General features: G+C 44.5%; 4 protein-coding genes across 4 annotated transcripts in view; all 4 read left to right on the top strand.

Moving 5' to 3' along the window:
• The window catches only part of SCIMP (SLP adaptor and CSK interacting membrane protein), a 19,226-nt gene extending 1,520 nt beyond the window's left edge, over window positions 1–17,706 (top strand). The window contains exons 2-5 of the mRNA XM_032615264.1: window positions 7,462–7,585; window positions 9,580–9,643; window positions 12,470–12,543; window positions 14,468–17,706. Coding sequence (XP_032471155.1) covers window positions 7,474–7,585; window positions 9,580–9,643; window positions 12,470–12,543; window positions 14,468–14,643 — 426 coding nt within the window. The 5' untranslated portion in view covers window positions 7,462–7,473 and the 3' untranslated portion in view covers window positions 14,644–17,706. The remainder of the gene's footprint in view (window positions 1–7,461; window positions 7,586–9,579; window positions 9,644–12,469; window positions 12,544–14,467) is intronic.
• Window positions 17,707–26,211: 8,505 nt separating this feature from the next.
• Window positions 26,212–39,977, top strand: ZNF594 (zinc finger protein 594). The gene is made up of 3 exons (XM_032615249.1): window positions 26,212–26,285; window positions 30,974–31,043; window positions 37,736–39,977. Exon 3 carries the CDS (start codon window positions 37,756–37,758, stop codon window positions 39,745–39,747), a length of 1,992 nt encoding a protein of 663 aa, XP_032471140.1. The 5' UTR covers window positions 26,212–26,285; window positions 30,974–31,043; window positions 37,736–37,755; the 3' UTR covers window positions 39,748–39,977.
• Window positions 39,978–51,772: 11,795 nt separating this feature from the next.
• Window positions 51,773–57,987, top strand: LOC116745498 (zinc finger protein 594-like). The gene is made up of 3 exons (XM_032616249.1): window positions 51,773–51,848; window positions 51,950–52,159; window positions 56,324–57,987. The coding sequence occupies exons 1-3, from the start codon at window positions 51,773–51,775 to the stop codon at window positions 57,142–57,144; spliced, it is 1,107 nt and encodes a 368-aa protein (XP_032472140.1). The 3' UTR covers window positions 57,145–57,987.
• Window positions 51,775–68,986, top strand: ZNF232 (zinc finger protein 232). Its single transcript, XM_032615254.1, has 6 exons — window positions 51,775–52,159; window positions 55,786–55,931; window positions 63,818–64,144; window positions 65,414–65,891; window positions 66,165–66,291; window positions 68,183–68,986. The coding sequence occupies exons 4-6, from the start codon at window positions 65,472–65,474 to the stop codon at window positions 68,941–68,943; spliced, it is 1,308 nt and encodes a 435-aa protein (XP_032471145.1). The 5' UTR covers window positions 51,775–52,159; window positions 55,786–55,931; window positions 63,818–64,144; window positions 65,414–65,471; the 3' UTR covers window positions 68,944–68,986.
• Window positions 68,987–70,986: the final 2,000 nt, after the last annotated feature.

Below are 70,986 nucleotides of genomic sequence, written 5' to 3'. Positions count from 1 at the left end.
GGCATGCAGCCTCAGTAGTTGTGGCTCGCGGGCTATAGAGCTTAGGCTCAGTAGTTGTGGCGCAGGGGCTTAGCTGCTCCGCAGCATGTGGGATCTTCCCAGACCAGGGGTCGAACCCGTGTCCCCTGCATTGGCAGGCAGATTCTTAACCACTGCACCACCAGGGAAGCCCAAGGAGTCTTTTTCAGTGCTTTCACTCTACTCGACTGCTGTTGCTACTGCCTATGAATGTTGCAGGGAACAAGCCTCCAGCTTCCTCACCTGCCCCAGCTGGGGGCTCTGCAGGCTGGCTGGATGCTGTGTTCCTCCCCGAGGTCTGAGAACCAGTTGGAGTGTTTGTTAACAATGCTGATTCCCGAGTCCCACAACAGACCTACAAATCAGAACTGGGAGTAGATAGAGTAGGGACATAGGACTCTGGTATCTGCATTTTAATACATTTCCCAAAGGTCTGGCTTGGTGGTCACAACTTAGAGCCCTGGGTTTGGCTTCTGATTTTTCCACTTACTAGATCTGCAACCTTAGGCAAGTTAATTGAGCTCTTCTAAGTTTCTATTCTCTTATCTGTAAAATGGGATTATAATTATGACCTGCCTTATAGAGTGGTTGAACTCATGGTAAAGTAGCACATAACGTGCGTTACTTTTCTAAAATGCATTTTCATATTGAGGTTCTTATGATTTGGAATAAGTCACAGCTAAAAGCTGAGGTCTTGCCAATATTGGAATTTCTTGACCGAGGGCTCTGCTTTCAGTTCTGTTATGGTAAAATGGGGGTGATAAGAACACCCCGCAACACCAGGTTATAATAAGGATTAAATGATAACATGTATGTCACTGGTTCTCGACATTGGCCTCCCATTAGAATCATCTGGAGAACTTTACTAAAACAAACAAACAAAATCCCAATGGCCAGGCCGCAGGTTGGGAACTTCCAATGTTCCTCAAGTTCTTGCCCCAGCTCTGGGGCCACACTGGATCCTACCCTCTTCTGGTCTATATTGTACCATGGGCCCCCACTCTGGCTCACAGGGCCCTGCCTTATCTCTGAGTCCAAGTCCGGCCTTGAGAACCTTCGTATGACCTCAGACTTTTTTGGGGGGCGGAGCGTGGCCAGAGCTGGTCCAGCCCTGAACCATAGGTCAGCAGGTCCCAGGCCATGGGAGGGTGAGGACCTGAGTCCACAGTACAGGTGAGGTGTCCTGGCTGCCGGGAGGAGGTCAGGGAGCTGCAGGGCCTGACCTCAGTCTTGTCAACTTGGGGAGCATCTGGTGGACGCCATAAATGGAAGAAGGGAAGAGTAAGAGAACTACGGGAGCTGCTTTTAGTTATTAGCTGTCAAGGGCCTTGGTGTGTCAGACCCCAGGGCAAGAGCTGGGGGTGTTCTTATTACCCCCATTTTACAGATAAAAAGAGAGAATTCAGAGAGATTAAGCAATTTGCTAAAGGCAACACAGCTAGTCTAAGACTAGATTTAACTAGTCTAGTTAACTAGACTAGTCTAAGTCTAGATTGACTAATCTAAGATTGTAGCTCAGCTCTGTCTGATGCCAAAGTTTGTGCTCTTTTTACTCTGCCAGGCTGACACCAAGCTGATAAATGTTTCTTTTCATAAGAGACCCCTGTCTGTCCCTAGCCTTGTGGCAGGTCTCCACTGCTTCTTCACTGGGTCAGCAACAACGGGCGCTCTGTGGTGGACTTCTGGTCAAAGATGGCAGAATTATCACTGACCTTTTTTCCTTCTGGAGACATCAGTAGAAGGCCAAAAAAATGAAATTTTAAAATGTATAAACCCATGGAACAACTTTAACTAGAATCTTATTGCCATATGAGGATGAAGTGGTTCGTGTGGTGCCCCACTCACCCCAAGATGTCCACATCCCAATTCCTGCAACCTGTGAATATGTCACATGTTTACATGGCAAAGGGGAACTAAGGTTGTAAGTGCAATTGAGGTTGCTAATCAGCTGACCTGGAGATGGGGTGATGATCCTGGATTATCCAGGTGAGCCTAATGTAATCACAAGAGTTCTTGTAAGTGGGAGAAGGAGGCAAGGGGAGGTCACACGTGGCCAGGGGAGAACTGTTAGAGAGATGCAACATTGCTGGCTTTGAATATGGAGGCAGGGGCCATTAGCCAAGAAACACAAGTGGCCTCCAGAAGCTGAAACGAGCAAGGAAACAGCTTCTCTAGTGGAGCCTCCAGGAGGGACCCAACCCTGCCCATAGTTTAATTTTAGCCCAGGGGCATCATGCTGGCCTTCTGTCCTCCAGAGCTATAAGATAATACTTTTGTGTTGTTTTAAGCCACTGCATCTGTGGTATTTGTTAGAGCAGCCATAGCAAACAAATACATTTTGTTTCTAATGACCACTGCTGCCTGGGATCCCGCCTCCCCCAGTGACGTTTCAGTCCAATTCCAAAACTTTTAAGTTACTTTTGATTACTAAGCAGACTCATTTAAAAATTTAGTCATGCTCATTTAAAATCTTCCGTCTTGGGACTTCCCAATGGTCCAGCAGTTAAGACTCCACGCTCCCAATGCAGGGGGCCCAGGTTCGATCCCTGGTCAGGGAACTAGATCCCACATGCTGCAGCTAAGTGCCCACGTGCCATAACTAGGACCCAGTGCAGCCAAATAAATAAAAATGAAAACTTCCCTCTTATCTTTGACTCAAAGCTCCCCCCTTTGCCCAAGGAGGGGAGTAGAGAGAAGAGTGAGGGCTGTCTCAGCTCCTTAGCTTCCCCACATCTACTTCCCTGGTATGAGATTGAGGAGGAAAGACGGGGACAGACAGTTTTCCCCAGGAAGTCTCCCCTCACTGGACCATTGCTGCCGATCAAGTTTGTGGTGTTGGGTGGAGACTCAACCACTGGCCCTTGAGAGGTCCCTTGTGGTCCCTTGAGAGACTCAGCTGCATCTTTGGGCTGGCTGCCAGCATCCTCTCATGCAAACACCTCTTTGCCCCATGCTTCAGTAGCTCTCAGGAGGTCTGTACCCCACAACCTTATCTACTCCAGGCCTGGCAACACAGGTGGGATTCAGCTTCCATACCTTTACAGGACCTGAACTTGACCATGCAGCTGTGACACACTCCCCACTGGCTGTACTCCCTGCCATCTCTTCCCAGAGCTCTTGTCCCCTCTCTGGGGACACCCTGGCTATTAAACTAGCCTGGTAGTCCAGAGAACATCTAACTGGGAACAGGATGTGTTTCTCGTGGGCCCCCTCTCTCAGCTGCATTCTTCCAAGAAGACAAGCTCTTCTTGGTTCTGTTGAAAAGGCCTCTGTCAGCAGTCCATGGGGAAGAGTGCTATTTCTCTGATCGTAGATTGTGGGGAACTTGGGACTTTCATTCTCAGCTGTGGGCCCTGATCATTCATTCTAGGGAATCCCTTGGGCCCTCACCCCACCATATCACTACCACATCAGTGCTTTTTTCAAAGTAAGGTATCTTGACCCCCATTTGGCCTTTCCTTGATGATTTGGAGGCATCATGACTAACATCAACAGAGGAAGGCCCTGTGACACAGAGAGAAAGCGTTCTGCCCTCCCTCCTACCTGGGGCAGGTCATTTCACCTCTGTCTCAGGCCCCTGTCTAGAAAAGGCTATGGTGGTGAGGATGAAATGAGGTGAGCAATGAGAAAGCTCTTGCAGAATGCTTGGTGCACCGAACACTTGCGAAACACCTGATGGCAATTCAAATCCATTCGATTTGTAAGAAAAAAACTGCAGAATGCTTACCATTCTGCATAGTTCTGAAAAGTGACCCATTGCTTCACTTTTTGACATCATCCTACTTCCTCTTTCTTCCCCAAGAATCTGATGAGAATAAAATTTCTTTGAACTTGAAATCCGAACAATGGGAAGCTACGCTATATGGTTAACTGGTCCTTTTTTCAATGTTATCAAAGTAAATGCAAAAGTTAAAAAAATCAAGGAATTCAGAGGGTTTATAGTGAAAAGTCACAGCTGCCTGGTCTCCCACTTCCCTCCTCCCGTCCAGTCATACTCTTCAGGTGCACAGCTTTTAACTCTATGTCTGGTTTCTATAGCTCTAAAGAGTATGTTTATGTTTCTTGTTGGAGAAATCCTTCAAGAGTAAAAGAAAAAGACGAAAAGATAGAAAATATGAGGGAGTAAAAGAAAAAGACGAAGAGATAGAAAATATGAGGGGAAAATTAGACGAAGAACGAGGAGACATTTAAATAAGAGAAAAGAGAATGAGTATCCATCAACAGATGAATGGATAAAGATGATGTGATATATATACACAACGGAATATTACTCAGCCATAAAAATGAATGAAATATCACCATTTGCAGCAACATGAGTGGACCTAGAGATTATCATACTGAGTGAAGGAAGTCATACAGAGAAAGACAAATATTATATGATATCACTTATATGCGGAATCTAAAAAAATAATACAAATGAACTTATTTACAAAACAAAAACAAACTCACAGACATAGAAAACAAACTTATGGCTACCAAAGGGGAAGGAGGAGAGGGATAAATTAGAAGTATGGGATTAACAGATACATACTACTATATATAAAGTAGATAAACAACAAGGATTTACTGTATAGCACAGGGAACTATATTCAACATCTTCTAATAGCCTATAATGGAAAAGAATATGAAAAAGAATGTATGTATATATATATAACTGAATCACTTTGCTGTATACCTGAAACTAACACAGTATTATAAATCAACTATAGTTCAATAAAAATAAATAAATAAGATAAGGAGAAAATGGAGGGAAGAAATTTCTGCCCATCTGTCTATCTATCCATCCATCCATCTCCATCCATCCATCATTCCATGTATCTATGTATCTTTTTTTTTTTGTGGTACGCGGGCCTCTCACTGCTGTGGCCTCTCCCGTTGCAGAGCACAGGCTCCGGACGCGCAGGCCCAGCAGCCATGGCCCACGGGTCCAGGCGCTCCGCGGCACGTGGGATCTTCCCGGACCGGGGCACGAACCTGTGTCCCCTGCATCGGCAGGCAGACTCTCACCCACTGCGCCACCAGGGAAGCCCTCTATATATCTATTTATCTAACTGGTTCCCTAGAGCTAAAGAAGGTGAGATTCCAATTTAGGTTTGAAGAACAAAGAGGCTGCCTTCTGATATGTGGCATCTTCTTAAGTCCAGTGCCCTTTGACCACACTGGGCTCTTCACAACCAAATTTCACAGACCCGTGCTGAGAGCCAAGGTTCCATTCTCCACGGTCTTCCTTTTTCCCTTTGGTCTTCTTCCTCTCTTCCTTTCTTTTGTGCACCCTGAGAAGGTGATCTACAAGAAAACATCTGCTGAGTGCATGCTTTGTGGGGGTGATACCCCCAGTAGATGACACTTCACTCCCTTAAGAGTGAATCCCCAGCACGTCTACCAACATCAATAAATGACAAAAACATAATGTTGAACAAAAAGTAAGCTGCAGAATCATGTTTATAGAAGAGTACTAGTTACACGTGATTGGTTTGCCACATATAACTTTCTGAATAGCCAAAGAACATTATATTGATCAAGCCAAACCTTCACAAAAGAAATGATGTTTGCAACTAAAAATCCAAATCGTTATATAACAACTTAATAAATGAAAACACTATGCCAGGAATACAAACACATGTTTAACTAGTAAGCCAAGTCATTAGGTCTTTGTAGTAATAATGGCTTTAGCAGCAGCCTAATTTGGCCCCTGTTCCTTGGCCCCCTGCCTGGATCCCCACTGATGTTGTTAATAATAGCTCAAAAGCATGAATCAGAAATGGCAGTACATGAACATGCATGGGTGAGTTTCCATTGGCTAAATGGTGACACAGGAAGGTGATTCTCATTTAACCAGGACATGTCTGGATATGTCCCAGGCCTCAAGAATCTTTTTTTTTTTTTTGTCTGTGTTGGGTCTTCGTTGCTATGCGCGGGCTTTCTCTAGTTGCGGCGAGTGGGGCCTGCTCTTTGTTGCGGTGCGCGGGCTTCTCATTGCAGAGGCTTCTCCTGTTGCGGAGCACGGGCTCTAGGTGCCCGGGCTTCAGTAGTTGTGGCTCGTGGGCTCAGTAGTTGTGGCTCGCGGTCTCTAGAGCGCAGGCTCAGTAGTTGTGGCACACGAGCTTAGTTGTTCCGCGGCACGTGGGATCTTCCCAGACCAGGGCTCGAACCCATGTCCCCTGCATTGGCAGGCGGATTCTTAACCACTGCACCACCAGGGAAGCCCCAAGAATCATTTTTATTTTAACATCCACATGAACTAGCAAAGTGTCCATTCCACAGATGAGCGGAGCCCAGCCCCGCCTCCAGGTCTCCCTGAATTCCTGGAGGTCACTCCTAGGAGTCTATCCTGCAGCCTGCTCCCCACCGTCACTTGGAGCCTGGCAGCTGCTGTTCTACTTGCCCGTGTGTCACCCGTGGCTTGAAAAACCACTGCACACATGTCATTTCTCCCCAGGTTCTGTTCATACAAGCTTCTGTTGTCCAATTTTATTGAAGATTTGATGGGAAAAGACAATCACAGCACAGCATTTTACAGGCAACAATTGAAGACTGAATATTAGATGTAACTTTCCTACAAACGCATGGGTCATTTTCCACCAAGGGGACTTTCTACTGATGCTCCAACTTTCTGCTCTCTTCTTTTTTTTTTCCTAGCTTTATTGAGATGTAATTGACACATAACATTGCATAACTTAAAGGTGTACTACCTGTTGATTTGATACACTTACATATTGTATAATGATTACCCCCACAGTGTTATAGCCAACACCTCCATCACATCACACAATTACTCTTTCTTTCTTGTGGGGAGAACATTTAAGACCTACTCTCTTCGTGACCTCTCCCTCTGCTCTGACTCTCTTCCCAGACTCTCCTCCTCTCTAGTCAGTCAGGCTTTAGCCCCCAAGTTCCTGTTACCAATTCAGTTTGCTTTGCATCTTTACCTTCTCCCTCTGACCGTGCCTCACTCAAAGAGACCCATCAAGGTTATTTTTCTAACCCCCACCTCAAAAGACAAAAAAGCTCTCAAAATTCTATCTCCCCTTTTATGAATTAAGTCTATGTTGCCCCTTCAATATAAAAACAACTGCAGAGAGCTATTGCTTTAAATGGCATTTCCCTTCCTGCTGCATGTTTAACAGTATGAGAAAGAACAGTGAATATGTCTACAGTTTCTAGAGTAACTAATAAGTACATGTCTTACCTCTAATCTTCGTAAATTCCCTGCAAGGTAGTAGACAATATCACTCCCATGTTTCAGATGAGGACACTGAGGCTTGGAGAAGGTTAAGTCACTTGCCTGAGGTCTCCCAGCTGCTAATCCGCAGGGTTTGACTGTGAACCAGTGCCTGCCTGGCCCCTAAGCAGATGCAGCTGCACGACATGGGAGATAACTGCCCCCACCACCCCAGGAAGCCTTTCACGCATGCCTCATTCCTCTCTCTCCATTCTTCTCAGGATCCCACGGCAATGGATTGGTGGAGGGACAATTTCTGGATCATCTTGGCTGTGGCCATCATCTTTGTCTGCGTGGGCCTGAGCATCTTCCTGTTCTGTGTCTGTAGGTGTCTGTTTAGACAAGGTAATGACCATCTCATTTGGGCAGGTGGAGGTAGGGGAGGGGAGAGGTGGTTATCAGCGTATTAGGACTTCTTCAGGGCAAAAGATTAGTTCTGGGCCTGTATAGGCTGAACTCTGGATTTAGCATCATGCATTCTGGGTTTGAGTCCTAGCCCTGCCACTAATTTGTGTCTCTGGGCCTCAGTTTCCCCCTCTGCATAGTGAAGGGAGGGAGGTTACCTAATCTCCAAGAACTCTTCCAGCTCCATCGGTTTGGGTGAAAGCAGAATCTGTTTCAGGGCACACTGTGCACTAATGCTATCTCTCTTCAGTGTGGCTGCCAATCACAGCATCCTACCTCTGGGACTTGAAAGGGAGTACAAGTCCATGGAATGTCAAAAACTGTCTTGATTCCAAACACGTCAAGTTGTATACATGTTGCATACATGAAATACGTACAGCTTTTTGTATGGCAATCATTCCCCAATAAAGTGGTCTAAAAAAATGTCTTGAGGCATGAAAAATGGATTCATTCCATGATCAACATGTTTGACCACTATGATTGCCTACTCTAAGACCATACTCTGAATTTTCTGGTATTACATCTGCCTCGGATAGAGGTTCTTAGCATTCTTGGACATAAATAAGCAGCTTATTGGAGGATAAATGTAACTTTAGATGATCTACAAGTGGGTTTCTACTTTACCATTCATCTCCAGAAACATGAAACCCTTGATTCAATGGTGTGTTTTCTTGAGATCCTATCCCTTTACATAATGACCTAGGCCTGGAGTATACCTGGGGATGGTAAATACACTGAGAGGTACAGCCATCTTGCCCTGGGGCAACCTGGGCAGGCACCCCTCCATGATCAAGGCACTGTCCTCCCATTGCATCTGGGCATAGCCTCAGAATCCTGCGGAACCAGTGCTGAAAGGTCAGGGCTGTTCAAGAAGTGAAAACTTTTTGTCATTCTTCTCAATCTCTTTTTAGAGATAAGAAAATTAAGGTTCAGAGACAGGCAGATCCTTGGTTGAGGTCTCCTAGGAATTGGTAGCAGAGTTGGAACCAGAACGCAGGTTCACTGGGCTGCCTGTTCAATGTCCTTTCCCCTCCACCCCTTGATGGTAATTAGTCTTTTTTAATACAAAAAGTATATTCTAGCCCTTATTGTTCTCTATACATTTTTTAAACATTTCATTTTTAGATATGGACAAAAATATGATCCTGAACAAAATCTTTACCTATTCTCTTTTAACTTGACCCACTCCTATTAACAAGCAGGTTATAATTAATAATAACTTACAGGTCCAGCATATCACAGTTTACAAACTGCTTTTCCCATTCTTTATCTCATTTCCTCCCAACCATACTTTTGGCTATTCACTCGACCAGTATTTCTGAATGCCAGCTATGTGCTAGGTAGCTATAGTACTAGGCAATGAGGAAACAGGCACAGCCCACAATGGATAGTGCCTAGACTCTGTGGTCAGATGGCCTGGGTAAAATTCTGGCTCTAGGACTTCCCTGGTGGTCCAGTGGTTAAGAATCCACCTGCCATTGCAGGGGACACGGGTTTGATCCCTGTTCCGGGAAGATCCCACATGCTGTGGGCAACTAAGCCCACGAGCCACAACTACTGAGCCCACATGCTGCAACTACTGAAGCCTGTGCGCCTAGAGCCTGTGCTCCGCCAAAAGAGAAGCCACCACGAAGAGAAGCCCACGCACTACAACAAAGAGTAGCTCCCCCTTGTCGCAACTAGAGAAAGCCCGCATGCAGCAACGAAGACCCAGCGCAGCCAAAATAAAATAAAATAAAACAAAATATAACTACATCTATAAAAAAAAATTCTGGCTCTATCACTTATGAGCTCTGTGTCCCTAAGTCTGTTTGCTCTGGATGGTTCTTCTCCCACATGTCCTGAACCTGCTGGGTCTCTGATCTCTTCTAAACTCTAAAAATCACAACTTTTGATAATTCTTCCTAAATGAATATGCTTATTTGTTTCCTTAGGCAAGAAATGCGAAATTGCCAAGCCCTTGAAACAAAAGCAGAGAGATGAAGAAACGATGTATGAGTAAGTGGGGGGGAACACTTCTTTTTAATTTCAAGAACCACCTGTTCACTTCCATTCTTGCGCCCGTGCTAAGAACGTGTGCCTTAAATTCCAGGGAAATATTGTGTCTGCCAACTCTCCCCACTGTAAGGGAAGAGACCTCAGGGCTCTGGGGGTGCAGGGCACCACCTGGCTCTCTCTGCTCTCCAAGTCCTCCCAAGTCTCGTCTAGTTTGATAGAGGTCACAGGTCGGGCGCTGTGTTCTGGGCCCACCACTCAGGGTTATGTTTACCCTTCTTTTCTTTAGCTGGGTTACAAGTAGAGTCTTCTAAAAGCTATTGTGCTGAATAAAAATATGCCATTCGCGTTACTTTTGTATTTTCTGATATCTTTGAGGCTTTGTGATTGCTATCTCTGTGGGGGGGGGGGTGGTCCCCAAGACCAACTTTAGGCTGGATTATTTGCTAGAAGGACTCACAGGACCCAGAAAAGGTTATAGGTTATCACAGCGAAAGGATACTGATTAAACTCAGCAAAGGAAAAGGCACATAAGGTGGAGTCCAGGGCAGTTGTCCTCTTCCAGGGGAATCACACAGACTGCACTTAATTCTCCCAACACTGATGTGTGACAGCATGTGTGAAGCATTGCCAACCAGAGAAGCTCACCCAAGCCTTGGTTTCTAGGGTTTTTAATCAGGGCAAGTCACAAAGGCAAGGAGCGCCGGCATGACCTACTTTAGCTAATTCAGTCTCCTGAGGCCAAACTGATACAGAAAGACACAGGGCCCCTGGCAAACACAGCAGGCATTCACCATCAGTCACATTGTTAGCATAAACTATCTGGCTAGCCCAAGGCCCCTTAATACAAAGACACTCTTATCAGGCAGGATATTCCAAGGGTTTAGAGATTATCTCCCAGAAGCTGGTCAAGGGCCAGTCCTTTCTTTAAAACGTAGGCACAGGGAATTCGATGGCGGTCCAGTGGTTGGGACTCTGCGCTTTCACTGCCGAGGGCCTGGATTCAATCTCTGGTCAGGGAACTAAGATCCTGCAAGCCACATGGTGTGGCCAAAAAAATTTTTAAGTAAAAATTAAAATAAATAAATAATGTTTCTTAAAAATACGAATAAATTAAAAAACAAAAATATAAAGTCATTCTAAAGTGACTTTCGTTGGGGCTCAAGGGATTCAGCAAATAATAGATCTCTTCCCCTCCAATTCTGATCCCCTTGAGGAGTCAGACAAATGTATCCTGCAGTTAGGTAATGAAAGTATTGCCTTTATTGAGGATAAAACTGACATTGCAGAATGTGGCTCTTCTCCATGGCCAAGTTTGCTTCCTAATTCAAAACCAGGCAAACTTTCCTGCATGGTACATAGGCAGCCCTGGACAGCCTCAGGTCTCCCCTACAGGGCAGGGCCCTTTCTCTGAATGGCAAAGACTCAAGCAGAATATATACTTTAGGCAGTCAGGCCGGCTCTAGAAGAGAAAGTGGGAGAAGCTAGATTTTTCCCCAAGTCAGGTAAATGTCCCTCCTCTCCCGGGAAGAGCCACGGAGGGGTGGAGTGAGGTCACTGATGGCGCTCTAGCCACATGTCCCCTTCTCCACTCACCCCAGCAACGCTTCTGCATTCCAGGGGACTTAAGCACATACAGGAGGCCAAAACTCAGCTCAGAAGAATCTAGTACCAGTTTGGAAATCAGAGTACACAGAGGGGATGGGGAGTCTGGGTAAGGAAGCTTTCTTGGAATCTATCTTTTTATTAAAACTTCTTACTGAAGTATAATATAAACAGAAAAGTACACATGGTAAGGGTACAACTCAATGAATTTCCACAAACTGAACAGAGCCGGTAGGTGACACCCAGATCAAGAAACAAAATTACCAGCTCCTCAGCCCCATATATTCCCTTTCAGCCATTAAACCCCAAGGATAACCACTACCTGAAATAGTATAGGCTCGTTTTTCCTTGTTTTTTATGCTTCATATACATGGAATTAGACAGTATGTGTTATTGGTGTTTAGCTTCTTCTGCTCAGCCTTTTTTTGTGAGATTCATTGTGTGTAGTCGTAGATTGTTCCTTTTTTTTTTTTTTTTTTTTTTTTTTTTTGGGGTACGCAGGCCTCTCACTGCTGTGGCCTCTCCTGTCGCGGAGCACAGGCTCCGGACGCGCAGACTCAGCGGCCATGGCTCACGGGCCCAGCCGTGCCACGGCATGTGGGATCTTCCCGGACCGGGGCACGAACCCGTGTCCCCTACATCGGCAGGCGGACTCTCAACCACTGCGCCACTAGGGAAGCCCTAGATTGTTCATTCTTACTGCCATAGGGTATTCCACTGTGGGAGTGAACCATGATGAATTTATCCATTCTACTGCTGATGGGCATTTGGGTAGCGTGCAGTTTGGGGCTGTTATGAATAACGCTGCGATGAACATTCTATAACGTATCTTTTGGTGGTCAGCGGGATATATACCCAGTATTGCTGTCACATGGTGTGTGTACATTTAGCGTTAGGAGTACATTTGTTTTTCAAATCAAAATACACCTGGTGCTTACCTCCCCCTTCGAATCCAGCTCAGATGAACACAGGAAGATGACCTCTAAGTTATAGTACTTCAACTCCCTTCCCTCAAAGCCAGCTGGTCCCTGGGCTAAAGGAAATGGTTTCTTTAGAGTGCCAGTTACAAATGGGATACAAGACCTAGAAAGGGAAGGAAATGCTTCCAGTTTTCAGGGACCAAGATATGAATGTTCAACTCTATCCACTTTCCTTGACGTTTTCTTTTAAATCAGTAGGCGTGATCAAAACCAAACACTGACTCCTCTTCTTCCTCTCTTCCAGGAATGTTACCAATCAATTCTCAGTTCAATTACCCCCTCTGCCACCCAGGGGTGTGCTTTCTCCAGAAGTTGCCTGTGAGTGTATTTTGCTGATAATAGTCTCATTCAGGGTAGAATAATAAATTTATCTTGGTGTTTAGTCAGCTTGGGCTGCCCATAAAACAATAACATGGACAATGTGGCTTAAACAACAGTAATTTTCTCACAGTTCTGGAGGCTAGAAGTCCAAGATCAAGGTGCCAGCCAATCTGGTTTCTGGTGAGGACTCTTCCAGGCTTGGAGATGGCTGCCTTCTCCCTGTGTCCTCACATGGAGGGGAGAGAGCTCTCTGGTGTCTCTTCTTATAAGGACATATATATATAATACTATTGGATCAGGGCCACACCCTTATGACCTTATTTAACCTTAATTACTTCCTTAGAGGCCCCATCTCTAAATACAACCACACTGGTGGTTAGAGCTTCACCATATGAATTTTGTGGGGACACACACATTCAGTCTATAACACTGGAATTTGCAGATGGCAGCAACCTGTTTTTTGTTTTTTTTTTGTTTTTAACATCTTCATTGGGGTACAATTGCTCCACAATGGTGCGTTAGTTTCTGCTCTACAACAAAGTGAATCAGCTATACATAGCAACCTGTTTTAAAGAGATGAACTAAGTTTTAAGGGGGCAGAATAAGTACCAATGCTTCCAGTATTCAATGTGTGAGTTCATATTCAAATTCCAGCCTGCAGCATGGGTATAAAGGAACACTGGGCCTCTCAGATATCCTATCAGAAAAACTCTGCCTGGTTCCCTTGACTGGAGTGTTCTTCCTTAAGCTGTATACAGAGCTGGCTTTACCACACCTTTCAGGTGTCAGTCCAAATGTCAGCACCTCAGAGAGGCCATTCCTGACCATCCTATATAAAGAAATCCTGCTAATTCTCCTTATGAGGCTTATGGCAATAATCCTAAATGGGCTCATTTAGTTATCCTTCATTTGTTCATTATCTATCTCCTCCATTATAATATAAACTCTAGGAAATAGGTGCCTTTCTTGTCTTGTTCACCACTGTTTACCCACCACTAAGAACAGTGCCTGGAGCTTAGTAGATAATGGATGAAAATGTTTTAACTGAATGGATAAATAATAATATTAGCTAACATTTATTGATCAGGCCCTGTGTGTCAGGTCCCATGCTAGGCACTTTATAGGTACTATCTCATTTAATCCTCTCAACACCTCTATGAGGCAGGTACATTATTATGTCCCTCTGACAGAAGAGGACACTGAGGCACAGAGAAGTTAAGCGACCTACTCATGGCCACACAGCTAGTGACTTCTGGACCCTGAAGATGAACTTGGATCTAACTGCAGAACTTTGTGTGAAATGAAATGGTGCTTGTTTTTCAGGTTCTCTTAGGAAAAGATGAGATTGCGGTGAGGCAGTTCCAGGCCCCACCAAAGGTGGAGCTGAGCTGTTTCACTATCTTTTTCCTACCACTTTAGTCCACTTGCTATGTACCCATCCTCCACTAATTCCACCTTTTGAAAACACCACTGCCCACCTCCTTCTTAGCAGAGGGATTGTGGACATGAGCAATTATAGATAGTTATGGAAAGCACTGTAAGTCACTGTGAGGGATGTGCCCAAAAGGAAATACGGTTTGTATCACTTCCTTATGAGAATTAGATCTATAAACACAACACTACTCATTTGGCTACTAGCTCTGGTCAGCTTCTTGTCTAATCTTGTTTCATGGTTCCTACTGCAGTGCAGTCAGGCAGAGACACGGGAGTCAAGATGTCTGACCACTATTTGCCACTTACTCACTTGGGTGAGCCTGAGACTGTGCCATGTCTGGGCTTTAGTTTTCTCTGTAAAATGGGGATCTGGTCCACCAAGAAGTGGGAGGATCACCGAAACCCATGAAAATCATGCAGAGCCACTTGGTCAAAAATATATAAACACACAATAGCTTTGCATTTAATACCTTTTTGTGTATTCTAGCCCCACAGGAAACCCCAAGTCGGCCACCAGCTGCATACTCCTCAGTACCTAAAGTTAGAAATAAGAAGACAATGGCCGTCCCAAGCTATATTGAGCCTGACGATGACTATGATGACGTTGATAACCCTGCACATATGGAAAACCATCATCTTGAAACAACCGCTTCTTCTTTTTGACAAGCAGAAGAGGGTTCGTTCACACAGCTTATTTTAAACCGTCAAGAATGGTCGAACTTCAGTAGGTATCCGGGTCCGAAAGCCAGTGGTAATGGTACCAGCTCTGTAAGATAAGCACTTCCTGAATCGTAGATGAAGAAGCATCAGTGATCAGATAATCGCAGCCAGAGGAAAGACGCCCACGCTCAGCTCTGAGGAGTCAGTCCTTGAGCTTCTGCTGAGTGAGGTTCCAGGCGGGGGACCACTGGGTTCCGCCGTCCCCACCCGTGAGGAGACACTCAGTTCCCGGCACTCTTCCCCTGTTTGTGTGGTTCCAAGTGATCTTAAAACTTGGCGTTTGATTGTACAGAGCCTCCCAGGCTCCTATCCCCAGCACAGCCCTCACCAAGCACATGTCTTGCCCCCCCACGCCCCATCTCCCACACTGAGCGGCTACGGGTGGTAGTTACAGCTAAGCGCTCTTGTGCGCAAGCCACCCGTCACACCTTGTGTGTCCTTCAAGGGTGGGGGAGTGTTTTTGTTCTTGTGGACCCTCCCCACCTACACAATCCCAAACCCCAGGGCCTCTCTATGACGTCAGCCAAACTGACCACAGAGACCCAAGTTCCCAGCCAGGGTTTTTCCGCTGCTTGCCAGCCACAGCATAACAATCAACAAAGAACAGAAGTCACCTTCCAGACCACAGGACAGAAGTCACCCATAGAGGTGTTCATTTTGTATATTGGGGGAGCTACAGGGAAAGTAGGTTTCCCCAGGAAAAATCATGGGGAACAGGAAAGAAAGGGGTGATTACGTGGCAGATTCAAGATGAGAGTTCAGGGGGCTAAACACCCTCCTCCGATATTTTCATTACTGTTTCCTCCCTTGTGTAGAGTTCAAGGCAAACAGCGTCAAGCCCCTCCCTGCCAGATCCCTGTCCCCAAGCAGCTGGGAGGCAGAAACTCCGATACAATATGCTCGGGGAGCTGGGCTGTTGTCCTGTTAAACAAGTGTCCTAAGGGGTCGCCAAGGCCCATGTCAGCTTTGGAGGCCCTGAACATCATCGGTCCCTTCAGGTTGATCTGCTAGAGCCCGAGGACTTGACACTTCTTTCTAACCAAACTCACAAGATGCTGACTTCTAAGCGACCCCTGGGAAATCCAGCTAACAGGCTTGCAGGGAGAGCACCATGAATGGTGAAAAGGTGACCCTTGGACTGAGCTCCTCCTCAAGAGATGGAAAGTATGTTCCTGCCATATTTAAGCTTCCGCCCTCAACCACTGCAGGAGCAGTGGGGACGTGTCCTTCCTCCCCAGTTCTCTCTTTCTAGACTCCAAGGAAACTACCAGCGTCTTATAATACCTCCTTTGAGGCCAGTGGTTCTCTAACTATGGCCTTAGGGAACTCTGGTATTCCGTGAGCCAAAGAGAGGACTCGTTTCTTAAATTACAGAAAAAAAAAAAAAAAGGCTAAAGGATAGAAGGGTTTCACATGTATGCTTTCCCCTTGTAAATTGTCTGTAAACCATCCACATCTATGCCAAAAGTTAAAAGTAAATACCAGATACATGTTAATTCCTTCTTGGTTTCTGGCCACCACCATCACCTGGTTCTCCTCCTGTCTGACTGGCCTGTCTCCGCCTTATTTGCGAGCCTGCCTCCTCTGAAGCCTCTCTTCAATGCCAGTCTTTCTCAGGGTCCTGTCCCTGTCCCCACCCTCATCTCGCTCCACACATTCATGAGTGACCTCACTGACACCCAGGGGCTCAGTTTCCCCTCTATTATGAAGACTTCTAGTCGCAGGCTCCAGCTGCGCTCTCTCCTCAGTTCCAGACCAAGTCGCCCCCAGGACATCTCCAGATGCCTCTCCCATAGGCCCCGCACAGCCAACATACGTTGAAAAGAACTGATTACCTATCCCCACTTCCAAACTTCTGGTGCTCTGCTATCTTCTTCATTGTTGAAGTCAGAAACTAGCATATGTCTGGAGTCCTTCTCTCCAGTGTTCCCCACTTCCTGTTGATTGTGCCTCTCAAGTAGCTCTCTGATCAGTCCATGTTCTCCTTGGATGTTCCTAGGTCATTGCCAGCATTTGCCAATGGAACTTCAACAGCCTCCCAATTGGTCTCCTGCCCCTGGCGTCTCACCCTCCAATCCCCTTTCTACATGGCAGCCAGTGACTTTCTTAAGTGAACGTCTGACCACTTCATTCCCCTGCTTAAATCTCTTCTTTACACATTATCATCAGAAAAAGCCCAAACTCCTTAACTCTTGGGTTACAAGATTTGTCAGGCTCTGGTCACTGGTTATCTCCTGCCAATGCTCTCCTTTCCCACCACCTTGCAACTGCACTCCACCAGCTTTTTGCTCCATCCACTTAAAATGACTTTGTCCGTGGCCTCTCTTGCCCCTGCGACTATGCACAGTACTGTCCCTTTGGTCTGGAACATTCTTCCCCACCTTATGATCCTTCCCATCTCTGCTTAGAGCCTTACCTCACCACCCCGAATTTGGGTTTAGTGCCCTCTTAGAGGCTCCCCTCTCATAGCATTAGCTGTAGCTACCTGTTTACCTGTCTTTTCTCTCCACCAGACTGAAAGCAACATGAGGACAGGGGCTGTGTCTCTCTTTTCCCCACTGTTTCTCTGTTCCTAGCACAGTGCCCAGGAACATTGTAGATGCTCAATAAATATGCTGAATGATGGTCAACTGAATGAATGAATGAACTCCCCTGGGATCCCACTGCTCCCCCTGTACTTGGCCCTAAAGAAACACTTCTAGCTCTGCATTATAATTGCCTAGTTACTCTTCCATCCTCCTTCCTAATCTGGGGGTTCTTTGGGGTGGAAGCTATCTGGCTCACTGCTATATTCCCAGTGTCCATCTCAAACCCTGGTACATAGTAGGCACTTAATAAATATTTATTGAATGTTTATCATTAATGGAAAACCTACCAGTTTGACAAAAACAAATTATTTTTCTCTGGGTGTGTGTAACTTGGTTGAGATTTTTTACAGGGCACCTATAATAAAACCATGTTTTCTGCCAACAAAGTTGTTTCCAGTTTGGATGATATAATTAGATTTATCAGGATTTCACAGGATCTTTCTTTTTTAATATTTATTTAGTTATTTATTTGGTTGCACCAGGTCTTAGTTGCATCACACAGGCTCCTTAGTTGCGGCTCCAGGGCTCCTTATTTGTGGCTCGCCGGCTCCTTAGTTGTGGCATGTTCTTAGTTGTGTCATGCATGTGGGATCTAGTTCCCCGACTAGGGATTGAACCCGTTTTTTTTTTTTTAAATAAATTTTTTTATTTTTATTTTTGGCCACGTTGGGTCTTTGTTGCTGTGCATGGGCTTTCTCTAGTTGCGGCGAGCAGGAGCTACTCTTCATCCCGGTGCGCAGGCTTCTAATTGCGGTGGCTTCTCTTGTTTCAGAGCATGGGCTCTAGGCCACGCGGGCTTCAGTAGTTGTGGCACACGGGCTCAGTAGTTGTGGCTCGCAGGCTGTAGACCATAGGCTCGGTAGTTGCAGCACACGGGCTTAGTTGCTCCGTGGCATGTGGGATCTTCCCGAACCAGGGCTGCATTGGCAGGCGGATTCTTAACCACTGCGCCACCAGGGAAGACCCTGCCCAGGAGTTTTGGCTTTTGTTTAATGCCTTGTCATAATTATTAATAGCACCCGATTTCACTCTCAAAAATGTCCTGGTTGGGGCTTCCCTGGTGGCGCAGTGGTTGGGAGTCCGCCTGCCGATGCAGGGGACACGGGTTCGTGCCCCGGTCCGGGAAGATCCCACATGCTGTGAAGCGAGCTGGGCCCGTGAGCCATGGCCGCTGAGCCTGCGCGTCCAGAGCCTATGCTCCACAACAGGAGAGGCCACAACAGTGAGAGGCCCGTGTACCGCAAAAAAAAAAAAAAAAAAAAAAAAAGTGTCCTGGCTTGGATGGTAAATTATACATTCACTCTACTTATTCATGATCAGGTCAGTGTCTGCCCTCAACAGAGTGAGTGTTAAAAAGACATCTTTCAAATGAATGTGCAACCCTCCCTAGGTCTCATTTTCTTCTATCCGAAAAATAGCTGAATTAGATGATTTCTAAGTTCTTTACTGCTTGCAGTCATTCAAATAAAATCAGTAATCCAAAAGTCTAAAACCAGCAGATTTAGTTTATCTTCCCCTCGAAAGGACACGCCACATAGAATTACACCTTCAAACATATTCACACCTGGATCAACAACTCTAGAGACCATTACCTGCTGTGAGTCTGGCTATTGACACAAATAGATACAGCAGATCTTCTTCTCAGCTGAAGACACAGTACCCTCAGGTAGCCGCACTAGTAGCTGGATAATCTCCTAACAACAGACAAAAAACCAATTTCCATTTGCTCTTGTGATGTGCATTGCATCAACAGTATTATTACTGCTCAGACATGTCTCCTGAGTTGTGCTTCAGTTTCTAACCTAGCCCATCCACCTTCTCTGTATGCTCTGTCATGGCCGTGTGGCAGAATGAAATCCCACCTAGGTTAACTCTTGGTTGCTGAAAACCTTCCACCATAAATAGACAGGTAGGTAGCAGTTGACTGTGGTCACAGTGCATTTTACTAGAGTGGAGTGTACAAATCACTACCTGCAAAACCATTGTAAGAAAGAGCCAATTAATATTGTTGCATCTTGGTCCTTCAACTGTAAAAGTCAGTTTGTATATTTACCCACATCTCATTGCCAAAATTTAAGGCAGTTAAAGTATTAGATCAACTATGCTTGTACAATTTGAATATTCTACATCAAAAAAGCACCCTGAATTGCTTAAAATAAACTCTCACAAGATGACCCATGAACTAACAGCTTTTGAATTATTACTTTTCTAATATTAGATGCCTCAGCATTTTTTTTACAAATTGAGTGTCAGTGGAATATGGCTTGGGTTTTAACTAAATCTGCAGAAGGTAGTATTTAAGAAAATTGAAATTCCCCTGATGGTAAAAAAAAAAAAAAAAAAAAGGTTTATTTGCATAACTTGTACACATCTACCTCCCATGAGGTGCCAAACAAAAATAAATTTTCAATACTTTTAATGTTGGCACTCTACAACACTATTCTCAGTGGCCAAGAAAAGCTTCTTCCTCTAAGTACACTAAACATAAAATTACCCTGAATCTCTCACTGTTGTTCAGAAAAAATATTCAATATTTCATATATCAAATCTCTATTGTATCATTAGCCTAGCTCAATAACAATTCTATAATTCTTTACAGTTTCATATTTGCCTGAAAACAAAAACAACAACTGTATACGGATTTTTTTAAAAGGTCAGCTTTAGCCACTTTGGAGAGCAATTTGGCAACATCTAGCAAAACTGAAATTGTGGACATCCTATATGACCCAGCAACCCTACTTCAAAATACACACCCTAGAATGGTGGCTTTTGAACTTTTTGGTACCAGGTCTCCCTCATACTCTTAAAAGTGACTGAGGGGGCTTCCCTGGTGGTGCAGTGGTTGAGAGTCCGCCTGCCGATGCAGGGGACACGGGTTCGTGCCCCGGTCCGGGAAGATCCCACATGCCGCAGAGCGGCTGGGCCCGTGAGCCATGGCCGCTGGGCCTGTGTGTCCGGAGCCTGTGCTCCGCAACAGGAGAGGCCCCAACAGTGAGAGGCCCGCGCAAAATAAATAAATAAAATGACTGAGGACACCAAAGAGATTCCATTTATGCAGAAGATACCTATTGATATTTACCTTATTGGAAAGTAAAAGCGAGAAAGACTTCAGATACTTATGAATTCATTTAAAATAACAATTCTTTCATATTAATGTAAATAAAATTTAATTAAAATAATTACATTTTCCCAAACCAAGAAAAAATTAGTGAGAAGAGTGGCATTGTGTTATGTTTTTTGTGAATCTCTTTAATGTCTGGCTTAATAAAAAATATCCAGATTCTCATATCTGATTCTTTAGTCAGTGTGTTGCAAATCAACATCATGTATCCTCTGGAAGGCTCCATGGTACATTCATGAGACAGCAAGCATGAGTGAGGGCAAATAACATCTTAATATTATTTATAAAGATAGTTTCGCTCTCTTGGGCTTCCCTGGTGGTGCAGTGGTTAAGAATCCACCTGCCAATGCCGGGAACACGGGTTTGAGCCCTGGCCCAGGAAGATCCCACATGCCGCGGAGCAACTAAGCCCGTGCGCCACAACTACTGAGCCTGTGCTCTAGAGCCTGCGAGCTGCAACTACTGAAGCCCGTACACCTAGAGCCCGTGCTTCGCAGCAAGAGAAGCCACTGCAATGGGAAGCCCATGCACTGCAACAAAGAGTAGCCCCCGCTCACCGCAACTAGAGAAAGCCCGTATGCAGCAACAAAGACCCAACACAGCCAAAAATAAATTCAAAAAAAAAAAAAAAAAAGATAGTTTCGCTCTCATGGCTCAGAGCACACTTTGAGAACCACTGCCCAAGAGAAACTCAAGAACATGTATAAAAATGTCCTTTCTAGTATTGTTTGTTGTAATATGAAAGTGGAACTTACATATCTGTCCATCTGCAGGGGACTACAAGGTCCATGGGGGCTGCACTATTGCTGCTTTACTCACCCCCGTATTTCCAGTGACCCACATGGTGGGTGCTCAGTAAGTATTTGTGTAAGGAGTGAAGGAAGTGACAGAGATACTGAGGGAGAAAGTGCAAATATTATCTGTGCCCTCCTCAGTGAAAGCACTCAGTCCTAACCGCGGTACTTGCTTTAAAATTTAACTGTACTGTATTTCGTGGACATTTTTCACCGATGTAGACTTTTAGTTCACAGGGTAGGAATAGCCAAAAGCCATATGATTCTTGTAGGAGACTAGGAGGCTTTCTATTGTCTAAAAATAAAAGTGTATTTAAGGTGTTTTAATCTGTTAATAACCACGGGTTGCAAACTACTGCCACCTACTGGTGCATTAAGAAGTCCACACGTTATGGGCAAAATGGCCTTTGCTGTTAAGAAAAAAATAACTGAATATTTTGCCCAGACTTTGTTTGGAGGTATTCTGTAATTCAGACAGAAAATTGAATTATTTACTTAAATATCTTTTTAGAAATGAGACAATTAATGTAGATCTCTTTGTTACCCCTGTAATTTGCATGTACATTGAAGGAATTTCTTAAGATAATTTAGATAAATTTGTTAACATTTCTCAGACCAAACAGCAAAATCAATGGTTAAAACAAATTAACAGATTATTGTCTTCACTTAAAGATATTTTCCTTTCTCTCCTCTTTTCTTGCTTTTACTTGGTCTCTGATTTACATAGTGAGAGATTCTTTTAAACTGCATGCAGAAAAAAAAACAGCAGTCCATAGTAACGGCCCAATAAACGTTTGCTCATGATAAAGAAAACACAAACATCCATGGCCTTTTTTCCTTTTTAAGTAAATTTATTTATTTATTTTTGGCTGCGTTGGGTCTTCGTCACTGTGCAGGGGCTTTCTCTAGTTACGGCGAGCGGGGGCTACTCTTCCTTGCGCGCAGGCTTCTCATTGCGGTGGCTTCTCTTGTTGCAAAGCACGGGCTCTAGGCGTCCGGCCTTCAGTAGTTGTGGCTCACGGGCTCTAGAGTGCAGACTCAGTAGTTGTGGTGCATGGGCTTAGTTGTTCCGTGGCATGTGGGATCTTCCCAGACCAGGGCTTGAACCCATGTGCCCTGCATTGGCAGGCAGATTCTTAACCACCGTCCCACCAAGGAAGTCCCATGGCCTTTTTTCAATACCCATTTTTGTTCACTTTTGTATCCTCAATGGCTAGCACATAAGGGATCTCAGTAAATATTGTGGAAGGAAGGTGGGGAGGGAAGGAGAGAAGATGAAAGGGAGGAAGGAAGGTTGATTATGCTCAAAAAAAGAGATAGAAGGCTATAATCTCCAGAGTGTCTTCCATCTCTATGATTCTTGAACGTTAGTAACTATGTCAAAGAAGTCATGGTGAATTACGAAGATTTCAAAAGGCAACCAAAAATCATTCCAATATAGGGATTCAGGGGTCCTTACCCTTCATCACCAACAAAACAGCCCTGCCCCAAAGATGATAACCAGGGAGTCCTAATTTTTCAAATACTCACTATCTAAATATCCACAGTTATGAATCTGGGTAGGGAAAATTCGTCAAAACAGGAAAATATTCACCCAACTTCCAGTTAGTCCCCTTGCAAACATCCCTCCTGACTTAATATCCAAGTCTGTTCCCACCTATCTAGTTAATGTCTTGTCCCTCAGGTGATTTAAACATTGTATAATAAAATTAAAATACTGTACAATGAAAATTTATTACAAAGTAAAATTACAAATCTTCCAACAAAAGAAGAAGCATTGGGCTTCCCTGGTGGCGCAGTGGTTGAGAGTTCGCCTGCCGATGCGGGGGACACGGGTTCGTGCCCTGGTCCTGGAGGATCCCACATGCCGCGGAGTGGCTGGGCCCGTGAACCATGGCCGCTGAGCATGCGCGTCCGGAGCCTGTGCTCCGCAACGGGAGAGGCCACAACAGTGAGAGGCCCGCGTACCGCAAAACCAAAACCAAAACCAAAACAAAACAAACAAAAGAAGCAGCATTGCACAAAGTACATAAGAGTGATGGGGGAAATGACTTGAATCACAAGCAACACCACTGACGAATGAGAATATGGCAAAGAAAATTGATACAAAGAAAATTACATGATAGTGACAGGTGCTTCACATTCTGGTTATCTATTGCTGCTTAACAAATCGCGCCCAAATTCTGGCTTAAAACAACAACCACCTCTCATTCTCTCTCGCAGTTTCTATGGTCAGGAATTCATAAGGGGTTAGGCTGGGCTGGGTAGTTCCCGCTCCAGGTCTTTCATGCAGGTGCAATGGGATGGTGGCTCCCCCATCTCACACCCAGGTACCCTGCCCTGTTGAACCCCTAATAGGTCTCTGTTACCCTTAGGATAAAGCCAAGAAGCCTACATGTGGCTTTCCAGACATTCTGTGGCCCAATCTTTCCAAGCTCATCTCATTCTCACCATCCACTCACTGGCTTCCAGCTTCTCAGACACTGCCACAGGGCCTTACATAGATATTTCCTGCTGCCTGTAATGCTCTCCCCTGCAGCCTCCCATAGTAGACATCTGCTACTTTGCCTGTCTTAAGAACTGTCTCATTTTTCTGGTAAAAACAAAAAGAAACCAAAAAACTGATTTTCTTTCCATCCCCCGACGGGTCTAGCAGAAACATGGCTCCCTTTCCCTATCCCAACGTGTAATCCAAGCTGATCCATCAAAGTACCTTATCTACTGGATACAGTGATTGATCCAGTGCTGGACATGTGATCCAAGCAGAACCTATCAGAGTCCTTTCTCTGTAATTTTTATAGATGCCCTTCTGCAATCCTGGGCACTGAAACCTATCTCCATGTGGGGGGGAAAATCTATGAAGTTAACAGACAGAAAAGTGAAATCAAGAAATGGAGAGGGCTTCCCTGGTGGCGCAGTGGTTGAGCGTCTGCCTGCCGATGCAGGGGACACGGGGTTTGTACCCCGGTCCGGGAAGATCCCACATGCCGCGGAGCGTCTGGGCCTGTGGGCCGTGGCCGCTGAGCCTGCGTGTCCGGAGCCTGTGCTCCGCAACGGGAGAGGCCACAGCAGTGAGAGGCCCGCGTACTGCAAAAAAAAAAAAAAAAAGAAATGGAGAGAGAGAAAAGAGTCCTGATGACAGTGCTTAAATCCTTGAATTCTGGCCTTTGTGGAAGCCAACACCCTGGACTTTCCTGTCACATATGTTTAAGTAGAGGTGGGTTTCTGTTACTTTCTTGTCCTTCATCTGCCTAACTCTTCAGGGAGAGCCTGATTCCAGGAAGCTTTCACAGACCTTCCTGTGTACGTCAAATCTTCTTTTATAAACACTTACAGCACTTTGTACTCTCCAGAATAGCACTCACTACAGTTAACATTTTATATTTATTCATGGAATTGTTTAAATATCTCCTCTTCATGACCTTAAGTTCCACGATACATCCATGGGTTTGCTCAACATTCATCACATCACCAGCGTCTGGCAGAGAGCAAGCACGCCATACGTATTTGTAGAGCAAATGAATTACATAATGAATTCACACTGCTGACAGGCGCAGCATGTTAAACCCAGATGAGATCAGACAGTTTTTTGTTCTTTTTAAAAAACAACTAAAAAGCCAAAGCAAACCACCCTCAACGACTTTACATTTCACAACAAAAATGTAGCTACTGTTCTTCCCTCTCTCCTCCATTTTCATTCTTCTGGCTTAAGCAGATTTTGGTTCTTAAAACAAAACAAAAAAACACAGTATTTTGTTCTTTTAAAAGTAATATAAGAAATACAAAAAAACATTCAGGGTTACAATTTTTTTCTGAAAAAAGAAGAGTAAATGAAGAGAGGACTACTCCTACCAGATTTTAAAACATATTTAAAAGCTCACAATAATTATAACAGTTTATTATCAAAGCAGAGAGAGAAACAGATAAGCAGACAGAAAGTACCTCAAATACATAACCAAGTACATGTGTGAATTTAGTTAATGATAAAAACAGCATTTAAAAATCAGTGAGGAGGGACCTCCTGGTGGCACGGTGGTTAAGAATCCACCTGCCAACTTAGGGGACACAGGTTTGAGCCCTGGCCCGGGAAGATCCCACATGCCGCGGAGCAACTAAGCCCTTGTGCCACAACTACTGAGCCTGCGCTCTAGAGCCTGCGAGCCACAACTACTGAGCCTGTGTGCCTACAGCCCGTGCTCTGCAACAAGAGAAGCCACCGCAACGAGAAGCCAAAGCCACCTCAATGAGAAGCCCGTGCACCGCAAGGAAGAGTAGCTCCCGCTCCTAGCAACTAGAGAAAGCCCACAGCCAGCAACAAAGACACAGCGCAGCCAAAAATAGATAAAATTAAAATAAACAAAAATCAGTGAGGAAAAGTAGGATAATCCATTAAATTGGACTCAGAGAGGTTAGGTAATTTGCCCAAAGTCACATAGTCCATAAATGGTGGGTCAGCGATTCTGTCTGACTTTCTGAGTGTCTTGATGTTCTCACTTAGAACTTGCCCTTTTAAAGATTTCGCTATCCTTGTTTATCTCTGTACTACCAAGCCTTTGAGAGGGCACTGCAAACAGAAGGCATCAATGAATGAGACCACAAAAGCACGCAGGGAAAAAACAAAATTAAAAATTAGAACAAAAGCGTTGTTATCTGACAGGGTCCCCCACCCAGACCGACTGGCCAGAAGCCAGCCGTGGGCGAGTCTAGGACCCCCCGGAGGACTTGCGTCTCGGTGGTGGCCTCGCACACGTTACTTGGCGCCTGCAGGTGCACCAACCTGTGCGGCGCTGGACCCTCAGGACTCTGCTCGCGCGAGACCGAGAGAACGACGCCGAACCTGCGCAGGGAAGACCCTTGAGCGGGTGGGAGGAGGCTTGGGGGCGCGCCCGCGGATTGACGGGCACAGCCGGGTCCGGCGTCTGGGCGGGGGACGGCCGCCTGGGGGAGCACGCCGGAAGTGGCCGGCCGCTGCGGGCACGATGTCCAGGGTGGTGGCGCCGCGCCCGAGGGAGGAGCTGGGGCTGAGCGCTGGCGGCCGTGCAGGGGGCCACGGTCAAGCGGGAGGCTAGGGGTGGCCTGGAGGTGAGACCCCGCTGCGATCGCAGAACTGGGGGCCCCGGCGCCTGGGTCCCCTGGGGAAGCGGGGTGGAGAGCAGATCTTCGGAGGTGGGCGCTGACCCCTCATTTCTCCGAACGGGGAGAGGCTGCGGCCTCCGGGACTTAGGTGCCGGGTGCGCGCGGCCAGGCCCTCTATGCCCTTGGTCCTCTCCTGGTTCTCGGCGTACCCCGCCCATCTCCATACACACCACACACCCCTAACCCCACCCCCCCGCGTCGCGTCCCCCTTTTCCAGTCTGTTCCAGTTCCCTCCTGTGAGTACTGCAAACCGCATCTCCCCCAGGCCCAGAATCAAACCCCGGGCATGAATTGACCCTGTTCCTTGCACAATGCCGTGTCAGGCGCGCAGAACGCTCCAGGAGTAACTGACAGACCCTTTGAGAAGACTAGACTGAACCACAGGAATGAACTGTATGGTTCAGACATGTTGTAATACCTCACCTAAAATGTTCGTACTGTTGGGAGTTCGGAGGAGGGAGGGATTTGGGCTGGTCTCTTCTTTGTAAACGTCTGCATATTCTTTTAGGGGTAGCTTCTAAAGTCATTTTCTTTGGGAAGCCTTCCAGGATTGCCACCTCCCTCCCTCCCTCTTTAAGCTTTTCATCTTTTTTTAGCTTGTTTGGTGTCTACTTCACAAACCCTTACTACCTGGTTCCGTGTGTGTCTGTTTATCTAAGTCTTCCAGGCCCCTAGGCAGGGACTCCATCTTGTGTAGCATCAACTAATGCATGCACATGAATATGAATTAAAAGGATTGAAATAGTTAGAAGGTACTAGCTAAGGTGAGCCTGAAACAGTGGGAGGAATTTGTGTAAGTCAGAGGTTGTAAAAGTATGGCCCCTGGGCCAGAGTAGACTGTAGACACTTTTTTTTTTTGGCCGCTCCCTGCAGCTTCTGGGGATCTTAGTTCCCTAACCAGGGATTGAACCCCGCCACCGCAGTGAAAGCGCAGAGTCCTAACTAACCACTGGACTGCCAGGGAATTCCCTGTAGACACATTTTCCTGACTCATGCTGTTTGTTTTTACTTGAATTAGTGGCCAACATTTTAAAATCAGAAAATTTCTTTCACGACCACTCACTCAAGAATCTGGATTTTCAGCATCTCTTGGACAATCAGAAGATGTGGCCAAATAGGGCACACATGTCTGCATGGTGCAATTGGGAGGAACTGAGTAGCAGCTCCCTCCTTTAGACTCAGTACAAAATTTGCAGATCCCCAGTCCCCAGTAATCATTGCCTCCCGGACACTGCAGCAAAGTATCAGTTGTCATTTATCACCTTGTTTGCTTCACCCATTCTGATTAACTGCCTGGCCTCTTGCTGCATTTGATATTGATGTAGATGAAGGAGAGTAGGAAGGACATCACAAGTAGGAGAGTCATGGGCAAAGGGACAGAATGGGAAGAAGCCTAGTATATGGGAATTTAGGGAGAATCCGAGAGCATAGGTTTGCTCTTTCATGAATCATAGAATGGGGCTATTGTTATGGGTTGAATTTGTCCCCCAACAAGGATATGTTGAGGTCTTAGCCCCCAGTGCCTCAGAATGTGACCTTATTTGGAAATAGGGTCATTGCAGATGTAACTAGGTAAGATGAGGTCATACTGGAGTAGAATGGGCCCCTAATTCAATATGACTAGTGTCCTTATAAGAAGATGGCCAGGTGAAGAGACAGAGACAGCGAGAATGCCATGTGAAGGTGGAGGCAGAGGCTGAAGTACTGCATCTACAAAGCAAGGAACACAAGGATTGCCAGATGTCACCAGAAGCTAGGAGAGAGGCATGGAACAGTTATCCCTAGGAGCCTGCAGAAGGAAGCCACCCAGCCAACACCTTCATTTCAGACTTCAAACCTCCAGAACTGTGAGAGAATAAATTCCTGTTGTTTTAAGTCACCCAGTTTGTGGTATTTTGTCATGGCAGCCCTAGGATATATTACAGTTCTGTGAGTCAAAAAGAAGCTATTATTTCCTTTAATGGATGATAGAAAAGTCACGGTAGATTTTTTTTTTTTTTTTTTTTCGGTACGCTGGCCTCTCACTGTTGTGGCCTCTCCCGTTGCGGAGCACAGGCTCTGGATGCGCAGGCTTAGCGGCCATGGCTCACGGGCCCAGCCGCTCTGAGGCATGTGGGATCTTCCCGGACCGGGGCACGAACCCGTGTCTCCTGCATCGGCAGGCGGACTCTCAACCACTGCGCCACCAGGGAAGCCCCATGGTAGATTTTTTTTTTTTTGCGGTACGCGGGCCTCCCACCGCCGCGGCCTCTGCCGCCGCGGAGCGCAGGCTGCGAACGCGCAGGCCCAGCGGCCATGGCCCACGGGCCCAGCCGCTCCGCAGCACGCGGGATCTTCCCGGACCGGGGCACGAACCCGTGTCCCCCGCATCGGCAGGCAGACTCCCATGGTAGATTTTTGATCATTGGTGTCAGCAGTGCTTTAGAAAATTATTTCATCCGACAGTGTTATCAGCTTTGATTGGAGCCAGAAAACGTTTAGAGATTTTACGAGAATCCAAGCATGGGGTGAGAAGGTTCTAGGTTAAGATGGAGTTGGAACAGTTTTCAGAGTTAGTAGGTACGGATAGAAGGGATAGAGAGAGAGGGGTCCAAGATGACTTGCCTCCCAGAGCGCTGCTTCTCAGATTGTAGCAAGCTGAGAATCACCTGGAGCGTAAGCTGGGTAAGCACAGTGCTGGGCCCCTCCCACACAGACTGACTCAGTAGGTCTGGGTGGTGCTTGAGAATTTGCATTTCACCAGGCTCCTCGGTGAGGCTACTGTGGCCGGTGTGTGGATCACATTTTAGGTGGCAGTAACCAGAAAATGTAAGACTTATAAATGTATACACATCTAACAGCAGAACTGCAAAGTATATGAAGCAAAAATTGGCAGAACTGAAAGGAGAAACAGACAATTCTACAATAGTACAGGCATACCTCAATTTATTGTGTTTTGCTTTATTGTGCTTCATGGATATTGCATTTTTTACAAATTGAAGGTTTGCGGCAAGCCTGCGTTGAGCATGTCTATCAGTGTCATTTTTCCAACACCACTTGCTCACTTCATGTTTGTGTCACATTTTGGCAATTCTTGCAATATTTCAAGCTATTTCATTATGATTCTATTTGTTATGGTGACTGGTGATCTTTGAGGTTACTGTTGAAAAAAGATAATGACTAACTAAAGACTCAGATGATGGTTAGAATTTTTTAGCAGTAAAGTATTTTTAATTAAAAACAAAACAAAACTACTGCATTTCTGGCTTAGAAAGCCCTAGAATACAAGCCCCATTAGGGGCTTCTTCACCAGAGTATCCCAGGGCCTAGAACAGTGCCTGCACACTATAGGCTCATGTTAAATATTTGTTCAATGAAAACTGGTCATTTGGGCAGAAACAGATAGTAAGAAGGGGGAATACATTTAGAAGCAAAATGTTGAATTCATTTTCATGCATTTGATCCTTCTTGACTGTCAATAAGACGTTGGACTGGAGATGCATTGTGAATATAGACTACAATGTAGGTGAGGAATAGAGGAGTTTTAAATTTATGATTCATTCTGGACAAAGGTGATCACTGAAGTCAGAGGTGGTATGGTCATTGAGATACTGAATATAAAAGGAGAGGACTAGAAGGAAGGAAAAGCTGAAAGGGTAAAGACAATAAAAAAAGTAGAGTGGGTGGAGTATCATGCATTATGGAAGCCAAGGGAGAAAAGAATTTCAGGGATTAGTCAAGGGAAAGAGGGAAGAGAGTTAACCTACTATTCATTTATTCAATGATTTTTTAAAAAATAAATTTATTTATTTATTTACTTATGGCTGAGTTGGGTCTTTGTTGCTATGCGCAGGCTTTCTCTAGTTGCGGTGAGCAGGGGCTACTCTCTGTTGCGGTGCGCAGGCTTCTCATTGCGGTGGCTTCTCTTGTTGCGGAGCATGGGCTCTAGGCATGCGGGCTTCAGTAGTTGTGGCTTGTGGGCTCTAGAGCTCAGGCTCAGTAGTTGTGGCGCACGGGCTTAGTTGCTCCGCAGCATGTGGGATCTTCATGGACCAGGACTCGAACCCATGTCCCCTGCACTGGCAGGCGGATTCTTAACCACTGTGCCACCAGGAAAGCCCCTATTCAATGATTTTTAATTGAGCACCCACTATGGTCCAGGTACTGTTCCAACACTGTACAGAACAAAGACCCCCATCCCCACAGAGCTTACACTCTTGGGAGGCTTACACTGTAGAGGTGTGTAGCTTTATATACATTGGGGTGGGGTTTTTTTTTGGGGGGGGGTTGTTTTTTGTTGTTGTTGTTTGTTTTTGCCATGCCGCGTGGCTTGCGGATCTTAGCTCCCCAGCCCAGGCCACGGCAGTGGAAGTGCCGAGTGCTAACCACTGGACCACCAGGGAATTCCCGGGGTGGGTTTTTTAAAATGTGTACAGTAACACTTTGGAATCAGTGGTATTTCTGCTTTACATTTGCAGAAATGATAGTTGGGGGAGATTAAGAAGCTAATTCTAAGAATTCTAATTTGGTTCTGCTTGCTTCCAAAGCCCTGTTGTGTTCAGAACTCTAAGCTGCCTCCGAGCTGTAATCGCCACTTTTCTGCTTTAGATACTAATTATATGCTGATGGTTCCAAAATCTGTGTGTCCATTCTAGATTTTCCTCCTGGGTTCCTGACCCACTGATTCATTGGCTTCTCAGAAGTTTTCTCCTGGATGCCACACAGGTACGTCAAATATAACGTGTCTGAAGTGGAATTCACCACCTCCTCCCCCTCACCGCCACTCTTTCGGTCCCACTACCCAGCTTAGGCAGTTGTCCGAGCTAGAAACTTGGGTGTCATCCTTAATGCCTTCTGTTTTCCCTCACACCTTCCATTCAGGACAGCACCGATTCTCCCTGTTTTTGCTTCTTTAATATACTTTAAAATGTCTCCAGTCCCAGTAACTCACTGTCAGTGATGAGGCCCTCACTGTCTCCATCATAGATTCTGCTGTAGTTTCCTAAGCAATATCCCAGCTTTCAGCCTTGCACCCTTTAGTCTGTTCTCCATAAAGCTGTCAGAGCAGTCTTTTAAAAAAATAAATCTAATTATGTCATTCTCCTGCTTTAACCCCTTCCGGGGTTCCCCACTGCCTTCAGGAGAAAGTCCAAGCTTCTTAGCGTGGGATACATGGCCCTCCGTGGTTTGACCGCCACTTCCCCAGCTTCATCGTTTACTGTCTGTATTCTGGGCTTCAGTCATATGGTGCATCCATGAACACATCGTAGCTTCTCTCACCTCCTGGCCTTTGTACATGCTTCAGCCTCAATCTGAAAAGCTCTTCCTTCTTCTTTTAGTCTAGTTATCTCAAATTGTCTTTCAGGCCTCACCTTAGAAGCTGCTTCCTTCAGGAAGTTTCCTTACCCATCCCACCCCCCTCAGGTTGTGCTCTTCTCATGAGGTCCCACGGCACCCACACTTACCCTTATTGTGTATTTAACACATTTAATCGACACCACACACTAGTCAAGGGCAGGGGCTCTGTCCTCATTATTGTATTCTAACCACCTAGCGTGGTGCTTGGCCCATCATAGGGGCTCAGTTAAAGAGCAATAAATACTAGAGAATGGAAGAGACAAAATACAGTAAAGATGAGGAGTCATTGAAAAGAGAGAGGAACGTGAGGTGATTTTTACCACATGGTCTCACATATTTTTAAAGCGAGGGGCAAGATTATCTACTGAGACCAAGGGAATGCAGGAAGTAGTAGAGATTTTAAAAGGAAAGGGAAGCTATGGAGTATCTGCTGCCAACTCCTTATTGGGTAGTTGCAGAACAGGAACTTCTGTTTCAGGAATTCAAGATGTTGCAGGATGTGGCTGTGAATGAATCGCAAAAGAATGCTGGGCCTCAGGTCCACACTCAGTGGAATCCCTGCATGGCAGAGATACTAGAGGAAGAGACAGAGCTGGTCTCACCGAGCAGGGGCTCTGTCCTCTAACTTAGACTCTATACACCCCGAATTCTCTGAGTTTCGGTTGAAAAGCAAAAAACAAGAAAAGGTTTTAAAGAGCTCAGTGGAATTGGAGGATTAAGGATTCCCAATGGCTTTGACTCTTGGAGACAAGATAAGATGCTTCTGCTCTTTGTTGAAGGGCGTCTAGCCTAATCTGTGGAGTTGACAACTCCTTGCCTCTCCCTGAGCTTGGTTCCTGTTAGAAACCAAGAGATGACGAAAAACTCAACTCATCTTCAGATCTTTGGACCTACTCTCCCACCCTCCAAACCTACTCTTCCTTCTCTGACCCCTGTCTTCATAAACAGCACCGTATCCCACCCATTGCCTAAGCCAGAAAACTGAAAGTCATTCTTGACTCCTTTCTTCCCCCACCTGCAGTTACCATGTTTCATTGATTCAGGTTCTCCCATACCGGACAGTGCTCACCTTATTCCAGCACTGGCCACACTATCTTCTTGTCCATTTACACATGTATCTCCCTTCATTGAACTGTAAGTTCTTTGAGGGCAGGGATGTTCACCTTTGTATTGCCAGTACCTAGTACAGTGTCTGGAATATGGTGGGTGCTTAGTTAATGTAAGTTAGGTGAACACATCAGTGAATGATATGAAATAACAATGCCCTTTTCCCAGAAGCTCTGAGTTCAGCTGGATTGGATTGTAGAGGAGGACTCATCTCTGATCAAGCCTGTGTTTCAGATACTGTACCCTTCTCCAGACATCCTCTGAGGCAAAGAGTTCCTTAAATTACTCCCTATTCCTTTCACCTATGGAATTGGATGAAAATGTTGAGCAGAGAATGCCATTCATCTCTGCAGGGAATGCTGTGTAGGACTAAGGACTGGGTGCTTTGCCGTACCTATGCCTGTGGTAAAGGTTGACCCTAATGATTCTTACAGAGAGGACTCCTTTTAGCACTATTTCTAAACAAATTTTTGTTTCCTCTTTCTTAGCCCCCTTCCTATTCTTCTTGTATCATCTTCACTTTGTTCTAGAACTAAAATGAAATGATAATATGTATCTGTATCAGTCAGGATCCAGTCAGGAGACAAAAACTATACCAATAGTTTAAACAAGGGACATTTAATATAAAGAATATTTAACCGGTAAAGGTAGCTAACTACTAAAAGGATCTAAAGAAAACACTAAGGAGTGTAGAAATAGATAACGCAGGAAGCCATCTTACCTCTAGGACTAAGGAGGAGTAAATAAGGAAGGAACCACACATTTAGAAGAGGGCTCCCCCCCACCCCAAAGCAGGGATTCAGACTTTTTTGGATGGGTTGTGGTTGCCAAAGAAACACAGCCTGCTGGTGTAAAGAAATTTGTCAGAGGGCATGTCTGTCGGCACGGCCTGCCAAATGACAGAGAAATTCACTGAAGGGTGCAGGCAGGCTAGAGGTAATCCATAGGAAAGGCCTGCTGGGTAGTGGAAAAACTCACTGGAGGGTTGGGTAGGCCAGAGCTGGTTGGTCTACCCCATCAAGCCTCCCTTATGTTGATTTGGGGGCCTCACCAAAAGACAAAACAGCTCAAAAGTACCAAGAGAAACCCCTTTCTCTTTGTGTGGCTTACAGTGTTCCTCCAGCACCCTCTATTGACAAAGCCAGCCAACAAAAGGGAACTGTTTCCAGGGTCCAGCTCCAGTATCACAAGTAGGGCAAAGAGGACAATAAGGGCATGTATACTGTGATCCCATTTTTGTATCAAAAAAATTTATGCCCAGAAATAAGACTGGGAGAATATATAACAAAATACTGGGTATCTTTAGTTTCTTCTCTGTGCTCTTCTCTACTCTTGGTTTTTCCTATAATGAGCATGTAGTATTTTTATGATCAAAAATAGAAAAAGTGGGAACTCCCCTGGCAGTCCAGTGGTTGACTCTGCACTTCCAATGCAGGGGGCGCGGGTTGCAGGGGGCACAGGTTTGATCCCTGGTCGGGGAATTAGGATCCTGCATGCCACGAGGCGCAGCCAAAAAAAAAAAAGTGTTTCTCTGTAATTTTATTTTATTTTTGGCTGCGCTATGTGTGACATGTGGGATCTTAGTTCCCCGACCAGGGATCAAACCTGCACCCACCGCAGTGGAAGCGCAGAGTCTTAACCACTGCTCAGAGTCTTAACCACGGGACCAGCAGGGAAGTCTGTTTCTCTGTAATTTTGAAATATTATTCCTTTAAAATTATGGGGGAAAACTGATCATGAAACATATTAAGGTTTGGATCTTCTTTTAAAATTATGTATTTCTACTTGAGATGCTATCTCTTGATCCCTGTCATGACAGACAGGCAAATTAGCACAATTTATACTTAACTCCCACTACCTCTCCTCCTCTATTCTACAAAAATAATTTCCAATTGTTTAATGTCAGTTCCATATTTAAATTTATTCAACACTCCTCATCCATTGTTTTACAATGTTCTCTGAGGTCCTGAGTGTTTATTTTCACTCATTTCTTCACTGGCTATATCTCATTGCCCAGCAGTTCTTTTCAAAAAGGGCTCCCTGTCATACTCCCTGAGTTTTTACCTACTTGAGAACATTTGCCTGTTTAAATATGAGGGAACAGTTTTCCAGGTAAAAAATGATCAAGTCACACTTTGTGTCTCTTCAGAACTTTACAGGCATTACTATACTCTGGCATGAGTGTAACATGGAGGAGTATAAAACTCAGCCTGAAATTCCCTCTTGCCCATCACTTGCTCATCTGCCTCAGATCTTCATATGTTCATTTATTCCTGAAATTTAGTTACTTCACCAGGCTATGCCTTGGTGTGGACTGTTCTATATCAACTTTCTATGGACTACACTGTATCCTTCCAATAAATTCAAGTCTTTATTTCAGCCACATTTCCTTCTGTTATGTTTGAATGGGTTTTTTTTCCTTCTGTTTGTTCTTTTCTCTTCTTTAGGAACACTAATTATGTATATATTTGAATATCTTTCTGTAGCAACTTGTTTTCTCTATAATCATATTAATATCCACTGCATTCTGTGTCATCTCCCCAGGCCTCATCTTGTCCCTGTAGTGATTATTTTTCTTTTTTCTTTGATGAGTTTCATCTACGTAATGCATTTAGTTTTCCCTTCCACTTCTTTCCTTCAGCTCTGCCAGATTACTTCTCACTTCTTTTTTTTTTTCTCACTTCTTTTTATTCTTTTATAATCTACACTCTATTTTGAGCTCTTATATGTCTTCTTTGAGTTTTCATTTAAACAGTGGTTTTGTCTATAATTTCTTTGAGATAGTGGAGAGCTCTGCTGGATGCGTTCTGTTAATTCCTTTGCTGTTCCTCTTGGGTGTATGCTCCTAATCCCTCTGTTACTCATGTTGCTTTCTTTCCTAAAGCAACAACCCCCTGTTTTCAAGCACACATCCCACAAAGTTACCTGAATGATTACTACTCAACAGTGCATGAAGCAGGTTCTCTATGAAAGAGGGAAGAGGCAGAGGGAATTGAGCAAGGGCACCTCAAAGCCTTCATACAGATCTGCTGCCACAAACACCTTCTTATCAAATCTACAGGCATTATCTCCCTTCAGCTTTTGGTTTCCAGGAGATCAACATGGCACAGAAAAAGCCCTGTAGATCACTGGACTTTCGTAGCACAGTCTGACAGTCACACTCATCTCCTTTCTTCATCTTGCTCCATGGCTGCCAGTATTCCTCAGCCAGGTACCAGGTGGAAGACAACCTAAATGATCTGCCGGCACCGTTTCTTCTTTAGCATCTTCCCCTGCCACTCTGATATGTCAGACTAGATCTCTATGGGACAGTCCCTGCTTCTGTCACCTGCCTCCCCGCCATGGCTCTAGATCTCTTCACTCTAATTAGAAGATCACTGACCATGCCTTTCAGGATATGAGACTTTGGGAGACATCTGTATATGACCCTTTTTTTGAAGATGGAGTTTACCTCATTTGTCATTCTTTTAACTGTTTTCAGTGGGTTTTGAGAAATGCCTTTTCCATCTTTTAAACTGTTTCTAAATTTTGAACACTATATATCAAACAAACCCCCCAAAAAATCACTTTAAGGGAAAATTATGACAAAGCCAATTCTTTCCAGTATTTTATTTGAATGTTAAATAAATAAAATCCAGCCTAGATATGGAGGTTTGTGGTAGGGACACATTACTTAATGATAATTCTTGGGCATAAAGGGTAATGATTAATGATAATAGTAGTAATAGTAACAGCAGCTGACACTTACATAGTGCTTTCTATATGCCAAGCATGGTTCTAAATGTTTTACATATATTTAATTCTCATAACAACTCTATGAGGTAAATACTATTATTATCTCCATTTTAGAGATGAGGAAACAGGCACAGAGAGTTGCAGCAACTTGCCTAACGTCACACAGTCAGTAAGTGATGGAGATAGGATTCAAACCCAGGCATTTTGTCCGACAGTCAGTTAAGAATCCACACTCTTAATCTCTATGCTGTGTTTCCTCTTATTCATTGCAAAAAGATTACTGACTAGAGCATTCCAATCCCCCGGGCCAAGGTGAAATGGCTCTCTCAAGGAGCTCAGAAATGTGTTTTTGTGACTGGGCAAGGTCAGGGATTTGATGATATGAACACTCAAAAGCAATAAACTCATCTGTCTTCCAGTTGCAGGAGGATACAAAATTGCCATACAAAGGAGGCAGTTCCACCAGAATACCAGAAAGAAAAATGCCAGGTCTGAGAAAGGGAGAATTGATTTCTATTAAAATGGCAGCCAAGCATTTTTATTCTGAGGCATAGTTTCATATTTGTTTAACTGTCATGATATATTGGGAGGAATGGTTAGTGGATCAGTTATTAATTTATCATATCTCAACTCCAAATCTACCCTTCTTTGCTTTGCTTAAGTTACTGGATCTGGACGATTTCTCCTTTGCCAGCTGGTACAACATTTAGATTTTGTCAATAGAGGATGCTGGAGGGAAATACAAGGCCATAGGAAAAGGAAGGAACTTCTTTTCCTGGTGCTGGTGTGCTATTTTATCTTATTTATTGGTGTGGCTGCCAGCAGACCAACTTGTGGGAGGCCTGGTGGCAATCACTCTAGTGAGTTGCTTCCTGTGAGCCCATTCTGGTCTGGCCTCAGGGCCCAGCAGGTTCCTACCCCCATCAAACAGGCCACTTCCAGCTCCAGACTGCCCACCTCCAGTGAATTCTTCCACCACCCTGCAGGCCACCCACACACACCAGCTCCAGCCTGCACCCTGGCAAGTTTCTTCTCCACCAATAGGGTGTGTGTTCCTGTGGTAGCCACAATCCCTCTGAAAAACGTCTGAATCTCAGCTCCAGAAGGGAAGAGTCTTCTTCCAAGTTCCTTGTTCCTCCCTCTGAGACTTCCCAGTGTAGGAAAGAGGTGAAAATTTGTATTTTAGGAATCATAGAATGTTCTACTTATTATTTCAGATTCTGAAACCAAAAATAAGATGAAAGATTGGAAGACAAAGATGGAAATTTCTGAAGAAAAAGATTCAGCAAGGGCTGTATCAGAAAGACTCCAAAGACAGATCTCCCAAGAATGTGGGTTAGTTGAAACTGGTGATCCTCAGGACAGGTTATTGAGGTATTGGGTAAGCCCCTTAGAGGATGCAGTGGGATATCCCCCTTCCCAAGAGAGAGGTATCAGGGAAGTGAATCTGATCCCCAAGAAAGCCATTGCAGGAGAGAGAGTCCATGGATGTAAGGAAAGAGAAAAAATACTTTCTGCAGGAGAAAGACCCCACAGATATGAAGTCTGTGGCCAGAGCTTCAAACAGAAGTCAGAAGTAACTGAACATCAGAAAACTGGTAATATAAAGAAAACCTATGAATGTAAGGAATGTGGAAAAAATTTCAGTCGGAGCTCAAACCTGATCGTACATCAGAGAATTCATACAGGAAAGAAACCATATGTATGTAGTGAATGTGGAAAAGACTTTAATCAAAGTTCAAATCTTATTATACATCAGAGAATTCATACAGGAAAGAAACCTTATATATGTCATGAATGTGGAAAAGACTTCAATCAGAGCTCTAATCTGGCCCGACATAAGAGAATACATAATGACAAGAATCCATATGAATGTAAAGACTGTGGAAAGGCCTTCAAGGGAAGCTCGAAACTTGTCCTGCACCAGAGAATTCACAGTGGAGGGAAGCCATATGTATGTGATGAGTGTGGGAAGGCCTTCAATCAAAGTTCAGATCTTATTATCCATCACAGAATTCACACTGGGGAGAAACCCTATGAATGTTATGAATGTGGACAAACCTTCAGTCAGAGTTCACACCTTGTCACACATCAGAGAATTCATACTGGAGAGAAACCCTTCAAGTGCAACACCTGTGAAAAGGCCTTCAGGCAGCGTTCACGCCTCACAGAACACCAGAGACTCCACAGTGGGGAGAGACCCCATGAATGTCACAAATGTGGGAAATCCTTCAGTGGGCGCACAGCCTTTCTTAAACATCAGAGACTACATACTGTAAAGGAACTTGAATGTGAAAAAGCCTGCAATTCTGACTTAGCTCTTATCCAACAACAGAGAATTCACAGGGAAGAAAAACCTTATGAATGTACTGAGTGTGGAAAAACCTTCCGAGGAAGTTCAGATCTAATTCGGCATTGGATAACTCACACTGGAGAGAAACCCTATGAATGTAATGAATGTGGGAAAGCCTTTAGCCAGAGGTCACACCTTGTTACACATCAGAAAATTCACACTGGAGAGAAACCCTATCAGTGTAATGAATGTGGGAAAGCCTTCCGGCAGCGTTCACTCCTTGTCCAGCATCAGAGAATCCACAGTGGTGAGAAACCCTATGAATGTAAGGAATGCGGAAAAGCCTTCATCTGGCGCACGGCTTTTCTCAAACATCAGAGACTTCATACTGGAGAGAAACTTGTGGAAGTTGAGAAAACATTTAGCAAGGAAGAGTTGCTTAGAGAAGAGTGGAGAATTCGCCAAGAAGTGAAAGCTTATCAGTGCAATCAGTGTGGTAGAACTTTCCGAGGCAGCTCAGACCTCATCCAACATCAGGTAACTCATTCAGGAGAGAAACCCTATGAATGTAAAGAATGTGGGAAAACTTTCAATCAGAGCTCAGACCTTATGAGACATCACAGAATTCATAGTGGAGAAAAACCTTATATGTGCAATAAATGTGGGAAATCTTTCAGGGGCAGCTCAGATCTCATTAAACACCACCGTGTTCATACTAGAGAGAAACCCTATGAATGCCCTGAATGTGGGAAGGCCTTCAGTCAGAACTCACACCTTGTTAGTCACCAGAGAATTCACACTGGAGAGAAACCCTTTGAATGTAGCAACTGTGGGAAGGCCTTCAGTGGGCGCACAGCTTTTCTTAAACATCAGAAACTTCATACTGGAAAGGAGCTTGGGGAACACAAGAGAGTCCACAAACAGGACTTATTCTAATAGGTAACAGAGACCTAATGAACATAGGAAAAGCCTGATGGAGACCACATCATATTGCACAATAGAAGGTTTTTATTGCTGAAAACTCTTTGAAGGTAGGAAAACATTAGAAGAGCCTACTGGATGGAAAACATATAAGTGTAATGTGGGAAAGCTCTTGGACATAATCGCCTTTTTTCTGCCTCAGAGTTGACACTGGAGTATGGTCCCCAGGATAAAATTAATTAAGAATGTTTTACGGGACTTCCATTGTTAATAAAATCATTAGAAATCACTTTGTCACCAACCCCCAAACTAAATTCTTCATGGAAGGAGCCATTTCAATCTCGACTACCTAGTCCAATGACAAGTATAAATCTGTTTTAGGTACTTTAGAGTGATTAAATCTTTGTCTGGGATGAGTTCTTCCCGTTAGATATATATTTTATACATATTCCCCTTTTATCTCCTTATAAAAATATGCTTATGCATATGTGATAATACTAATTAGAATGATCCATTAATTCAGGGGTCCCCAACCTCCAGGCCATGGACGGGTACTGGGCCGAGGCCTGTAAGGAACCAGACCGCACAGCAGGAGGTGAGCATCAGGCGAGTGATCGAAGCTTCATCTGCTGCTCCCCATCACTTGCATTACCTCCTGAACCATCCTCCTCACCCTCCACCCCTGATCCATGGATAAACTGTTTTCCACGAAACCGGTCCCTGGTGCCAAGAAGGTTGGGGACCACCGCATTAATTTAGAGGAAACAAAAAAATAATAGAAATGACTTGAAAACAGGAGAGCTGAAGGCCAGGACACAAGAACCAAGTGAGGTATTCCCCAGAAAAGAATGGTGATGATTAGGAGTATCAGGAAATGAAAGAGCAAAGAAAGGACAGTGGGTGTTGGGAATAGGATTAGACTGAACACCAGGGAAGAGCATTTAGGTGACCTGAGTTGCTGGGAATTAGAAGAAAGCAACAACTGTGAAAGGTCAGGTGATTACAGGAGAGTAGTTTTATCTTGAACCAGGGCTTTGTAATTATTTGAGAACTGGAGAGTCTAAGTAGAACTCTGAAAGAGATCAGTGGGGGTTGCCTTCAAGATGGCAGAGAAGTAAGACGTGGAGATCACCTTCCTCCCCACAAATACATCAAAACTACATCTACATGTGGAACAACTCCTACAGAACATCTACTGAACGCTGGCAGAAGGCCTCAGACTTCCCAAAAGACGCCCTCAGGGGACCTGCACACAGAGGTGGGGCCAAATCCAAAGCTGAATCCCAGGAGTTGTGCGAACAAAGAAGAGAAAGGGAAATCCCTCCCAGCAGCCTCAGGAGCAGCAGATTAAATCTCCACAATCAAATTGATGTACCCTACATCTCTGGAATATCTGAATAGACAACAAATCATCCCAAAATTGAGGTGGTAGACTTTGGGAGCAACTGTACACTTGGGGTTTGCTTTCTGCATCCAATTTGTTTCTGGTTTTATGTTAATCTTAGTTTAGTATTTAGAGCTTATTATCATTGGTACATTTGTTTATTGATTTGGTTGCCCTCTTCCTTTTTTTATTTTATATATATATATTTTTTTCCTTTTTCTTTCTGTGAGTGTGTATATGTATGCATCTTTGTGTGATTTTTGTCTGTATAGCTTTGCTTTTGCCATTTGTCCTAGGGTCCTAGAGTTCTGACTGTCTGGGTTTTCTTATTTGTTTTGTTTTGTTTCTTTTGTATAGTTTTTAGCACTTTTATCATTGGTGGATTTGTTTTTTGGTTTGGTTGTTCTCTTCTTTCCTTCTCTTTTTTTTTTATTACTTTTAAAATTTTTTATTTTTAATAATTTTTTCTATTTTAATAACTTTATTTTATCCTTCCTTCCTTCCTTCCTGCTTTCCTCCCTCCCTTCCTCCCCTTCCTCCCTCCCTCCCTTCCTTCCTTTCTTTCTTTTTCTCCCTTTTCTTCTGAGCTATGTGGCTGACAGGGTCTTGGTGCTCTGGCTGGGTGTCAGGCTTGAGCCTCAGAGGTGGGATAGCCAAGTTCAGGACATTGGTCCACCAGAGACCTCCAGCCCCCACATAATAGCAAATGGCAAAAGCTCTCCCAGAGATCTCCATCTCAACGCTAAGACCCAGCTCCATGCAACGACCAGCAAGCTACAGTGCTGGACACCCTATGCCAAACAACTAGCAAGACAGGAACACAGCCCCACTCATTAGCAGTGAGGCTGCCTAAAATCATAATAAGTTCACAGACACCCCAAAACACACGACCGGACGTGGTTCTGCCCACCAGAAAGATAAGATCCAGCCACATCCACCAGAACACAGGCACCAGTCCCCTCCACCAGGAAGACTACACAACCCACTGAACCAACCTTACCCACTGGGAGCAGAAACCAAAAACAATGGGAACTACGAACCTGCAGCCTGTGAAACGGAGACCCCAAACACAGTAAGTTAAGCAAAATGAGAAGAGAGAGAAATACACAGCAGATGAAGGAGCAAGGTAAAAACCCACCAGACGAAACAAATGAAGAGGAAATAGGCAGTCTACCTGAAAAAGAATTCAGAGTAATGATAGTAAAGATGATCCAAAATCTTGGAAATAGAATGGAGAAAATACAAGAAATGTTTAACAAGGGCCTAGAAGAACTAAAGAGGAAACAAACAATGATGAACAACACAATAAATGAAATTTAAAATTCTCTAGAAGGAATCAATAGGAGAATAACTGAGGCAGAAGAACGGATAAGTTACCTGGAAGATAAACTAGTGGAAATAACGAATGCAGAGCAGAATAGAGAAAAAAGAATGAAAAGAAATGAGGACGATCTCAAAGCCCTCTGGGACAACATAAAACTCACCAACATTTGATTTAGAGAGGTCCCAGAAGAAGAAGAGAAAAAAAAAGGGACTGAGAAAATATTTGAAGAGATTATAGTTGAAAACTTCCCTACTATGGGTAAGGAAATAGTCAATCAAGTCCAGGAAGCGCAGAGAGTACCATACAGGATAAATCCAAGGAGAAACACGCCAAGACACATATTAATCAAACTATCAAAAATTAAATACAAAGAAAAAATATTAAAAGCAGCAAGGGAAAAGCAACAATTAACATACAAAGGAATCCCCATAAGGTTAACAGCTGATCTTTCAACAGAAACTCTGCAAGCCAGAAGGGAGTGGCAGGACATATTTAAAGTGATGAAAGGGAAAAACCTACAACCCAGATTACTCTACCCAGCAGGGATCTCATTCACATTCAATGGAGAAATTAAAACCTTTACAGACAAGCAAAAGCTAAGAGAATTCAGCACCACCAAACCAGCTTTACAGCAAATCCTAAAGGAACTTCTCTAGGCAGGAAACACGAGAGAAGGAAAAGACCTACAATAACAAACCCAAAACAATTAAGAAAATGGTAACAGGAACATACATATCAATAACTACCTTAAATATAAATGGATTAAATGCTCCAACCAAAGACATAGACTGGCTGAATGGATACAAAAACAAGACCTGTATATATGCTGTCTACAAGAGACCCACTTCAGACCTAGGGACACATACAGACTGAAAGTGAGGGGATGGAAAAAGATATTCCATGCAAATGGAGATCAAAAGAAAGCTGGAGTAGCAATTCTCATATCAGACAAAACAGACTTTAAAATAAAGAGTATTACAAGAGACAAAGAAGGACACTACATAATGATCAAGGGAATCCAAGAAGAAGATATAACAATTGTAAATATTTATGTACCCAACATAGGAGCACCTCAATACATAAGGCAAATGCTAACAGCTATAAAAGGGGAAATCGACAGTAACACAATCATAGTAGGGGACTTTAACACCCCACTTTCACCAAGGACAGATCATCCAAAATGAAAATAAATAAGGAAACACAAGCTTTAAATGATACATTAAACAAGATGGACTTAATTGATATTTATAGGACATTCCATCCAAAAACAGCAGATTATACTTTCTTCTCAAGTGTGCAAGAACATTCTCCTGGATAGATCATATCTTGGGTCACAAATCAAACCTTGGTAAATTTAAGAAAACTGAGATCATATCAAGTATCTTTTCTGACCACAACGCTATGAGACTAGATATCAATTACAGGAAAAAGTCTGTAAAAAATACAAGCACATGAAGGCTAAAAAATACACTACTAAATAACAAAGAGATCACTGAAGAAACCAAAGAGGAAATAAAAAACTACCCAGAAACAAATGACAATGAAAACACGACGACCCAAAACCTATGGGATGCAGCAAAAGCAGTTCTAAGAGGGAAGTTTATAGCAATACAGTCCTGCCTCAAGAAACAAGAAACATCTCAAATAAACAACCTAACCTTACACCTAAAGGAACTAGAGAAAGAATTTTAAAAACCCAAAGTGAGCAGAAGGAAAGAAATCATAAAGATCAGATCAGAAATAAATGAAAAAGACATGAAGGAAACGATAGCAAAGATCAATAAAACTAAAAGCTGGTTCTCTGAGAAGATAAACAAAATTGATAAACCATTAGCCAGACTCATCAGGAAAAAAAGGGAGAAGACTCAAATCAATAGAATTAGAAATGAAAAGAGAGAAGTAACAACTGACACTGCAGAAATATGAAGGATCATGAGAGATTACTACAAGCAACTCTATGCCAATAAAATGGACAACTGCAGAAATATGAAGGATCATGAGAGATTACTACAAGCAACTCTATGCCAATAAAATGGACAACCTGGAAGAAATGGACAAATTCTTAGAAAGGCACAACCTTCTGAGACTGAACCAGGAAGAAATAGAAAATATAAACAGACCAATCACAAGCACTGAAATTGAAACTGTGATTAAAAATCTTCCAACAGGGGCTTCCCTGGTGGCGCAGTGGTTGAGAGTCCGCCTGCCGATGCAGGGGACACGGGTTTGTGCCCCAGTCCGGGAGGATCCCACATGCCGCGGAGCGGCTGGGCCCGTGAGCCATGGCCGCTGAGCCTGTGCGTCCGGAGCCTGTGCTCCACAGCGGGAGGGGCCACAGCAGTGAGAGGCCCGCATACGGCCAAAAAAAACAAAAAGAAAAAAAAAATCTTCCAACAAACAAAAGCCCAGGACCACATGGCTTCACAGGTGAATTCTATCAAATACTTAGAGAAGAGCAAACATCTATCCTTCTCAAACTCTTCCAAAATATAGCAGAGGGAGGAACACTCCCAAACTCATTCTATGAGGCCACCATCAATCACCCTGATACCAAAACCAGACAAAGATGCCACAATAAAAGAAAACTACAGGCCAATATCACTGATGAACATAGATGCAAAAATCCTCAACAAAATACTAGCAAAAAGAATCCAACAGCACATTAAAAGGATCATACACCATGATCAAGCAGGGTTTATCCCAGGAATGCAAGGATTGTTCAATATACGCAAATCAATGTGATAAACCATATTAACAAATTGGAGGAGAAAAACCATGTGATCATCTCAACAGATGCATAAAAAGCTTTTGACGAAGTTCAACACCCATTTATGATAAAAAACTCTCCAGAAAGTAGGCATAGAGGGAGCTTACCTCAACATAATAAAGGCCATATATGACAAACCCACAGCCAACATCATTCTCAATGGTGAAAAACTGAAACCATTTCCACTAAGATCAGGAACAAGATAAGGTTGCCCACTCTCACCACTATTATTCAACATAGTTTTGGAAGTTTTAGCCACAGCAATCAGAGAAAAAAAAGAAATAAAAGGAATCCAAATCGGAAAAGAAGAAGAAAAACTGTCACTGTTTGCAGATGACATGATACTATACACAGAGAATCTTAAAGATGCTACCAGAAAACTACTAGAGGTAATCAATGAATTTGGTAAAGTTGCAGGATACAAAATTAATCTTTTTTTTTTTTTTGCGGTACGCGGGCCTCTCACTGTTGTGGCCTCCCCTGTTGCAGAGCACAGGCTCTAGACACGCAGGCTCAGCAGCCATGGCTCATGGGCCCAGCCACTCCACAGCATGTGGGATCTTCCCGGACCGGGGCACAAACCCGTATCCCCTGCATTGGCAGGCAGACTCTCAACCACTGCGCCACCAGGGAAGCCTGCACAGAAATCTCTTGCATTCCTATACACTAATGATGAAAACTCTGAAAGTGAAATTGAGGAAACATTCCCATATACCATTGCAACAAAAAGAATAAAATACCTAGGAATAAACCTACCTAAGGAGACAAAAGACCTGTATGCAGAAAACCATAAGACACTGTTGAAAAAAATTAAAGATGATACAAACAGATGGAGAGATATACCATGTTCTTGGATTGGAAGAATCAACATTGTGAAAATGACTATACTGCCCAAAGCAATCTACAGATTCAGTGCAATCCCTATCAAACTACCAATGGCATTGTTCACAGAACTAGAACAAAAAATTTCACAATTTGTATGGAAACACAAAAGACCCTGACTAGCCAAAGCAATCTTGAGAAACTAAAACGGAGCTGCAGGAATCAGGCTCCCTGACTTCAGACTATACTACAAATCAAGACAGTATGGTACTGGCACAAAAACAGAAATATAGATCAATGGAACAGGATGGAAAGCCCAGAGACAAACCCAACACATATGGTCACCTTATCTTTGATAAAGGAGGCAAGAATATACAATGGAGAAAAGACAGCCTCTTCAATAAGTGGTGCTGGGAAAACTGGACAGCTACATGTAAAAGAATGAAATTAGAACACCCCCTAACACCATACACAAAAATAAACTCAAAATGGATTAAAGACCTAAATGTAAGACCAGACACTAAAACTCTTAGAGGAAAACATAGGCAGAACACTCCATGACATAAATCACGGCAAGATCCTTTTTGACCCATCTCCTAGAGGAATGGAAATAAAAACAAAAATAAACAAATGGGACCTAATGAAACTTAAAAGCTTTTGCACAGCAAAGGAAACCATAAACAAGATGAAAAGACAACCCTCAGAATGGGAGAAAGTATTTTCAAACAAAGCAACTGACAAAGGATTAATCTCCAAAATATACAAGCAGCTCATGCAGCTCAATATCAAAAAAACAAACAACCCAATCCATAAATGGGCAGAAGACCTAAATAGACATTTCTCCAAAGAAGATATACAGATTGCCAACAAACACATGAAAGGATGCTCAACATCACTAATCATTAGAGAAATGCAAATCAAAACTACAGTGAGATATCATCTCATACCAGTCAGAATGGCCATCATCAAAAAATCTACAAACAATAAATGCTGGAGAGGGTGTGGAGAAAAGGAAACCCTCTTGCACTGTTGGTGGGAATGTAAATTGATACAGCCACTATGGAGAACAGTATGGAGGTTCCTTAAAAAACTAAAAATAGAACTACCATATGACCCAGCAATCCCACTACTGGGCATATACCCTGAGAAAACCATAATTCAAAAATAGTCACATACCACAATGTTCATTGCAGTTCTACTTACAATCGCCAGGACATGGAAGCAACCTAAGTGTCCATCAACAGATGAATGGATAAAGAAGATGTAGCACATATATACAATGGAATATTACTCAGCCATAAAAAGAAACGAAATTGAGTTATTTGTAGTGAGGTGGATAGACCTAGAGACTGTCATACGGAGTGAAGTCAGAAAGAGAAAAACAAATACCGTATGCTAACACATATATATGGAATCTAAAAAAAAAAATGGTTCTGAAGAACCTAAGGGCAGGACAGGAATAAAGACGCAGACATAGAGAATGGACTTGAGGACACGGGGAGGGGAAAGTGTAAGCTGGGACGAACTGAGAGAGTGGCATGGACATATATACACTACCAAATGTAAAACAGATAGCTAGTGGGAAGCAGCCACATAGCACAGGGAGATCAGCTTGGTGCTTTGTGACCACCTAGAGGGGTGGGGTAGGGAGGGTGGGAGGGAGACGCAAGAGGGAGGAGATATGGGGATATATCTATATTTATAGCTGATTCACTTTGTTATAAAGCAGAAACACACCATTGTAAAGCAATTATACTCCAATGAAGATGTTAAAAAATATTTATCAAGAACTAAAAGTTAAATTAAATAAAAAATAAATTAAAAAAATAAAAAGCTTGTGAAAATGTAAAAAGAAAAAAGAGATCAGTCATCTTTAACCTGATAACTGATATTGGTAATTAGGCCCTGCATTTATATCTGTGCATTGCATATCTGTGCAATCAAACTCAATCGTCAAATATTTCTTGTACCCTGAGCTACTGGTAGATTGTATATGAACTTACACAAATCAGCAGATAAGAAAGTTACTGAATGGGACAGTGTAAGGCCAGAATTTCGAGCTCATATCTTTCCTCAGTGGGAGTGGCTTGTGAGATGCACAGAGGGGATCAGTGGTTCTCAGCGGGGGTGATTTTGCCTCCGAGAGGACATTTGGCAGTGTCCAGAGACATTTTGGTTGTCACAACTGAGAAGAAAATATTGGCATCTAAAGACCAGGAATGTTGCTATATATCTTACAATACATAGGTCCTCCCCAACAAAGAATTATCTGGCCCTAAGTGTCAATAGTGCCATGGTTGAGAAACCATGCCCTTGGATATTTAGAACACGTCACCTGGGGCCACTTAAGCAAGCACTTCAGTGTGATGTGGGTGGTGGCAGTGCATCCCAAGGGGAACCCAGAGTCTGATAGAAAACTGTAGTTTGATGAACTGTTTCAGGAGAAGCAACGTGTTGTAGTTGGGGGAGCACAGATGTGGGTTTGAATCCCAGTATGACATATTGGCTTCAGGACCTGGAACAAATTATGTAACCCTGATCCTTATTTTCCTAATAAAATGGTGATAAAATTATCTACTTCATGGTGTAATTGTGAGGTTTAAATGAGAAAACTGAAATTACTGTTGACACATAGAAGGACATCTAGAGCTTCAATCATGTTAAAATAGAAGATGAAGTATTTACAAGCAAAATATATAATGTGTAAGATACAGTGGAGTCCCATGGCTGGTGTAAAGAATATGAGCCCCTGGGACTTCCCTGGTGGCACAGTGGTTAAGAATCCGCCTGCCAATGCAGGGGACGTGGATTCAAGTCCTGGTCCGGGAAGATCCCACATGCCATGGAGCAACTAAGCCTGTGCGCCACAACTACTGAACCTGCGCTCTAGAGCCCGAGAGCCACAATCACTGAGCCCACGTGCCACAACTACTGAAGACTGTGTGCCTAGAAGCTGTGCTCTGCAACAAGAGAAGCCACCGCAATGAGAAGCCTACGCACCACAACAAAGAGTAGCCCCCGCTCGCCACAACTAGAGAAAGCCCGCGCGCAGCAACGAAGACCCAACGCAGCCTAAAATAAATGAATAAATAATTAAATTTATTTTTTTTAAAAAAAGAATATGACCCCTTAAAGTTCAAAGCACTGGGGGCTATGGCTTCCCCAGAGGGGCATCCTGAACAGTAGTGGGATGTCTTGAAGTGGAGAAGCCCATCCACATCATCCCTGAAAGCTGGCTCCTGGGGAATTCCCTGGCAGTCCAGTGGTTAAGACTCAGTGCTTTCACTGCCCTGGGCCCAGGTTCGATTCCTGGTTGGGGAACTAAGATCTCCGCAGGCCGTGAGGTGCAGCCAAAATAAAAAGAAAGAAAGCTGGCTGCCTGCCTGTGGATGATGTGTGGCACAAGGGGTCCAGGAGCCTGCCTGCCCCCATCACCTGCCTCAAAGGTTTAAGCTCTTTAGCAACTTCACATAAATTACTGAATGGTCTTTTTATATCAGAATATCTTTAAATATATTTGAGATGCAAAAGGAATTCAAAATAGCTATCCTCAGTGATACACTTGGATTAAAAATTAAAGATACTTAAATTTTTTGAGTTATCCCAGACTCTATTCAAAACCTTTAGCTAACCAGAACACATTTGCATTCTATTTTTGTAAAAGAAAGGAATTGGAAATTTATTCTGAAAAGCCTTTCCCCGTCTCCTTTACCTGTATTTATAGTGCTGTACAGTGAGAGTGATGTTTTTTAGGATAAGCAGGATATTGAAAATGGACTTGAAGGTAATTTAATGCAGTGGTTTCCAACTTTTAAACACCAAAGCCCTCCCTTGTGCCCTGTGTTTCAAAAACTTTTGTTTGCCTAACTGCATTTATTAAAGAATAATTCTTTTATTTTTTGCTATTCAAATTCATGTATAACCACTAATCATACTTCTGATTGGTATGACATAACCAGACTTAAGTATTAAAATTCCTGTCCAATTTGTAAACCTGAGTGCCACAGAATAAGATCTACCTGTTAGGGAGGAGCCTACACTGGAACTTTGGGAAAAGAGCCTGAAGGATGAAAATTTACCTTCATGAGACCTTAAAAAGCTAAAGAACTAAACTCAGGACCAAAGCTGAGAGAGCATCAAATCTCTTTGAGGAACAGGGGTGATTGGAACGTGGGTTAAGCGTTGGCTCCATGTAAAGATTTCATAGGAAGCAAGACTGCTACAACCTGGGGAGAGAGAGTGTGTGAATATAGTAGAGGAAGGGAATGTTACCCAATAATCTGCCAATTTAGTCCACTTTTCTTAATTTTTGATGCCCTTACTTAAAGAAGCCACCATCTTCATTTCGTGTTGTTACCACAGCCTCCCTGCTTCCATTTCTGTACAGAGCAGCCTGAATGATCGTTCTTTAGAATAAATCTGATAGTGCCACCCTTCTCCGGACTTCTGCAGTGGTTTCCCACTAACCTGAGCCTGAAGCCCAGTCCTTAGCGGGGACACATGTCCTGATCTGGCCCCATTCACCCACTCCTTCGATAAATATTTATTGAGCTTCTAACATACCACAAGCACTGGGGGGTATGAAGAGCAGAAACAGACAACAGTCTCTGTCCTGGAGCTTATTTATAATAGCAGAGGAGAGATTAATTAGGATCTTTTTTTTTTTTTTTTTTTTTGCGGTACGCGGGCCTCTCACCGTTGTGGCCTCTCCCGTTGGGGAGAGCACAGGCTCCGGACGCGCAGGCTCAGCGGCCATGGCTCACGGGCCTAGCCGCTCCGCGGCATGTGGGATCTTCCCGGACCCGGGCACGAACCCGTGTCCCCTGCATCGGCAGGCGGGCTCTCCACCACTGCGCCACCAGGGAAGCCCTAATTAGAATCTTAAGTTAAATTACAACCATTGGAACTGGCACAAAGGAGAGGCATGATACTGCAGTGGGGACCTTTCTGCAAAGTGCTCACCTTTCTAAACCCAAAATTTACCCCTGAACTATCTGCAGTTCCCCAAGCACCTAGGCACTACCCTCTTGCCTTTCCACGAGCTGTTCCCTCTGCTAGGAGGGCTCTCTCCCTCCTTACCTAGCTCCACTATTTTTTTTGTACTTCCCATGTGTTGGGTACTGTGACAAGGACTTACCACCAATTTCCTCTTGCATTCTTTGGCTCAGTCTTAATTGGTGGGTACTACTGTTATCCCCGTTTTCTACACAGGAAATTAAAGTCAAGAAGGCGACGTAATTTGCCCAGAGACCCGAAACTAGTAAGTGAAGAAACTGGGATTCAAGCCCAGGACTGCCTGACTCCAAAGCCCATTTTCTTAGGCACTGAAGTACTGTCTCCCAGCTCCTTCACGTTCACCTCATTCTCCCCGGTCGCCTTCGCTGACACACACCCAGTCGGAGTTGAGCGCTTCCACCCTGTTCCCACTGGCCACAGCCACCACAACACAGTAATTTTAACTTTCTAGTCACCACACTAGACGGAGCACACCCAAGACAAAGACCGGGTCTACATCTTTGCAAGCTCAGTGACTGGGAAGGAGACTGCAGCTCACGTGGGTGGAAGTGCGGCGTCCCCCCTCCCCGGGCTTGTCTAGGAAGACCGGAGGACTGGACTTGGTGGCCATCCGGTTCTTGCGCCCCGGGGGTGCGGGGCGAGGGGCGGGCTGGCCTGACCCCGAGCCTCCCCTGGCTGGCCGCGGCTCCACCCGTGACAACTTGCTGGTGGGGGTGGGGGGGACACAATGGCCGAAGCGGCGGAGGTAGCATTAAGTGATGGGGACACTGAGGGTTGCGCTGCGGCGAGTCCCCGTAGTGACGGTGCGTGCGGCGCTGGGCTCAGGTCTCTGGCTCCGACGGTCTGGCCCAGCCGCCAGGGCCCCAGTCAGTCACGGTCTCATCCCGTGGTCTCCCGCTTGCAGCCCCAGCCCGCAGCTTTGAGGTCCTCCGGGCGGCCCACGCAGCCCAGGTAGGCAGGATGGCCCTTCCTGGCTCAGCGCCTCCAGGGTTGTTATCTACGGGAGCAGAGACCGTACGGGATGCGGCCAGGCCGGGTGCGCTGCCAGTCCACGCACAAGGCGGTCTCCGCGAGAACCGAGTGCAGGAGAGTGAAGGGGACAAGGTCATGCTGGGTAAGGAGCTTCTTCAGTGACTCCAAGAGTTATTTATGGGGACCTTGTGACCTTCGCAAAACGAAGTTTCTTCTGGGTTGGATGAGGGTCAGGTTGGTGGCTTCTTGGATTTGGAACAAGCATCACAGACCTCTGAATCCCTCTGGGATACAGAACTGTCTCTGTTCCGTTTTGAACTATTATCTAGAAAGTCAGGCTCACTGTGCCAGTGCTCGTCCCTCCCACCCCCACCCCCCAAAAAATGCCTCTAGCAAATAAAATGAGACATCCTGATGCCTTGCGGTAATTCCTGCACTCAACTAAAGTAAGTTAGATTTGGTACAGTAATAAACAGAATTAAAGGTTTCTGAACAGTGATTAACATGACGAAAGTGATGCATAACTAACAGCATTGTCCAGTCTGAACTGAAGCGGGAAAATCTTGGTGTCAAGATCATTAACCAAGTAACAAAATTTAAACTATCCATTATTTATCGAGCGCTAACTCTGCCAGGTGTCATTTTAAGCACTTTACATGTATTTAATCCCCACAAAACCTCTTTTAAATGCTATTACTGTCCACATTTGACAGATGAGGAAACAAAGGCACAGAAACGTTAAGTAACTGAAGGTCACACCGCAAATAAATGGTAGAGGCAGACAAGGCAGCCTATGTCCAGAGCCCATGTTCCTAATGACTATGCTCCAGTCTCTTATGGTAATCTACTGAAATCTGGAAAGCCATGAGTGGTGCCAGGGAGAAATTACGGGAATGGAAAGAATGACATTTTTTTCTGGAAAATTAACTGGACTTCATAGTAAGCGTATTAGTTTCCTAATTACCACAAACTAAGTGGCTTAAAACAACAGAAATTTATTCCCTCACTGTTACGGAGGCTACAAGTCCAAAATCAAACTGTTGGCTGGGCCATGCTCCCTCTGAAGCCTCTAGGGAAGGATCCTTTCATGCCTCTTCCAGCTTCTGGTAGCCCTAGGGGTTCCTTGGTTTGTGGCAGCATAATTCTAATATCTGCCTCCATCTTCATATGGTTATCTTACTTCCGGTTCTCTGTCCAAATTTCCCTCTTCTTTTTTTTTTTTTTGCGGTACGCGGGCCTCTCATGGCTGCGGCCTCTCCCGCCGCGGAGCACAGGCTCCGGACGCGCAGGCTCAGCAGCCATGGCTCACGGGCGCAGCCGCTCTGCGGCATGTGGGATCCTCCCAGACCAGGGCACGAACCCGCGTCCCCTGCATCGGCAGGCAGACTCCCAACCACTGCAACACCAGGGAAGCCCTCCCTCTTCTTATAATGACACCAGTCATATTGGATTCAGGGCCCACCCTAATGACATCATCTTAACTTGATTACATCTTCAAAGACCCTATACCCAAATGAGGTCACATCCATAGGTGCCAGGTGGACATGAATTTTAGGGGGACACCATTTAATGCAGCACAGTAGGGAAAAATTATTCAAGAATAATGTAAGATTAGGAGCTTGGGGCAAGGCATTACCAGAGACAAGAATATTAGAAAAACATGTCAGTTTCAGAATTGTAAATTTAGAAATAATCTGGTTTCCAAGAGAAAATATTCACCATTTCATTTGGTTGTGAGATATAGATTTTGTTCAGGAAGTCCAGCTGGCTCTTTAGTTGGGCCTTACGCTCTGATCACCAGATTTCAGGGTCTGGTCCTACACTTTCCAGGTCCAGAAATTTTACTTTGTCAGTGTACCTATCCAGAATTATTCAGGCCAGGGAAATAGACCTACCCAAACCACAAGAAAGTGGTATAAAAAACAGGGGAAAATACAACTGCCTGATCAGAAATTGAGTGGGCTGTCAACACATTTTCTATCTAGGAAAACCTATAGAGGAAGGTAAATTCTAATCAGAAGTTTGCTTAGGGCTTCCCTGGTGGCACAGTGGTTGGGAATCCTCCTGCCAAAGCAGGGGACACGGGTTTGAGCCCTGGTCCAGGAAGATCCCACATGCCACGGAGCAACTAAGCCCATGTGCCACAACTACTGAGCCTGCGCTCTAGAGCCCGCGAGGCACAACTACTGAGCCCGCACGCCACAGCTGCTGAAGCCCATGTGCCTAGAACCCGTGCTCGGCAACAAGAGAAGCCACCCAATGAGAGGCCCACACACCACAACGAAGAGTAGGCCCCACTCGCCGCAACTAGAGAAAAGCCTGCACGCAGCAACAAAGACCCAAGGCAGCCAAAAAAAAAAAAAAGAAAAGAAAAGTTTGCTTAGTGGGCATGGAAACAAAGCAAGGGCATTGTCAGGTAATATTAATGCAGATGTCATCCTGCTCTGATCACTTGGTATATCTACATGCTCTTGGGAGGAGGGCAGGTGTCTACCAAGGGGACAGAGAATATCCCCATGAGCTGGAGTGAGCACCCTCCCCTGAACCAGTGCTGGAGGCACAGGCACATTTTTGCTCTCTGAGTCCCTCTTTTCTAGATGTAGAAACCTAGTGTTTCTTCATGTCAGGTTTAAGATAATTGATTAAGTTCCCCTGTCTTGATTATTATAATCATACTCCATCCAGTGCTCCTCTGAAACCAGGTCCTGGCAACCATGATTGGACTTAGGAATTCCAGGATTTCCTTACCTCTTTGAGTTATTTCTGCATGTGGGTAATTTCAGCCATTATATGTTGATACTTGCTGGTTTATTATTAAAGAGTAATCTCTTCCAAGTTCTATTGGCATCTTTACTTTGCTCCTTTGAAGGGATAGCAAGCCCACCCATCCTTCCTTTACCTCCACTACTCTCTATACTTCCCCACAGACTTATGTAATCCAGCACAGTGCTGTGTTCTTACTGGGCCCAGAGACAGCCTCTGCATTTAAAGTGGTGCTTTGAGGCAATTACTTTTCAGTCCTTCATGGTTGACAGTTGAGATAAAACTACTTGCCATTCTTCTCCCTATTTATTGGGTATATCCACTAAATGGCCAAGAAGATGAAACTGTAACTAAGGGTCTCACCTCTCAGGCAAAAATATGTCATAAACAACTCTTGAAGTATCAAGGCTGCTCACCATGATCCATCTAACTGCCCTTCTCACCTCCAGAGGTGGGCTCCCAGCAACTGTGTGATACCCCCTAGCCCCTACCACCACTGATTACAGTCAAAGTCAACACTTGACCTAAACTGGGATAACTGATTCTCTTTTCTAAGATTTTGGAAGTGGAACTAAAGAAATCTAGTTAATACAGGGCTGGTCTTTTGCATAAAGGAAATTTTACGATCCAGGAGCTAAGGTACTAAAGGAAAAAGACAGTTTGCCGAGAGAATGATGTGGACTCAAAGTCTGATTCAGTAGCTCTCCTGTGTGTTTCTGACAATCAGCCAAGTTTGGGAACTGCTTTTATAGACCATAGAGACCAAAGTTAGGTTTAGAAGCCTTTCTCTTTCCCAGATTATAACACCATTTTTGAGAATCTAGAAGCTTAACCCAATCATAGAAATGTTTTACTTTGAACATTTGTTTCCCCTTCTAAGAATTTCTTTTCTCCTAGCATAGTGGAGGGAAGCCATATATATGTAACGAATGTGGGAAAGGCCTTAAATCAAAGCTCAGATCTGATTATCCATCACAGCATTTATACTTTTAACTTATGTTTCAGATAATGAAAAGAAAACTGAGAAGGAGGAATGGAAGCTAAAGCAAGAAATTTCTGAAGAAACAGGATCAGGACACCCAGTACAAATACCCCGTGGATCTAAATTGTTAGGACCCAGGGAAACTGAGAACAGCTTGGAGAGGCAACAGGTAAACTCAGCAGAGGCTGGACTGCTACACTCTTCTTTTGAGGAAAAGGGGTTCAGCCAAGTGAGCATTACCCTTAAGAAAGGAAAGCTTGACATTGATAAGAAACTGAGAATTTGTGATCTGACCCCAACCATTACACATCAGTTTCAACAAAGGAAAGAACCTATAGGTGCAAGGCATGTGGCCAGAGCTTCAAACAGAAGTCAGGACTTACTCAGCATCAGAAAATCCATACCGTAAAGAGAAGCTGTTAGTGCAACGAATGCGGAAAGGTCTTCACCAGGAGCTCTAACTTGGTTATATGTCAGAGAATTCACATGGGAAGGAAGCCTTATGTTGGTGGTGACTGAGGCAAAGACTTTAGCTGAGCTCCAATCTTATGTGACATCCACGAATTCATACCAAGGAGAATCCCTATGAATGTAATCAGTGTGGAAGAGCTTTCAGGGGAAGCTCAAACCTTATCCTGCACCAGAGAATTCATAGTGGAGGGAAGCCATATGTATGTAATGAATGTGGGAAGGCCTTCAATCAAAGCTCAGATCTTATTATCCATCACAGCATTCACAGTGGAGAGAAACCCTATGAATGTAATGACTGTGGGAAAGCATTCAGTCAGAGCTCCCATCTTGTTAACCACCAGAGAATTCATACTGGGGAGAAACCCTATGAATGCAGCGAATGTGGAAAAGCCCTCCGGCAGAGTTCCCTTCTTATTCAGCATCAAAGAATCCATAGTGGAGAGAAACCCTACAAATGCCCTGAATGTGGGAAAGCCTTCTGTGGGTGCACAGTTTCTCTTAAACATCAGAGACTTCATATTGGAGAAAAACTTGAATATGAGAAAGCTTTCAGTTCAGATTCAGAACTTAATGGACAGGAGAGAATTCACAAGGAAAAGAAATCTTATGAATGTAATGAATGTGGAAAAACCTCCCTAGGAAGCTCAGATCTTATTAGATATCAAACAATTCACACTGGAGAAAAACCTTTTGAATGCAGTGAATGTGGAAAGGCCTTCAGCAGGAACTCAGTCCTTATAGAACATCAGAGAATCCATACTGGTGAGAGGCCTTATAAATGCAGTGAATGTGGGAAAGCCTTTAGGGGGAGCTCTCAACTTATTCAGCATCAAAGAATTCACAGAGGAAAGAAACCCTATGAATGCAATGAATGTTGCAAGACTTTTAATCAGAGCTCAGACCTTATTTGACATCACAGGATTCATAGTGGAGAAAAGCCCTATGAATGTAATGAATGTGGAAAAGCCTTCAGATGGAGCTCAGACCTTGTTAGGCATCAGAAAATTCACACTGGAGAGAAAGTTCATGAATGTAATGAGTATGGAGAAACTTTCAGTCAGAGCTCAGGTCTTAGTATCAGAGACACCACACAGAATCCTAGGAAGACAGTAATGATAAAATGTCTATATATATATATATATATATATATTTGTTTTTAAATACTGTTGTGTCTACCTTTAGCCATTGTAACTATAATACTTGGAAAATTCTAAGCTTCTTAAGAGCGATTTTCATCTGATTCAGTTTAGAGTGTTCAGCCTCAGGCTGTGTGCAGATTTGTCCTTCCTAAACACTTTCCACAAAGACCTTGATGGGGTAAGCCTTTAATTACATTTTCACTCCTTACTTTATCATCAGAGGTTCCACACCACAGGGAAATCTTGCAAATGGAAGAACTTGCTTGTAAAGCACCTACATCATCACAAAATTGTGTCCTTGTATGTCTTCTTCAGCAGCACCAGGAATATAATAACTTTTCCTATCTTTTTATCCATAATATGAACTGTACCAAGGGAATATAAGATAGGTGTGATATCCTGAACTCTAGAATGAATGGTTCTTCCTGGGACAGAGTCTAATCCAAAAGTCTGAAAATGGTCCTGATGTTTTCTCATTAGAATAAATGTCAATATATAGAGAAGATTAGGGAGTTTGAGCTTGTTCTTCCATTCCTAGTAAAATCAGATACAGAAGCAGCTAGTTTAATTAGGAAAAGGAAGTGACTAGTAAATCATAGGACAGTTACCTTCTTTCATATAAGGGTAGAAGTTGTGATGAAATCTCTTCTGTAGGATTTTAAAGTATAATGGCACTTTGAAATCTGATATACTGAAATCCAGGTTCTGTCACTTTTTTTTTTTTTTTTTTTGCGGTACGCAGGCCTCTCTCCGTTGTGGCCTCTCCCGTTGCGGAGCACAGGCTCCGGACGCGCAGGCTCAGCGGCCATGGCTCGCGGGCCTAGCCCCTCCGCGGCATGTGGGATCCTCCCGGACCGTGGCACGAAACCGCCTCCCCTGCATTGGCAGGCGGACTCTCAACCACTGCGCCACCAGGGAAGCCCTGTCACTTTTAATCTATGTAATCTTAGGCAATTTTTTTTTTATGTTTCTGAGCCTTGGTTTTCTCATATGTAAAATCAAGATAACAATACCTCCCTTGGGCTATCGTGAAGATTAAATGAGACAGTTTTGTTAAGCATTTAGCAAAGTTCTAGACACATAGTATACAACAAATGATAGATTTTTTATCAGTAGTTCCTATGGGCAGTGATTATCTAAGGCATTTTGAAGGAAAGGAGACAACATTCTCCCAGGCTAAAGCCTTCTGGAAAATTACATGATTCTGCATTTCCTGATCCTACTTGAAGTCAGAAGGGGCTTGGCTTAGTGTAAGTAAATGGTAAGGATTGGGGAAAGTGGGGGTGGGGGGATTTATACAAATTTTCAAGGATGCTGTATCTTTTTTCTTCTTTTATTTTTTTTTTTGTGGTAAGAACACTCAACATGAGATTAACCCTCTTAACAAATTTTTAAGTGTATGACAGTCTTTTAACTATAGGCACAGTGTTGAACAGCAGACCCCTAGAACTTACTTATCTTCCATAACTGAAACTGCACCTGCCAAATAGCAACTCCCTATTTCTCCCTCCCCCCAACCCCTGGCAACCACTATCCTACGCTTTGCTTCTGTGACTTTGACTATTTTCGGTACTTCGTATAAGTGGAATCATGCAGTATTTGTCCTTCTGTAGGATGCTGTATCTTGGAATAATAAAGTTAGCAGTGAATCTGAGAGAAGTTATATAGCACTATAGAGTTGAATTAAGATTTTTCTTGGAGAGGCTAGCGTTAAGCTGAAAGTATTAAGAGGTCAAATCAATAAGTATCTTGCAAATATGATAGTGAACTCTAATTCCTGTAGGTGGCTTAACTGGTTTTGAGACAGTAATAATCAGAGAAAATAAGGAGGTCTCAACTTTTTCACATGATAGAAGGCAACAAACAAAAGTCCAGGACCAGATGGCTTCACAGGCGAATTCTATCAAACGTTTAGAGAAGAATTAACAAAACCCTGATACCAAAACCAGACAAAGATATCAAAGAAAGAAAGGAAGGAAGGAAGGGGGAGGGAGAGAGAGAGAGAAAGAAAGAAGGAAAGGAAGAAAGGAAAGGGAAGGGAAGGAAGAAAGAAAGATGGAAGGGAGCAAATTACATGCCATATCATAAAAGGCAAATTGTAGTGAGTTGGAAAGTCTCTTTTGACCATCTGAACTATTTCAAAGGAGTCAAGGCACTGTTGTATAGTTTAATTTTTGTGTTCTTATAACTCATCGGGTCTCCAGTCCAGTGACCTTTCTATCTATTGTCCCTCCCTGGTTTTTACCCTTTCCTATTAGATACCTCTGTCCAACACTTCAGCCACTCTTTTACCAATATCCTTTTTGCCTCATTCTTCAGTCACGTGTACCTGGCCAAAAGAAAACTACCATGGACAGTCCTAATTGTCCTTTCCTGAGCCTGCACCTGGGTTGAGGAAGAAAATCACAAACCTAGGGAGACATAGGCCTTTGGACACTCAACACTAATACAATTCTAGTCGGCACTCTCTCCCATTGTCTGTAATACCACTTAACACCTGCCCCTCTCTTTGCACATCTAACCACCCACCCACTGCCCTTCTTAGCACGCAATCTCTTCACAAAGAAAGTAGAGACCTTTGCACAGAAACATTTTCAACTTTCTGCTTCCATTCCTTTCCCTCACACATCTCTCATATACTGTAACCAACTTTGCTCCCTTCTTAATAGAACTGCCTTTTCTCATATCTAGGGGGTCATCTTTCTGTCTGTGCTTTCTATCCCACTCCCTCTGGGACCTCACCGCATCCCATTATCCCATCTCCTTCCTGTATCTTCACCTCTCTTCTCCACTGCCCCTTCCCAGATGTGTACAAATATGTTCAAGTATCTTGCGTCCTAAAAACCAAACAAAATTCAACCCCAACCCATTTTTTCCCTATATCATTTCCCTTTGTAGCCAGTTTTTGCAGGATCTTAGTTCCCCAACCAGAGATCAAAACCGCAGTGAAAGCACAGAGTCCTAACCACTGGACCACCAGGGGATTCCCACATTGTCTCCAATTCTTAACTCTCTTCCTCAACCCATTGAGGTCTCTCTCCCAACACACTATCAAATCTGTCTTTACCAAGCACACCAGTGACATTGGTCACTAAATCTCCTCTTGAGCTGGCTCCTTTCCTCCAAACCATTTCTTCCCTGAAGCAGGATGGGTTTGAATGTAGCAGCTGAGGATGTTGAAAATAGAGCAGGTAAATATGTTGATGTCCTTTGGCTGCAGTTAGAGTACAAATAATTTCTCCTTTCAGCTTCTGAATCTCTCATGAAATAAAGATTTGGAGGAAATTTCTCCCTACCTCTGATGCTTATGAGATTAGAAGACCTAAAATTCTGGTCAGTCATGTGACACTATGCCCATGTCTTGTATGGTTGGGCATGAGTTAAGCCTATGGTGAAGAGGGCCTTGAACAGCTGGGGACGAGTTTGGAAGGACTGGTTTCTCTGTCTCTGGAGTTTTATTAGAATCTTGGGTAAAATGATTTTTCCTCATTACCTCTGAAGGGTATCCATGACCATTTTTTGGATGTGTGATCAAGGAGACTGTACCCCCATGTGCTTTCTTTCCTCTTAGCATAAAGAATCTGGATCAGATCTGGCAGCACCTTGAGATCCTGAGAGTGAAAGTGAACTAGGCTTCTCTGAGCCTTGGTCTTCCATTGCTGTTCTACTTGCCTCAGAACTGTTCACCTTTTTAATCCATCATACACACCACTATTTGATTTTCTTGAAATACTGCTTTTATTATCTCACACACAGACATGCTAACTCACATTCAGAAAGTAGCCAGTGGCTGCCCATTACCTAAAGTAAAAGTTCTTGGCTTGGCATTTAGTTTGAGGTCTGGTCTAATTACTGTCCCTAAACAGCTAATGCATTGTCCTGACTCTTATCTCAGGCTCTCCTGATCCCCTGCGGCATTCAGAGTCCCCACCGCTTAAACTAACTTTTTCTTTAAACACAGGCAACGTGTCTGACAGGTTCTGGTACACACTCAATTCTTTAAAGGAAAATGCCTTGTCGCTTTTTTTTTTTTTTACATTGTTCATTGTAAGAAAAATTCAAACACTGAAGCATGACTTGTTTGAATGAACAAACCAAAGTCCTTTGTTTCTCCAGTCTCACAGCTTACAGGAAGCCATTATTACATTGTAAATCTTTTATGCATGTTCTTTTTTCTTCACACTCCCTACACATTTAGCTTTTTTTTTTTGGCGGTACGCGGGCCTCTCACTGTTGTGGCCTCTCCCGTTGCGGAGCACAGGCTCTGGACGCGCAGGCTCAGCGGCCATGGCTCACGGGCCCAGCCGCTCCGCGGCATGTGGGGCACGAACCCGCGTCCCCTGCATCGGCAGGCGGACTCGCAACCGCTGCGCCACCAGGGAAGCCCCACATTTAGCTTTTTGAAAGCAGGGAACTACGTTTTTGTATCCCCTCTCCTCCAACCCAGACCTAGATTTACATATATATTTTTGTTCAATAAATGTTTGAATGAATGTCCGAGTTTATAATTATCTAGTTTTGTGGCAGTTGTTGAAAACTATAGTCATCACAGGAGCACAGTATGTGTAATTTCCTTTCTTTTCTTTCCATTCCAGATGTAACCATAAACTAGTCACTGCAGAAAAAAGTTCAGGTTATATTATATTTTGCTTGCTTGGTCAAAGTATCCATTTATTTCAAATTAAACTTGGTGACTGGTTTCTAGTTGAGTGTTTTTGTTGTTTTGGCTGTGCCACGCAGCTTGTGGGATCTTAGTTCCCTGACTAGAGATCCAACCCGGGCCCGGAAGTGAAAGTGCCAGAGTTCTAACCACTGGACCTCCAGGGAATTCCCTCTAGTTAAGTATTTTAATGATTCCCATTTAAAACTAGGTTGTTTGCCAGAAAGTGGTGCTTCATGTTACATCTAAATGTAATTGCTCTCTAGCACTTTCTTGGGGTCTTCTTACCCACCCCCTGCCACCCCCAGTCAGGGTTGTTTTATATACATTTGGCTGGTGCACACAATTTTGGTAATTTATATTTTGCCAGAAGATCATCCATTTCATCTAGGTTTTCTAATATCCTACCCTAAAGAAATGGTCTCTAATTCTTTTCATCTCTTCTGATTCTATGGTTATGTTCTATTTCTCATTCCCATTCTGGTTAATTTTTCTTTTTCTTAATAAGGCTCTAAACAAGTTTATCGGCCTTATTGCTCATTTCAAAGAAATGAGCATTTGAATTTATCTCTCCTTTTTAATTTTTCCATGTTTTTTTAAAAGTATTTATTTACTTATTTATTTGGCTGCACTGGGTCTTAGTTGCAGCATGGGGGATCTTTTTTTTAGTTGCAGCCTGTGAACTCTTAGTTGCGGCATGTGGGATCTAGTCCCCCTGCATTGGGAGCGCGGAGTCTTAGCCACTGCGCCACCAGGGAAGTCTCCATTAATTAGTTTTTATCTTTACTGATTCACTCTTCTTTGCTTCTTTGGGTTTATTTTACTATGATTTTAAAGTTCTTGGGACTTCCCTGGTGGCACAGTGGTTAAGAATCCGCCTGCCAATGCAGGGGACACGGGTTCGAGCCCTGGTCCGGGAAGATCCCAATGGCTGCAGAGCAACTAAGCCTGTGCGCCACAACTACTGAGCCTGCACTCTAGAGCCCGCGAGACACAGCTACTGAAGCCCGCGCACCTAGAGCCCGTGCTCTGCAACAAGAGAAGCCACCGCAATAAGAAGCCCATGCACTGCAACGAAGAGTAGCCCCCGCTCGCTGCAACTAGAAAAAGCCCGGGAGCAGCAACAAAGACCCAACACAGTCAAAAATTAATTAATTAATTAAAAAAAAAAAAAATTCAGCTTAAGAAAAAAAGTTTCTTAAGGTGACTTAAATTGTTTTATATCTATTTTCATTAACAAGTGAGGTAGTTAAGGTTATACATTTTCAAGCATGGCTGTTGCTAGGTCCTATAGATTTTACCACGAAGTGTTCTGTTTATTGCCTGTCCCTAAACAGCTAATGAATTGTCCAAATTCTTATCTCAGGCTTTCCTGATCCCCCCTGCAGAATTCAAGAGTTTGTAATTTCGCTTTTGATTTCCTCTTTTGATCCAGTTGGATTCTTTTCTTTCTGATTTTTACTAGTTTGCTCAAGTTCTAGTGCATCCTATTTTTTCCCTTGTTACTTTGGACGTTCTACTGTACTTTTCCATTCCCATAATGGTTACCTCCCCTTGAACTCATAATCAGATGCATATTTCTCTCATTATTGGAAAAGAAGATGGCAGTGATTTCCTCTATCAACAAGTCCTTTTTCCCCTACCCCAGTAAACCGCAACCTTACATTTCTTTTTACTCCTCCACAGGAATTGTTTTTTATTTACTAACGGACACGCATAGGCCGGTGGTTGGGAATATTTTCTCCCTGGGGGTAACTTCCTCCTCGGCTGTGACCCTTTAATCAGGTCTGGGAAGATGTAACGAGAAAACAGAACGTAGAGGAGGAAACGCTGCAAAGAGGCCACGCACAGGCTGGAATTTCCCTGCCGTTTAAATCGGCTTGGACGGCCCCTGGGCCTACAACTGAACAGAAAAGCGAGGCCCTCCAGCCATTAAGCCAAAAGGCCCGCTCACGCCGGCCCCGCTCCCCTGTCCAAGGACTGCGATTCCCAGAAGCCCTCCGCGACCGGAGAGGTCGCGGCCGCGGGTGCGCAGGCGCACACCTGCCCCCGCGGGTGGGCTGGAAGCGCGCTACGCAGAAGTGGTCAGATGGGAGCTCCGGGACCTGAGAGGTGAGTCTTAGCGGCGGCGCCCCGGGTGTCGCTCTTCGGCCCACGCTGCTATGGCCAGTCCCGGAAGGCAGCGGCGGTTTCTGCAGTGAGCACACTCCGCAGGCAACCCTGTGAGGAGCCGAGGCCAGACCGCGTGGAACGGGGTCTGGGTCCCCACGGTTCCCGCGCCCGGTTGCACGGATTACGTCACGTGTTGTGGAGGGCGGTGGCTGGCCCGGTGCGCCTCTTCTCTTCTCTGGAGATCCCAGGGGTTAAAGTGAAGGGTGGGGAATTGTAACTGGTATGGAGGACAGCCCCCTCCCCAGGCGATCGGGCGGTCCCCTGCCCAGTGCCGTGCGCAGGAGTTCAGCTGCGGGCTGGCGCCGCTGGAACATCACCCCGAGAAACAGCCTTCTGCGCTCGTCTTCCGTGCTTCCTTTGTCCTCGGCCAGCGCCCCTGTTTGTGTGCCTTTAATGGCCTCTGGGTGCGTCCCACCTCCTTCCCTTTAGATTTTCCTGACGCTGGACACCTTACCCGAGACCACGTCTTGCCCATAGCAGCCGCATCTCAGGACCCTACTACAGATCATGGGCGTTTGAATAAGATTGCCTCATAGGAAATTTAAATATTTCTTTTGTTGTGGCCACTACAGAAACTTGAGAAAGAGTGAGAGGCCATCTGGGAGGAGGCTGCCTCTTCAATACCTCTGAGAGTCAGTCACCTTGCACTGAAACGTTTCTCAGCTCTGAGCTCTGGAAACTTGGGTTTTGCTTAAGACTTGTTTCTTCCAGTGGGATCCCGGAACACTTTTTTTTTTTCCTGCTGTTTTCTCCTGCTATAGCATTTATCTAGTTGTAGAATCTAGTGTAGCAAACTCTTTACATATCTGTCTACCAGATTGTAAGTATCTCAAAGGCAATGACTCTTACTGGAATAAGAATCTGGAGATGAATGGAGAAAAAAGTATTAAAGGGTATAGTACAGGGTTTGGCTCTTGGTAGATTCTGAGTGTGTGTTAATGAATTTAAAAAAAAAAAAAAAGAATGGGGCTTCCCTGGTGGCGCAGTGGTTGAGAGTCCACCTGCCGATGCAGGGGACGCCGGTTCATGCCCCGGTCTGGGAAGATCCCACATGCCGCGGAGCGGCTGGGCCCGTGAGCCATGGCCGCCGAGCCTGCGCATCCGGCGCCTGTGCTCCACGACGGGAGAGGCCACAACAGTGAGAGGCCCACGTACAGCACAAAAAAAAAAAAAAAAAAAAAAAAAGAATGATTTCTACTTATGTTACAGGGTGCCCCTGAAAGACTCCTGCTAGTATGGGCCTTCTACAGAGCCAGTCCAGGCTAGGATGGCTGGATCACTAACAGCAGCTGAAACTCTGGCCCTTCAGGATACACAGGGTCAAGAGAAGATTATGATGATGGAGCCAAAGGAAGAGGAACAGTCTTGGGAGTGTGAGACCAGGCTACATGGGAACCGCTCTCCCAGTCAGGAGATCTTCCGCCAACGCTTCAGGCAGCTCTGCTACCAGGAGACTCCTGGTCCCCGGGAGGCCCTGAGCCGACTAAGGGTGCTCTGCTGTGAGTGGCTAAGGCCTGAGAGGCACACCAAGGAGCAGATCCTGGAGTTGCTCGTGCTGGAACAATTCCTGACCATCCTACCGGAGAAGCTCCAGTCCTGGGTGCGGGGACATCACCCTGAGAGTGGAGAGGAAGCTGTGACTGTGCTGGAGGATTTAGAGAAAGGACTTGATGAACCAGGACTGCAGGTGGGAAGGGGAACATACGATCTGTTGTGGGAGCCAGATCAATGACCTTCAGGCTGGACAGAGGGGCAGCAGTAGGGGGAGTTGCCAAGTTCAAAACTCTTTTGGGCCAGGCAGAGCAGTGAGTGTGTGTTTCTGTGTGTTTTTTCTGCCCTCAAGTCCTGAATAAGACTCTAGCTCCTCTTCCTGCCCCTGTGCTGACTCTGAGGAGGCTCTCCAAAGTCTCCTTGGAAGCTTTGGCTCCACAGAAACCGAGTGGTGCCTGATCATCTCCAGGTCCCAGGCCCGGCACACGGACCTGCACAGGAAGAGCCGTGGGAGGAGAAGGAGCCTGTGGGAGCAGCCCAGGAGAAACCAAGCATCCAGCTCCAGCCTAAGGAGACCCAGCCTTTCCCAGAGCGTGGTGAGGAGCAGGATTCTGTGGGGAGGGAGAGGAGGAGGAGAGGGTATAAAGGGCGCAGAGTAGGTGGTCAAAAGTTGGCTATCCTGGGCTTCCCTGGTGGCGCAGTGGTTGAGAGTCCGCCTGCCGATGCAGGGGACACGGGTTCGTGCCCCGGTCCGGGAGGATCCCACGTGCCGCGGAGCGGCTGGGCCTGTGGGCCATGGCCGCTGAGCCTGCACGTCCGGAGCCTGTGCTCCGCAATGGGAGAGGCCACAGCGGTGAGAGGCCCACGTACCGAAAAAAAAAAAAAAAAAAAAAAAAAAGTTGGCTATCCTCATCTTGCCCTTACTATTCTTACCTCTTAGGTGAGAGACGTAGCCTGTTTCATCACTCACAAAATTAGGAATAACGATAACCTACCTTATGTAGTAGCTGTAAGGATTAAATTTCAATCAGAACCTGGCTGTAAAGCCTCACCAGCATCTCCGGGCTTTAGAGGGCCCTAAAACAGGACCAGAAAATACTTCATTCACTTCCTGTCTCATCATCTCCACTGCCCTGGGCTACAGGCCAGCCTGGAAATCTTTTTCAACTTTCTCATGACTCCCAAAACATACTTTTTAAGCCATAACACACTCCACGTGAGACACAGCCTGTCATCACCTTTATCTACCACCTACCCCCCACCTAAAAGCCCTATTTGATACCCTCTTCCATCTACACTTCTGCCCTTCAGATTCACCATAAAAACTTCCTTTCCGGCCTGCCTTCATCCCCACAAACATCCTCTCCTCCTTCCTACGGCAAACTCTAGAGGGAGAGCCTCAGGACCACACACTGGCATTGCTGAGTGCTGTATAACCTCATGAACGATCGGGAACGTGACATGAATATTTTGCTAATCAAGAAGACTCTATTTAAATACTTCATTTTACACCACAACCCCACCACCATCAGACAAAAGCCTATGAAAATTCAAATTCTTGTTGGCAACAAAATGGGAAAAACTAGAAATGGAGATTAATCTTAGTGTCTGCTCCATAAGTATGTTTTTATTTCCCAGCACTTCCTTGCCTTTCTTGCAGAGTTCTCCTTGTCTCCTTTACTTTTGTTTTGTAAGTCTCTCTTCAAAGCTAACTACTGTTTGACTTTTTTTTTTCAGCAAGCATGTTTCAGATTTCTTTAACCACAAGCATTTAACCTGAAAAAAAATGTATTTTTAAAGTCTTGCATTACCTTATAGCAATTGCTTTTTGTCCTCTTTAGACCACAGAAAGCATTACAATTAAAAGACAAAAAGCGTTAGAGATGTTTTAAAAACCAAAACGCAAAGCACTCTTCTCTTCGTTTTTTAAGGAGCAGGTCAAAGGGAAAGGCAGAAAGCACCAAGAAGGCAGTCGTCCCTTCAGTAAAGGAGCCAGCTGCTTGGGGATCCTTTTCTGTGGCTAGAGATTTGTGGGGCAGGGAATGACGGGGAAGAGGTGAAGGTCACGGAGTCAGGAGGAGCAGGGTCTTTGCGCGTTTAGGAACATCCCTTTTCCCTCAACCTGTGATTCTCATTTTTCCCTTCCCACACAACATCACTCCCCAGTTTCTTGAAAATATTATTTTTGCTCATATTTTTTAAGAGTAAATCCTAAAAAAAGAAGGTCCTGCCTTGAAATTTATTTTTCAAATAACATTTTTGCAGTGTTCCATTAAGGAAAATTTAGAAAAAACAGATAAGGGGGAGGGGGGAGAAAAAAGGAGAAACCTTCTCCCCTATACAATCCCATCACCAGCAGATGACCAGTGTTCATATTTTAATGACTTTCCTTCTGAATTTTGTCGTGTGTGTATATTGAATAATTTTTTAAGCTTTTATTTTCATGCCAGAAATCCTAATCCAAGTATCATTTCTCCATACCTCCAGAACAGGTATATTTACATTTTCCATCAGTTGTTGCAGAAGATGATGCAGAGCCCAAGGACAGAGGGTCATTGCCAGAACCACCCATTACTGACGTGGAATCACAGGTGCTCAGAGAAAAACTCACCACCAGCACCTCTACATTTGAAGCTGCCTCTGAAGTTGAGGCCCCTTTAGAGCAGCAGCAGAGAAATCTCAAAGGGGAAAGGCTGAAGCAGTCCCCCGCTCAGGGGAAAAGCTTCAGGCAGATGGTCATCACCCTTAAGACAACTCCCACAGGGAAGAAAGACCATGAATGCAGTGAATGTGGTAAAGCCTTCATTTATAACTCACACCTTATAATCCACCAGAGAATCCATTCTGGAGAGAAACCCTATAAGTGCAGTGACTGTGGGAAAACTTTCAACCAGAGCTCAAACCTCATTCAGCATCAGAGAATTCATACAGGAGAGAAACCCTACGAATGTCATGTGTGTGGGAAGTCCTTCAGGTGGAGTGCTCACCTTGTTCAACATCAGAGGGTTCATTCAGGGGAGAAGCCCTATGAGTGTAATGAGTGTGGGAAGGCCTTCAGTCAAAGCTCATATCTAAGTCAGCATCTGAGAATCCACAGTGGTGAGAAACCTTTCCTATGTAAAGAATGTGGGAAGGCCTACAGATGGAGTTCTGAGCTTATCAGACATCAGAGAGTTCATGCCAAAAAAGAGCCTTCCCAATGGACTGTGGGTGAGAAAGTCTCCAGACAGAATTGTACCTTTGTCTGATCAGTTTTAGGACTATATTCCATAAAAGTTATAAGCACCTTAAGATTTTTCCTGTGTCTTTCTTGATTTAGGAAAAAATGTTTACCTAGTTCCACCTTCAGCTCATCGCCTCATGCCCTCTGTTTGAGATGACTGTATCAACTAGCATGCCTTTGGCTGCGAGTAACAGCCAAGATGCCGACTTCATTAGGGTTCTGGGCCTGGCACAGAGCAGCTGTGCAGGCAGTGGCCATCCTATATTAGTATTATTGTGAATGGGCCTTTGGTCCTGGCCCTTCCTCAGCCCCATACTGAGCTGCCTCTTGGGACAGGGTCACATCTACAAGTGTCCAGGCATGAGACAGAAACCACACTTGTTCTCTGAGCAGGAAATGTTTAATACAAAGAAGTGCTAGCTAGTAAAGGGGGATTATCTGTTAAAGGAGGTAACGAGATCTTAATATGGGAATAGCAGCATGGGGAACAGCTACTACCTCTAGGACTGAGGGAGAGCATCAGAGGAAGAAGCAGACCTAGGAGAGCCAACCCTCCCCCGCACCCCCAGCCCAAGACTGGACAGGTGAAATTCAGGCCTGACTGGACAGGTGTGGCTGCCCCAGGGGTATGTGCGAGCTGGTCTGTACAGGCTCGCAACAGCCAGTTCTGCACTTCTTTTCGCCAGCCTGCACTGAAATTGGCCATGGTGAGAGTATTCATGCCGTGGAAGTCAGGAAATGCTACAAATCAGGGCTTTTCTTTTTTAACTAGTTGTTAAATATTGACACTGGCTGGTGAAGTTCATCAAGGCTCTGCAGGTCAGAGCAGGAAGCCACTGGTCGAGGTGCCCACAAACTCACCAGAGGACGGGTGCTGCACTCTAAGGACAAGAAGGAAAACTACCAGAAAGACAGGCCCCTTCCTCTTTGCTGTGTCCCTCCAGTGCCCTTTACTGGCAAAGCCTGACACTGTGCCAGCTGGCAAAGGGGAGATGTCGACAGTTCCAGCTCCAGTCTCATAGAGTACGGCAGGGGATGGCAGACTTGGAGTGAGGAGGTGATTATTTGCTAACTGGCCCATGTTATAAGCTCCTTTCCACCTCAGGACCTCTGTCCTCATTCTCCATTCCCTAACTCCATGCTCTCCTCCCAGATAGTTACGTTACATAAGTCACATTTTACTTTGTCTAGATCTCCACTTAAGTGTCACCTCTTGAGAGAGACCTTCCCTGACTCTGAGATACAAGTTTTATTTCTCTCTCACATAAATGTCCAGACATGAGCAGGTGGTCAGCAAACAGCCCACAGGCCAAATCCATCTTGCGGCCTGTTTTTTAAAGCCCACAAGCTAAGAATGGTTTTTACATTTTTTTAAGTGTAAAAAGCAGGAAAGAAGAGTTAAGTGACAGACTGTGGCTCACAAAGCCTAAAATATTTACTTCTGGCCCCTTACGGGAAATTTTTTTCAAGCCCTGGTCTAAGGGACAGCTCAATTTAATTCCACCAGGTACGTCAGGGACCCACCTTGCTCCTCTGTCCCCTGGATTAGGATGTGTTTGTCTGCATGGTTGATGCTGGATCCTCACCGTATCCACATCCCATTTCCCAGGAAGAGTGAAGTAATGGTCTCAAGGACTGGCAATTTCCTTTTCAGCAGGTGTCGCAGAACGGGACCGAATCTTTTGGTGAAGATTCAACTACACAGCCACATCTACCTACCAGGGAGGCTGGAAAACACCTCTAGCAGGGTGACAATTTGCCCAGTTAAAACTGGAGAAGGAGAGAACAAATTTGGGAAGACCATGAGCGTGCTCCACCCCATGGAACATCTCCCCACTTCTGCAGCCTGGTGCTGAGGACTGACTGGCGAAGGAGAGTCCTGGTCCCTGAAAGGGCAGAGCAGGATCTGGGAAGCAGATGATGTGGTCAAGACGTCAAGGGTATGGATTAGAGCTCTGGTCTTGGTGGTGGTCACTCCAGAAATAGCCATCATTTTGACTGCAGCACCCTGTATTCATCACTGAGAAGAGCTGAAACCAGAATATTTTGTAGGCAAAATGTTGACCTG

This window comes from Phocoena sinus, chromosome 20 (assembly GCF_008692025.1).
Source record: "Phocoena sinus isolate mPhoSin1 chromosome 20, mPhoSin1.pri, whole genome shotgun sequence".
NCBI lineage: Eukaryota > Metazoa > Chordata > Mammalia > Artiodactyla > Phocoenidae > Phocoena > Phocoena sinus.
This window is presented reverse-complemented; position numbering and strand designations above follow the sequence as displayed.

What these genes read in the sequence shown, in the direction of transcription:
- ZNF594 (XM_032615249.1), top strand. Translation starts at nt 37,756, where the DNA reads ATGAAAGATTGGAAGACAAAGATGGAAATTTCTGAAGAAAAAGATTCA.
- LOC116745498 (XM_032616249.1), top strand. Translation starts at nt 51,773, where the DNA reads ATGGCCGAAGCGGCGGAGGTAGCATTAAGTGATGGGGACACTGAGGGT. An exon ending in GGCGAGTCCCCGTAGTGACG is followed by an intron (nt 51,849 to 51,949) that starts GTGCGTGCGGCG and finishes TCCCGCTTGCAG; the next exon opens with CCCCAGCCCGCAGCTTTGAG. An exon ending in AGGGGACAAGGTCATGCTGG is followed by an intron (nt 52,160 to 56,323) that starts GTAAGGAGCTTC and finishes TGTGACATCCAC; the next exon opens with GAATTCATACCAAGGAGAAT.
- ZNF232 (XM_032615254.1), top strand. Translation starts at nt 65,472, where the DNA reads ATGGCTGGATCACTAACAGCAGCTGAAACTCTGGCCCTTCAGGATACA. An exon ending in TTGATGAACCAGGACTGCAG is followed by an intron (nt 65,892 to 66,164) that starts GTGGGAAGGGGA and finishes GATCATCTCCAG; the next exon opens with GTCCCAGGCCCGGCACACGG. An exon ending in CCAGCCTTTCCCAGAGCGTG is followed by an intron (nt 66,292 to 68,182) that starts GTGAGGAGCAGG and finishes CCATACCTCCAG; the next exon opens with AACAGGTATATTTACATTTT.